Genomic DNA, 69,362 nt, shown 5'->3' with positions numbered 1-69,362 from the left:
ACTCAGTAACACACTGGACTCTGTATTTTCCCTTTGCACATTCTTATCTTCTCCTGTGCACTACAAATATTCGTTTCCCCAGAGAAGATGCCTCCTCCGGGATATTCACTGTCTCTCTGTATTGTAAGCACTTTTACTGGGCTGTTTGTGCAAACCTTAGGGCACTTTTCCCTTGTTGCTTTTGGAACAGTTTTACACACACACACAGTTTTACTCTGCTAATTTGACTGTAGCTATTCCCTTTGTTTTTTACACTGTTCCTAATTATTTCAGAACAGCTAGATTGGCTGATGGATAGTCAAGTGTCAATGTATGTGCAATCCATGTTTAAAGACAGGTTTCTATTCTCTTGTCACCACTGTCATCAAACAAAATGTAGAAATATGTCTACAATTATCTGGGAAACTGCACTTCCAAGTGTAAATGTTACTTGAAACCTTGGAGACAGGAATGCAATTGCAATTTTATATTCATTGCTGCATTCTCAAACCTGTCACACAAGAGAGGCAAATAATTATGAACTCCTTATATAGAACCACCCTGGACTAATCATAACTCAGATGAAGACAAAAATTATGCCTGGCCCAAGCAGTTACCTTGACTTTCTTTCAACGTTCCTTTTCACTTCAGGTTTCCTGGTAAGAGCATGTTTGAGGGAAGTTATTTAAATAAGAATAAATTTTCCAATGGAAAGGAATTCCATATAAATTAAATGGCATTTTCAAAACAAGAAGGCATGAGAAAACTTTACCAGATTCAGGGAGTGAATGGCAGTGTAGTAGGAGATGAGCCTGGCTGAGTAGAGGTCTGATGTTGAAAAGGCCTCTAAGAAGTTAATATTTGATCATATAGCCAGTGAAATGCTTTAATCAGGAGAGTAACATGATCCAATTTGCATGTCTATTAAATCACTCTAGCTTATATAGTCAATTAATATTTGACAATGGGGTAAATCCAGCCTATTCAATCCATGGTGCTGGGAAAATTGGACAGATACATGAAAAAAAAAAAAGCTAGACCACCTTCTTAGACCACAAACAAGAATAAACTCAAAATGGATTAAAGACCTAAATGTAAGACTCAAAACCATAAAACTCCTAGAAGAAAACATAGGCAGTAAAATTGAGATTTACATTTCTCATACCAATATTTTTTTCTGATATATTTCCCTAGGCGAGCGCAATAATAATAATAAAAAAAGAACAAATGGAACTACATCAAACTAAAAAGTTTTACATAGCAAATAAGACCATAAATAAAATGAAATGACAGCCTACTGAATGGGAGAAATATTTGCCTATGATATTTAGTACATTTGGTGGGGGTTAATATACAAAATTTATAAAGAACTCATACTACCCAACACCAAAAAATCCAAATTAAATAATGAGCAGAAGACCTGAACAGACACTTCTCCAAAGAAAACAAACATGTATAGATGGTGAATAGACATGAAAGATACTAAACATCACTAATCATCACAGAAATGCAAATTAAAACCTCAATGCAATGTCACCTCACACCTGTCAGAATGGCTATCACCAATAAATCAACACACAAGTGTTGGCAAGCGTGTGGAGAAAAGGGAACCCTCGTGCACTGTTGGTAGGAATGTAGACTTGTACAGCCTCTGTGGAACAGTATGGAGGGTCCTCAAAAACATTAAACATGGAACTGCCTTATTGAATCAGCAATTCCACTTCTGGATATATACCCAAAAAATATATTCAAAAATATATATTCAAAAAATATATGCATTGTAGCATTATTTACAATAGCCAAGACTTGAAAGCAACCCCAGTGCCCATCAATAGATGAGTGGATAAAAAAAATCAGTGATATACACACACACACACACACACACACACACACACACACACACATACATACACATTCATCGTCATCAATAAAAATTAAATCTTACCATTTGTAACAGCATGGATTGACCTAGAAGATATTGTGCTCAGTAAAATAAGTCAGAGAAAGAAAAAGGTTATATGATTTCACTTATATGTGGAATCTAAAGAACAAAATAAAATTGAAGCAGTCTCAGATATAGAGAGCAGATTCATGGTTGGCAGAGGGAACAGGGGTTAGGAGACTGGGTGAAAAAGGTGAAGGAATTAAGAAGATGAATTGGCAGTTACAAAATAGTTACTCAACCTAAGGAATGTAAAATACAGCCTAAGGAATGTGGTCAATAATATTGTAATAACTATGTATGGTGCCAGGTGAACACTGCAAATATTAGGGAGAATACTTTGTATACTGGAAACTAATGAAAGAATATTGAGTGTAAACTATAATTTAAAACATAAAAATGTGAAGTAAAATTTTGAAAGCAGAAGAGTAAATGGTAAAGAATATAAAATATACATTTGAAAAGATATAAAAATGGACAATTTTACATAATTAGGATCCCTATAACCAAGGTAAGGTATAATCTGAAAGGTCATACAACTATTCTTTTGGAAAGAAAGTCACAACATTTGTTCAGAACACTGGCTACCTTTAATTAATAGATTTCTTTTCATAAGGAATTTAAAATTACAATGCAAAAGCTTAAGCATCACCAAAGTCAACTTAAATTATGGAATTCTTGGAGTTCAAGGCACAAAAAGATTGTCACGGAGTTCATTAGAGTACTAATTATTAATAGAAGATTATATCAGGATTCCCCAGCTCAATCATGTAGTACAATTTTTGGTTCATAGGTTAATTCTGGTACTGCAGGTAAGACATTATCAAGTACAACATAAAGTGTAGTATATAGTAGAGGAATATAACCTGGACTAATCTGAGGACCTGGGTTATAGAAAATCAAATTATTCTGATCATACTTGTGTTCAAATCCCTACCTACTAAGATTTATATGAGATAACTAAAACATACTGCAGGAAAAATAGAGCTCAATATTAATATTAGATCTTTCTTGCCAAATTTCAACTCTAATACTTATTATATAACTCTAAATTAGACTCATAAATCTCAATTTTCTCACCTGTAAAACGAATTACAATAGTGAACTTTACACCACAGTTTTGAATGAGACAACCTATAAAAAAAGTGTTTTCTAAAGGCACTGTATAGATGCATGTGAAAATTTTCTATTAGTACCTGAAATAGAAATTCAGTTTGCTGCATCTTATTATTTTTAGAGCTTATCTCAAATTTAGAGCTCAAAACCTAAAATGAGGTTTATAGTCATCTCAATCATTATAGGAGAATTTTCTGCTTTTTGTTTTGTCTGTCTTTGAACCTCTATCAAAAAATGGGAGGCAAGAGAGTTAAATTTTAAAAATATATTTTTTATTTTTAAATTATAATTGACAGACAGTATTATATTAGATTCAGGTGTACAATAGAGTGATTCAACATGTATATGCCTTATAAAGTGATGACCACAATAAGTCTAGTAACCATTCAGTCAGCATATATACTTATTGCTATGTTATTGACTCTATTCCCTATTCTGTACATTACATTCCCATGACTAATTTTATAACTGGAATTATGTGTTTCCAAATCCCCTTCCCTGTTTCTGCCCCTCCTCCATCTTCTTCCCCTCTGGCACCTATCAATTTTTTTCTTTGTATCTATGAGTTTTACTTTTAGGTTTTTTTGTTTGTTTGTTTTGATTTTTAGATTCCACATATAAGTGAAATCATACTATATTTGTCTTTCTCTGTCTGACATATTTCACTTAACAATACTATAGATCCATCCATGTTGCAAATAGCAAGAATTCATTTTTTATTGCTGAGTCATATTTTATTATATATCTCACATCTCCTTTATCCATTCATCTACTGATGAACACCAATGTAGCTTCCATATCTTGCCTATTGTACTCAATGCTGCAGCAATAGTGCATGTATCATTTTTGAATTAGTGTTTTTGCTTTCTTAAGATAAATATCCAGAAGTGGAATTGCTGGGTTGCATAGTAGTTCCATTTTTAATTTTTAGAGGAATCTCCATATGTTTTTCCATAGGGGATGCACTAATTTACAATCCCACCAACAGTGTGCAAGAGTTGTCTTTTTGCTAATTCCTATCCTGACCGGTGTGAGGTGATAGATATCTCAATGTGGTTTTGATTTGCATTTCCCTGATGATTAATGATATTGAACATATTTTCATGTGTTTGTATATCTTCTTTGGAGAAATGTCTTCTGCCTGTTTTTTAATTGGGTTGTTTGTTTTTTGACATTGAGTTGTATAACCTCTTCATATGTTTTGGATATTCATACCTTATGGGATGTATCTTTTGCAAATATCTTCTGCCATCAGTAGGTTGCTTTTTCTCAAGAAAACCAAAAGGAAATTTGTAAATTCTGCTGTTAGTGTCTTTGGTGTAGGTTTCCATGATGTCTAACATTATCCTTTGGTTTTCAAAGATCCATACTATTCATAATCTCTATTACCTCTATAACTATAGTGAATTTCAATATCTTGACTCATTTTTGTTTGTATCTCTTCTAGCACCTACCAACATGCCTGGCAAGTAGAGAGGGCTAAACTAGTATCTGTTAACTTGCTGGTTTTATGAATATGTAACTGTACATAAAGAACTAGATTTTAAGTTAAAAAACTGGGGATGCTACCTTGGTTCTGTTCCTTGTTGACTGTGTGACCTTAGATAAGTCATTTTAAGAAGAATTACACATACGTCGTCTATAAACTGGGATTGATAATCCCCAAGCTTATTTTAAGAATTAAATGAGAAAATGTATAAAAGCTCTTTGTAAAATATAAACCACCAAATTTAAGGTATTATTATGATGAGTCATAAGTGAATTTTTCTTTAATAGTATCTTAAATACTTAATCTGACTACCGTACTCATGCTTATTGGTTCATATAGGTAAGTAAATGCATGTGTGTTTTTTGTAAGAGTAAAAATGTACCCTTTGAATTAAATTCTGTGCTAGGTGAAAAGATGCACAGGTTTTCAAAAATAACTTGGATTGCCTGACCTGTGGTGGCGCAGTGGATAAAGCGTCGACCTGGAAATGCTGAGGTTGCCGGTTCAAAACCCTGGGCTTGCCTGGTCAAGGCACATATGGGAGTTGATGCTTCCTGCTCCTCCCCGCCTTCTCCCCCCCCCTCTCCTTTCTAAAATGAATAAATAAAAAAAATTAAAAATTTAAACAAAAATAACTTGGATTATGATTCTAAGCTTCAATTCTTACCATCCAATAAAATTTAAACTCTGCATAATTACAGTTAATAGTTTACTGACCTAAAGGGTCAGGCACAAAGCAGAGAAAATGGAAAAAATAATATTAATACCAAACAACAAAAAAACATAAAATGGGTCAATCCCACCAAAAGCCTGGACATTCCTGCTATCTATTATTTATATTTCTTTGAATATCTGCATTTGCAGCTTATGCTCCTATGTGCAACAGGAATTTTAAAAATTGGCTGTTTGGCCTGACCAGACGATGGCGCAGTGGATAGAGTGTTGAGCTGGGATGCGGAGGACCCAGGTTTGAGACCTTGAGGTCGCCAGCTTGAGTGCGGGCTCATCTGGTTTGAGCAAAAGCTTGCCAGCTTGGACCCAAGGTCGCTGGCTCAAGCAAGGGGTTACTTGGTCTGCTGAAGGCCTGCGGTCAAGGCACATATGAGAAAGCAATCAATGAACAACTAAGGTGTCACAACAAAAAACTAATGATTGATGCTTCTCATCTCTCTTCATTCCTGTCTGTCCCTATCTATCCCTCTCTCTGACTCTCTCTCTCTCTGTAAAAAAGTAAAAAATACAAAAATTGGCTGTTTGGAAGGCAAATAGAATTATAGAATGTCTAAATTGGAAGAATATCTAAGAATCAAATAGTTAATGCATCTCACTTATAGAAGGGGAAGGGACTTGTTAAATGCTGATCAATAATTTTGTAGAAGAATTATCAGGTTTCTAACTTTCAGGTTGTAGTGCTTTAAACATCGAGCCTGTATGGCACTGTTTCTCAAAGAGTACCATTTTAAAAAAATTAATTTGTTGGGTTACCTGCTAAAAATAAAATTCTTGGATTCCGTCTCAGAATTACTGAAACAGAAACTCAAAAGTAGTCCATGAGAACCTGCATTTTAGCAAGCTCTATAATTGTAATGAACATAGATGTTGAAAAGTACTGCTCCAGACATTCTTACTTCAAGCCTTTATACTGAGTCCACACACTAAAAGTGTCTTTCCAAACATTTATTTAAAAAAAAAAAAAAGTGGTAGTGTTAGTGGCACAGTTAGACTTCAGTTCTTGAGATTGGTAAAGAAAGAATTCAGAGGAAAGAAGTCTAGTGCAAGAAGTTTATTTAGTCTTTTAGAAACAATGTCAGAGGGGCATAAGTAAGCTTTTTGGAGCCAGGAAACAAGTTACAGAGGCAAAAGAAGAGCCCTTGGAGACAGGTTCAGGGGGATAACCCTGGGACAATTTGCCACTGCCTGCTGCTCCCATGGTTGCAAGTCTTTTGGCAACCTTTAGGGCTTAGGAGAAAGGAAGCAAACAAATGTGCCTGAGGGAAGAAGTAGAGGATGGTGGCTTGAGCATGCTTCAGGGAAACAGAGCATGAGCACCCTGGATTCTTTGTCTTAAGGGTTTTTATGTTTTCTAAAGGCAAGAATTTTAGGGGAGGATCTCAATAGAATATTCGTTGGCTTTCTAGGTGTGCCCTTTTCCTGTTGTGATCTCTAATGATTGGTCGGTGCTAGGGTAGAAGGTAATTGGTCATAGCATCTGGTCCTGATACCAGCGACCATGTTGCTTCCTTTGGCTCTGCTGCTTCTCTGGGCCTGGAGCTAAACATGTTATCTCTACTTTGACCCAAACTCTGTCTCTGTGGTCAACAGACTGAAGGCTTTATTCCCAAGAGTATTTGATACTGATCAGAACCTCATTGTCCTGAGGGCTGAGGCTTAAGGGAGTGTTCCTGCAAGGGAGAAGGAGACAGGTGAGTCAGGGTGCTGGATGGGGCCCATTTGAATCAGCCATCTGCTTCAGTCTCCCCATTTCACTTGCTAAAGCATTTTCCTGGCTTTGTACTATCCTGCCTTTAGAGTGAATCTAAAATGCTATCAAAATCCTCATGGTAACTGTACAGTGTAGGGCCCAACCAATACAGATAAGGAAAACTACAGCAATCAAGCAGACTTGGGAGGCTTCAAGTTGTAGAACCGTCTAGTAAAGAGCAGGTTATTGGGCAGTCTGCTAGGCATATGTTACTTCCTCTTTTGGCTATATGGGGGCTGAAAAATATTAACAGTTTTCCTCCTACCTTCTAAGTTCTTTTGGCTAGCTAAACATGAAATTACCAGAGACAAAATCAAAGTTTAATACATGTGCATGGGGAATTCACAGAGACGTGACCATTACATGAAAATCTCAAAGACAGTGAAGCAACATTGGATATCTAAGACATTTTGGACAAAGGAGAGAAGTTGGGTAACAGGGTATTAGATTTCAGAAGTGAGAGTGGAGGGATCTTAAGTAGTTGAGGAAGAGGGCAGGAAAATCTCCTTAGGTGACTCAAACTCGGGGACATAGTGGATTTCATACTCAGTTTAAATTAGGCTAAGGGGAATATCCTAAGATCTACCTCCAGGTTCTCTGTCTGACTCTCTTGGGCAGAAAAGGGGTAGGGGTCCAAGTTTTTTCTGAGTCATTTGTTTCTTAACCCTTTGAGTAGTGAGTTTTTTTTTCATGCTCACTGACCCCTGGGAGTAAGTTGTTTTTTGTTTTGTTTTGTTTTGTTTTTTTCAAAAAATAAAATGAGTTACAGTTACAGTTTTATTAACTTAAAATCCTGGTTTTGAAAATAATTTTTATAATAATTCTGTTACTTTTTACAATTTATTTATTTTTTACATTTTATTTATCCATTTTTTTAGAGAGAGGAGACACAGAGAGAGAAAGAAACAGAGAGAGGAAAGAGGTAGAAAGAACAGAGGGAGGAGCAGGAAGCATCAACTCTCATATCATATGTGCCTTGACCAGGCAAGCCTAGGGTTTCGAACCAGTAACCTCAGCGTTCCAGGTTGACACTTTTACCCACTGTGCCACCACAGGTCAGGCTGGTTGTTGTGTTTTTTTATAACCAATTTATGGAAATAAGAACATACCTTTGCCTTTTTTTTTTTTTTTTTTTTTTTTGCATTTTTCTGAAGCTGGAAACGGGGAGGCAGTCAGACAGACTCCCGCATGCACCCAACCCGGATCCACCCGGCACGCCCACCAGGGGGCGATGCTCTGCCCATCCGGAGCGTCACTCTGTCACGACCAGAGCCACTCTAGCGCCTGGGGCAGAGGCCAAGGAGCCATCCCCAGCGCCCGGGCCATCTTTTTGCTCCAATGGAGCCTTGGCTGCGGGAGGGGAAGAGAGAGACAGAGAGGAAGGAAAGGGGGAGGGGTGGAGAAGCAAATGGGTGCCTCTCCTGTGTGCCCTGGCGGGGAATCGAACCCGGGACTTCCGCACGCCAGGCCGACACTCTACCACTGAGCCAACCGGCCAGGGCCCCTTTGCCTTTTTTTAATGTTGCCTTCCACATGTACAATTTTACTCTGGATAGTAAGGAGGCACAAGGACGTACATGAACATTTTGTACTACTCCAAGTATTACTAAACAGCTTAAAAAGCTATATCCCCCAAAGCAGTTTCAGGGTGGCAGAATTTGGGTTCCTTCCGTTAGATAGAACAAGGTAAAGATCCCATGATGAAGTGTATAATCTTTCTGCAATGAAACAGTCTGGACATAATGGGGTTTGTGTGTGTCATCATTTTATCATCCCCTCCCATCCTTAGCATTTCCTGGAAGACCCTGCAACTAAGTAAGCATACCATCCCTAACATTTCCTGGCTCAACCAAAGTTCTACACGCAGAATCCCTTCAGCCAGCTGGCCAGGAAGGCCCTGCAACTAAGCATTCTGGATCTGCCTGACTAGGTGTGGAAACAGACCTCGCTGGAGGGACTGCAAGGGTTAACAAACAGGGCGATTGCAGAGTGGCAGGGAGAGCAGCCAATAGAGTGTCTGGGCAGTTTGTGCATCTGCTGGGCGGGCTGCAATGGGATGTGGCCAAAGGGAGCCAATGGAAACCTAGAGGGTGAGAAGGCAGCAACGGAAGCTAGAGAGTCAGAGGACGTGGGGACCCTCAGGAGCACACGTGAGCATCCCCCCTGGCCTTCATCCTGAGGGGTTGACAGTTCAGGGAACAGGTGCATGGCCACGGGGTTACAGTGTCCGGACTGCATGCCCTGTCACCAGCCACAAATCAACTCTGCTTCCACCCCAAGCGTGGAGCCGGCGCAACCTGGAGACCTCATTCCGGATCATGTTGGGGGACACAGCGCCTCCAAAACGAAGCCGGCTCTCCACCCCTGTCATACCCCTTCCAGCGCCCTGGGAGAGGGGAGCCTGCAGGCCAACCCCAATCCTGAGAGCAACAACGGGGACAGTGGCAACACGGACACATCGGCCCGCGACTCCTTCCCAAGGGACAGCCAGCCATCCTGGCACGTGGGGTCTCAGCTGAAGCTGCTCCCCATGAGTGAGCAGATCCGGGAGCTGCAAACCATCATTCGGGACAAGTGAGCCAAGGGTGGAAGGGGAAAAGGGAGTTGGAGGGGGTCTGTCTTAGAGGGTGGGCAGGAATTAAAAAGGAAAAGGGCTTATGGGATGCAAACACATAAGTAACTCCCATATTCATTGCAGCATTATTCACAGTGGCCCAGACATGGGGGTCATTTTATGGGCGTAGGGAAACTGGCTTGTGGAGATCTGAGCAGGGCTTTTTCTTGGAAAAGGGACTCTCTCCTGGTGACTCAGACCTCCCACCCTCTTTTTTCCTAGTCCCAGCATTTAACATCAATGTTGTTTTAAGATGAATGATGCCTTGTAGAGGTAACCTCTTGCTTACTCTTTGTCTCTTCTGAGCTATATGAAGAATCCTGAGACATTCAGGCAGGTAAAACACACCTCTGCTGTCTGGTGCTTGTCCACGGGCTAAATCTATAATACTACCCAAGGTTATGATACTTCCAAACACCTCAGGATCGCAGATGGGAGTAAAACAATTTCAAGGAAATCCTGTTGCGCTCAACAGGCCGTCTGCCCAAGGTTGCTTTTAGTCTTGGAGTTGAGCTTGACTTGGTTATGTGCAAGCTTATCGTCCTACTCTTATCTTAGGGGAGGATCTCAATAGAATATTCGTTGGCTTTCTAGGTGTGCCCTTTTCCTGTTGTGATCTCTAATGATTGGTCGGTGCTAGGGTAGAAGATCATTGGTCATTTCATCTGGTCCTGATACCAGCGACGGTTTTGCTTGCTCTGGCTTATTGCAAATTTACAGAACATTGACTGTTTGCTGTATAGTTAATGGAGGAAAGGGACCCTTCCTAATCCCACAAGCTAAGGTAGCCAAAAATTTATGGTAAATGTTATTTTGATATTTCAAAACATATGGACCTGGAAATGCTGAGGTCGCCGGTTCGAAACCCTGGGCTTGCCTGGTCAAGGCACATATGGGAGTTGATGCTTCCAGCTCCTCCCCCCTGTCTCTCTCTGTCTCTCTCTCTCCCTCTCTCTCTCCTCTCTAAAATGAATAAAAAAAAAAAATTAAAAAAAGAGGCCCTGGCCGGTTGGCTCAGCGGTAGAGCGTCGGCCTAGCGTGCGGAGGACCCGGGTTCGATTCCCGGCCAGGGCACACAGGAGAAGCACCCATTTGCTTCTCCACCCCTCCGCCGCGCTTTCCCTCTCTGTCTCTCTCTTCCCCTCCCGCAGCCAAGGCTCCATTGGAGCAAAGATGGCCCGGGCGGTGGGGATGGCTCTGTGGCCTCTGCCCCAGGCGCTAGAGTGGCTCTGGTCGCAACATGGCGACTCCCAGGATGGGCAGAGCATCGCCCCCTGGTGGGCAGAGCGTCGCCCCTGGTGGGCGTGCCGGGTGGATCCCGGTCGAGCGCATGCGGGAGTCTGTCTGACTGTCTCTCCCTGTTTCCAGCTTCAGAAAAATGAAAAAAACAAACAAAAAAAAAAACACATATGTTGTAGATGGGGTTTCTCAAGGGACATATATACCATGATGAAACTATATCTTGCTTTTATATCAACAGCACTTTAAATGCATGTCTAAAAACGAATTTTTCGGGGAATGCTTTGACTTTTTAAAATGGCTACTGAGTCAGAATATCATTCCCTAAATCAGACTAGTCGCTTTTTCTTCAGACTACTGTAATACACTCCTCACTTGTTTCCCTGCTCCAGTTTTTTTTCTCTTCCACATGCATCCACACATTACTGAACAATCTGTTTTATTATTAATAAGATTTGGCTTCTCAGGGCCTACCAAATAAAGTCCAAGATCTGAGCTTGACATTAAAACCCTCTTCATGGTTTCCAGGAATTTTTTTTTTTTTTAGATAGAGCAAGAGAGAGACACAGGAAGGGAGAGAGATGAGAAGCATCAACTTGTAGTTGTTCATTGACTGCTTCTCACACATGCCTTAAAGGAGAGGAGGGAGCTACAGCAGAGGGAGTGACCCCTTGCTCAAGCCAGCAACCTTGGGCTTTAAGCCAGTGACCTTGGACTCAAGCCAGAGACCATGGGGTCATGTCTATGATCCCATACTCAAACCAGCAACCCTGCACTCAAGGCGGATGAGCCTGTGCTGAAGCCAGCGACCTCAGGGTTTTGAACCTAGGTCCTCTGCATCCCAGTCCGACACTCTATCCACTGCGCCATGGCCTGGTCAGATTCCCCTGTTTTGTTTTTTTTTTTTGTTTTTGTTTTTTTGTTTTTTGTTTTTTTATTAAATTTAATGCAGTGACATTGATAAATCAGGGTACATATGTTGAGAGAAAATATCTCTAGATTATTTTGACATTTGATTGTGCTGTATACCCCACCCTCAAAGTTAAATTGTCTTCTGTCACCTTCTATCTGGTTTTCTTTGTGCCCCTCCCCTCCCCTAACCCCTCTCTCCTTCTTCACCCCATCCCCCCTCCCCCAATCCCCTGCCCATGTTGCCATCACATTCTTGTTCATGTCTCTGAGTCTCATTTTTATGTCCCTTCTATGTATGGATTCATCTTAATTTTTTTTTCTGATTTACTTATTTCACTCCGTATAATGTTGTCAAGGTCCATCCATGTTATTGTAAATGATCCGATGTCATCATTTCTTATGGCTGAGTAGTATTCCATAGTATATATGTACCAAAGCTTTTTAATCCACTCGTCCTCTGACGGACACTTGGGCTGTTTCCAGATCTTCGCTATTGTGAACAATGCTGCCACAAACATGCGGGTGCATTTCTCCTTTTCAAGCCGTTCTATGGTGTCCTTGGGGTATATTCCTAAAAGTGGGATAGCTGGGTCAAAAGGCAGTTCGATTTTCAGTTTTTTGAGGAATCTCCATACTGTTTTCCACAGTGGCTGCACCAGTCTGCATTCCCACCAGCAGTGCAGGAGGGTTCCCTTTTCTCCACATCCTCGCCAGCACTTATTCTGTGTTGTTTTGTTGATAAGCACCATTCTGACTGGTGTGCGGTGATATCTCATTGTGGTTTTAATTTGCATTTCTCTAATGATTAGTGATGTTGAGCATTTTTTCATATGCCTATTGGCCATCTGTATGTCCTCTTTGGAGAAGTGTCTATTCATCTCTTTTGCCCATTTTTGGATTGGGTTGTTTGTCTTATTGGTGTTGAGTTTTACAAGTTCTTTATAAATTTTGGTTATTAACCCCTTATCAGACGTATTGTCAAATATGTTCTCCCATTGTGTAGTTTGTCTTTTTATTCTGTTCTTGTTGTCTTTAGCTGTGCAAAAGCTTTTTAGTTTGATATAGTCCCATTTGTTTATCCTGTCTTTTATTTCACTTCCCCGTGGAGATAAATCAGCAAATATATTGCTGTGAGAGATGTCCGAGAGCCTACTGCCTATGTTTTCTTCTAAGATGCTTATGGTTTCACGGCCTACATTCAAGTCTTTTATCCATTTTGAGTTTATTTTTGTGAGTGGTGTAAGCTGGTGATCTAGTTTCATTTTTTTGCAGGTAGCTGTCCAATTTTCCCAACACCATTTGTTAAAGAGGCTGTCTTTACTCCATTGTATTTCCTTACCTCCTTTGTCAAATATCAGTTGTCCATAGAACTGTGGGTTTATTTCTGGGTTCTCTGTTCTGTTCCATTGATCTATATGCCTGTTCTTATGCCAGTACCAGGCTGTTTTGAGTACAACGGCCTTGTAGTATAACTTGATATCAGGAAGTGTGATACCTCCCACTTTATTCTTCTTTTTTAAGATTGCTGAGGCTATTCGTGTCCTCTTTTGGTTCCATATAAATTTTTGGAATATGTGTTCTATCTCTTTGAAGTATGTCATTGGTATTTTAATTGGTATTGCATTGAATTTATAGATTGCTTTGGGTAATATAGACATTTTAATGATGTTTATTCTTCCTAACCATGAGCATGGTATATGCTTCCACTTGTTTGTATCTTCCTTGATTTCTTTTATCAATGTTTTGTAATTTTCCGAGTACAAGTCTTTAGTCTCCTTGGTTAAGTTTACTCCTAGGTACTTTATTTTTTTGGTTGTAATTGTGAAGGGGATTGTTTCCTTAATTTCTCTTTCTGACTGTTCATTGTTGGTGTATAAAAATGCTTCTGATTTCTGAGTATTGATTTTATATCCTGCCACTTTGCTGAATTTATTTATCAGGTCCAGTAGTTTTTTGACTGAGACTTTAGGGTTTTCTATATACAATATCATATCATCTGCAACTAATGATAGTTTTACTTCTTCTTTTCCAACTTGAATGACTTTTATTTCTTCTTCTTGTCTGATTGCTGTGGCTAGGACTTCCAGGACTATGTTAAATAAGAGTGGTGAAAGGGGGCACCCCTGCCTTGTTCCTGATCTTAAGGGTATTGCTTTTAATTTTTTCCCATTGAGTATGATGTTGGCTGTGGGTTTCTCATAGATGGCTTTTATCATGTTGAGGTATGTTCCCTGTATTCCCACTTTGCTGGGAGTTTTGATCATGAATGGGTGCTGGATTTTATCAAATGCTTTTTCTGCATCTATTGAAATTATCATATGGTTTTTCTCCTTCTTTTTGTTTATGTGATGAATCACATTGATTGATTTACGAATATTGTACCAGCCTTGCCTCCCAAGAATAAATCTCACTTGATCATGGTGTATGATTTTTTCCATATATTGTTGAATCCGGTTTGCTAATATTTTGTTGAGGATTTTAGCATCTATATTCATCAGAGATATTGGCCTATAATTTTCTTTCTTTGTGTTGTCTTTGCCTGGTTTTGGAATCAGAATTATACTCGCCTCATAAAAGGAGCTTGGAAGTCTTCCTTCCTCTTGAATTTTTTGAAATAGTTTGAGAAGGATAGGAGTTAGTTCTTCTTTGAATATTTGGTAGAATTCCATTGTGAAGCCATCGGGCTCCGGACTTTTCTTTGTTGGGAGTTTTTTGATAACTGTTTCGATCTCATTTGTTGTAATCGGTCTGTTTAGGTTTTCTGATTCTTCCAGATTGATTTTTGGAAGATTGTATGTTTCAAGGAATTTGTCCATTTCATCTAGGTTGTCTAGTTTTTTGGCATACAGTTCTTCATAGTATTTTCTTACAATATTTTGTATTTCTGTTGTGTCAGTTGTTATTTCTCCTCTCTCATTTCTAATTTTATTTATTTGAGTCCTCTCTCTCTTTTTCTTGGTGAGTCTACTTAAAGGTTCATCAATCTTGTTTACCTTTTCAAAGAACCAGCTCCTAGTTTCATTGATCCTCTGTATTGTTTCTTTAGCCTCTATGTCATTTATTTCTGCTCTGATCTTTATTATTTCCTTCCTTCTACTACATTTGGGCTTTACTTGCTGTTCTTTTTCTAATTCTTTTAGATGCAGGGTTAAGTTGTTTATGTGAGCTTTTTCTAGCTTCTGAAAGTGTGCCTGTAGTGCTATGAACTTCCCTCTCAGCACTGCTTTCGCTGTGTCCCATAAATTTTGAGTTGTTGTATGCTCATTGTCATTCGTTTCTAGGAATTTTTTTATTTCTTCTTTGATCTCATTCTTAATCCATTCATTATTTAACACCCTGCTATTTAGTTTCCATGTGTTTGAGAATTTTTGAGCTTTTCTGCTGTGATTCATTTCTAGTTTCATGCCGTTGTGATCGGAGAAAGTGCTTGATATAATTTCAGTCTTCTTAAATTTGTTGAGAGCACTTATGTGCCCTAACATGTGGTCTATCCTAGAGAATGTACCATGAGCACTTGAAAAGAATGTATATTCTGCTGCTTTAGGGTGAAAGGTTCTGAAGATATCTATTAAATCGAGTTGATCTAGTGTTTACAATAAGTCTGCTGTTTCTTTGTTAATTTTCTTTCTTGAGGATCTATCTAGTGATGTTAGTGGGGTATTGAAATCCCCTACTATTATAGTATTGCTGTTGATCTCGCCCTTTAAATCCATCAAAGTCTGTTTTATATATTTGGGTGCTCCTATATTAGGTGCATAGATATTTATAATAGTTATATCTTCCTGTTGGATTACTCCCTTTATCATTATGTAGTGGCCTTCTTTATCTCTTACTATATCCTTTGTTTTAAAGTCCAATTTGTCTGATATAAGTATTGCTACCTCCCCTGGTTTTTTTAATGCAAGATTTGCCTTCCATTTTATATATTGTTGTATATTGATCTCACATTCAATTTTAAGTTCCAGAGGACAAAAAAAAAATGTATCTCTTACATTTTTTAATTCCAAGCATGCCTTGCAAATAGATACTCAGTTATTACAGGTTGTTTCTAAAGCTCTTAAAAATTATAGTTTTAGAAACTATTCTATTTTTTGACACTATACTGTTTTCCTGTTTTTAATTCTAAAAAGTAGGAGTTGTGGTGGGGGGAGCTGAAATAAAATTCATCTGTAGAAAATAGAAAAATAAGATGATGATTATTGTTGTATAAAGCAGGAGTTACTGACCATAAGTCTTAAATCCCTCTAAACGGATAGAGGGGTTTAGGGGCTATAACAATTCTTCAGAAATAATCTGGTAAATGTTATTTTTTGTGTGCATTTAATGGTTTTTTAAATAACATTTTATTTAGATATAATTCACATACCCTGTAATACACTGTTTAAAGTGGCTTTAAAGTATAGTTATGACTGTGCAACCATCACACCATCAATCTTAGAATATTTTCATTGCTCCACCTCACCTAAAGCCCTAGACTACTTTCTGTCTCTATTGATTTCTTCATTCTGGAAATTTCATACAAGTCGAGTCATACAACATATAGGGCTTTGTGACTAGCTTTTGTTTTTGTTTAGCATAGCGTTTTCAAGGTTCATGTTATACCAGTACCATTCCTTTTTTATCTGAAACGTGAAAGTAAATGCTTTCCATTGTATGAATATACCACATTTTTTAAATCCATTTTTTTTTTTGTATTTTTCTGAAGCTGGAATCGGGGAGAGACAGACAGTCAGACAGACTCCCGCATGCGCCTGACCGGGATCCACCCGGCATGCCCACCAGGGGCGATGCTCTGTCCACCAGGGGGTGATGCTCTGCCCCTCCGGGGCATCGCTCTGCCGCGACTAGAGCCACTCCAGCGCCTAGGGCAGAAGCCAAGGAGCCATCCCCAGCGCCCGGGCCATCTTCGCTCCAATGGAGCCTTGGCTGCGGGAGGGGAAGAGAGAGACAGAGAGGAAGGAGGGTGGGGGGGTGGAGAAGCAAATGGGCGCTTCTCTTATGTGCCCTGGCCGGGAAACGAACCCGGGTCCCCCACACGCCAGGCTGATGCTCTACCTCTGAGCCAACCGGCCAGGGCCTTTAAATCCATTTATTAAGTGATGGGCATTTGGGTGCTTTCCACTGTTTGGCTATTATGAATAATATATAACTGCTGTGAACATTTGCATTTTCATGGGGTAAGGGTCCCTTAGATTTCACTAGATTTTACAAAGCTATCTTCATAACAATATAAAAGTGAAGCATTCATTAGAACTTGGAAACTGCATGACATTCAGCATTCATATATGACAATATCAGTTTCTGATTTTACTGCATTACTTGGAAAAGCCTGGCAGTATGGTAAACCTGGGTGTAAGTGAAATCTTTTTTTTCTGAGTTTGGAGGGAGACATTGGGATGCAGAGTGATCTTGGGCAAGATGTTTAGTATCTCTGTGCTTCAGCTTTATCATTTGTAAAACGGGGATGTTGGCAATGTTTCATGGAGCTCTTGGAAGCCTAAAACAAGATACTTTACTCCTTGAACACTTGTTATAAACAGTGAAGAGCTGTGCACATTTATGGCATTTTAAACTTTCATGTTTGGATGTGTGCATAGTTCTAATTGCATCTATGAGTGCTAGTTTCTTAAGCTTTCAGAATATAGTAAAAGGAATTAAATTATACAACTCACATTCTTGTTTTTAAAAGAACACAGATTATACATAATTTTTATGATGCTGTGGTATAGTATGGAAAGATTCACTATGATTTTTTTTTATCACTAATTGATGCTTAGTTATTTAGGCTGGAGACAGTGTTTTTGTTTTGTTTTTGTTAATCCTGTTAACAGATCTTTGAAAATTGGCATTCCTCACAAAAATAAGACCTGTTTCATCCCCTTTAGGGGCTTGTGTAGGGTGTCTAGGGTATGAGGAACTATATTTACATAGGTCTAGTTATGGAATGTACCATCACTTAATCATATCCAATCTTCCTAGGGGCTTCATATTCTTCTCTATTTTGATATGACATTATATATATATATGTATACTATGGGGTTCTCTGATAATAGAAAACATTGGAGTACTTGTTATTTCTTTTGTTGTTTCTGGTCTTTAGTAGCTCTCTAGTGAAAGGATTGCTTTCTGAATTGACTGTGCTTTCTATTATATATATGTGTGTGTGTGTGTATACACACACACACACACATATATATTAGAAATAATATATATATTATAATATATAATATATATATTATTATATATAACTATATAAAGTAGACAAGATTGAGAAAATTGGACTGATTTAAAATATCTTTTTTGAAATGGGCAATATTTGAAACATAGTATTGTTGCCGCAACAATGAACTACTTGGAGTAGCAAACCTGTTGTTTGGTTCCTGTAGTAAAAAACAAGAAACATGCTAACTTCTTTTTTTTTTTTTTTTTTTAGGCTTCTTACTATTGGTTTAATGGAGAATATGAATTCCAACATTTATCTATATTTCTTTGGGAAAAATTCCATAGGTTTATTGAATCAAAGAAAATCTGAAAATCATTGAATTATAGGTGTTTTGCTGGACAATGACACCAATTACAAATTTTAATTAGAAAAACAAAAAGGACTACATAGCTATTGAAAAAGAAGAAAAATCATTGTAAACATTATAAATAATACTATTAAATCTAAAACTCCTCAAGAAGACTATAACGAAATCCTCTAATGTACTGTATTATTAAATTTTATCATTGTTTCTAAGGTTTATATATCCTTATATACCAGTATTTGGATATATTAGAAAATATGTAATTCCTTTTTTTATTATTATTATTAATTTTACTGGGGTGACATCAATAAATCAGGGTACATATGTTCAAAGAAAACATGTCCAGGTTATCTTGTCAATCAATTATGTTGCATACCCATCACCCAAAGTCAGATTGTCCTCTGTCACCTTCTTTCTAGTTTTCTTTGTGCCCCACCCCCTCCCCCTCCCCCCCCACCACCACACTCTTGTCAATGTCTCTTAGTCTTGTTTTTATGTCCCACCTACGTATAGAATGATGCAGTTCTTGATTTTTTCTGATTTACTTATTTCACTCCGTATAATGTTATCAAGATCCCACCATTTTGTTTTTTTTGTTTTTTTTGTTTTTTTTTTAAATAAATTTTTATTAATGGTAATGGGATGACATTAATAAATCAGGGTACATATATTCAAAGAAAACATGTCTAGGTTATTTTGTCATTAAATTATGTTGCATACCCCTCGCCCAAAGTCAGATTGTCCTTCGCCACCCTCTATCTAGTTCTCTGTGCCCCTCCCCCTCCCCCTAACTCTCCCCCTGTCCTCCCTCCCCCCACCCCTGGTAACCACCACACTCTTGTCCATGTCTCTTAGTCTCATTTTTATGTTCCACCAATGTATGGAATCATGTAGTTCTTGTTTTTTTCTGATTTACTTATTTCACTCCTTATAATGTTATCAAGATCCCACCATTTTGCTGTAAATGATCTGATGTCATCGTTTCTTATGGCTGAGTAGTATTCCATAGTGTATATGTGCCACATCTTCTTTATCCAGTCATCTATTGAAGGGCTTTTTGGTTGTTTCCATGTCTTGGCCACTGTGAACAATGCTGCAATGAACATGGGGCTGCACGTCTCTTTACGTATCAATGTCTCTGAGTTTTTGGAGTATATACCCAGTAGAGGGATTGCTGGGTCATAAGGTAGTTCTATTTTCAGTTTTTTGATGAACCACCATACCTTCTTCCATAAGGGTTATACTACTTTACATTCCCACTAACAGTGGATGAGGGTTCCTTTTTCTCCACAGCCTCTCCAACATTTGCTATTACCTGTCTTGTTAATAAAAGCTAATCTAACAGATGTGAGGCGGTATCTCATTGCAGTTTTGATTTGCATTTCTCTAATAACTAATGAAGATGAACATCTTTTCATATCTCTGTTGGCCATTTGTATTTCTTTCTGGGAAAGTCTCTTTTCATGTCCTCTTCCCCTTATTTTATTGGATTGTTTGTTTGTTTATTGTTGAGTTTTATGAGTTCTTTATATATTTTGGATATTAGGCCCTTATCTGAGCTGTTGTTTGAAAATATCATTTCCCCTTTAGTTGGCTGTCTATTTATTTTGTTGTCAGTTTCTCTTGCTGAGCAAAAACTTGTTAGTCTGATGTAGCCTCATTCATTTATTTTTGCCTTAACTTCCCTTGCCTTTGGAGTCAAATTCATAAAATGCTCTTTAAAACCAAGGTCCATGAGTTTAGAACCTATGCTTCTTCTATGTACTTTATTGTTTCAGGTCTTATATTTAGGTCTTTGATCCATTTTGACTTAATTTTAGTACAAGGGGACAAACTGTAGTCGAGTTTCATTCTTTTGCATGTAGCTTTCCAGTTTTCCCAGCACCATTTGTTGAAGAGGCTTTCTTTTCTCCATTGTGTGTTGTTGGCCCCTTTATCAAAAATTATTTGACCATATTATGTGGTTTTATTTTTGAACTTTCTATTCTGTTCCATTGGTCTGAGTGTCTATTTTTCTGCCAATACCATGCTGTTTTGATTGTCATGGCTCTATAATATAGTTTGAAGTCAGGTATTGTAATGCCCCCAGCTTTGTTCTTTTTCTTTAGGATTGCTTTAGCTATTTGGGGTTTTTTATAGTTCCATATAAATCTGATGATTTTTTGTTTCATTTCTTTAAAAAATGTCACTGGAATGTTGATGGGAATTGCATTAAATCTGTATATTGTGGCCCTGGCCGGTTGGCTCAGTGGTAGAGCGTCGGCCTGGCTTGCGGGAGACCCGGGTTCGATTCCCGGCCAGGGCACATAGGAGAAGCGCCCATTTGCTTTTCCACCCCCCCTCCTTCCTCTTTGTCTCTCTCTTCCCCTCCCGCAGCCAAGGCTCCATTGGAGCAAAGATGGCCCGGGCGCTGGGGATGGCTCCTTGGTCTCTGCCCCAGGCGCTAGAGTGGCTCTGGTCACGGCAGAGCGACGCCCTGGAGGGGCAGAGCATCGCCCCCTGGTGGGCAGAACGTCGCCCCTGGTGGGCGTGCCGGGTGGATCCCGGTCGGGCGCATGCGGGAGTCTGTCTGACTGTCTCTCCCCGTTTCCAGCTTCAGAAAAATACAAAAAAAAAAAAAATCTGTATATTGCTTTGGGTAATATGGCAATTTTGATTATATTTATTCTTCCTATCCAAAAACAAGGAATATTCTTCTATCTCATTGTATCTTTTTCTATTTCCCTTAACAATGCTTTTCAGTTTTCATTATATAGGTCCTTTACATTCTTTGCTATGTTTATTCCTAGGTATTTTTTTGTTGTTGTTGTTGCAATCGTGAAGGGGATTATTTTTTTGAGTTCATTCTCAAATGTTTCATTGTTGGCATATAGAAAGGCTATGGACTTTTGTATGTTAATTTTGTATCCTGCGACCTTACTGTATTGGCTTATTGTTTCTAGTAATCTTTTTGTAGATTCTTTGGGGTTTTCAATGTATAGGATCATATCATCTGTAAAAAAAGTCATACCTTTACTTCTTCTTTTCCGATATGGATGCATTATATTTCTTCGTCTTACCTGATTGCTCTGGCTAGAACCTCTAGCACCACATTAAATAAGAGCGGAGAGAGTGGACAACCCTGTCTTATTCCTGATTTAAGGGGAAAAGCCTTCAGTTTTGTGCCATTTAATATGATGTTAGCTGATGGTTTATCATATATGGCCTTTATCATGTTGAGATATTTTCCTTCTATACCCATTTTTTTGAGAGTCTTAAACATAAAATTGTGTTGTATTTTATCAAATGCCTTTTCTGCATCTATTGATAAGATCATGTGGTTTTTGTTCTTTGTTTTGTTGATACGATGTATTACGTTAACCGCTTTACGTATGTTGAATCATGAGATTCTGTGATGAATCCCACTTGATCATGATGTGTTATTTTCTTAATATGTTGTTGTATTCGATTTGCTAGTATTTTAGCATCTGTATTCATTAGAGATATTGGTCTGTAGTTTTCCTTCTTTTGTGCTGTCCTTGCCTGGTTTCAGTATGAAAGTTATGTTGGCCTCATAAAATGTGTTTGGAAGTATTGCTTCTTCAATTTTTTGGAAGACTTTGAGTAGAATAGGAACCAAGTCTTCTTTGAATGTTCAATAGAATTCAGTAGTATAACCGTCTGGGCCTGGACTTTTATTTTAGGGGAGGTTTTTAATAGTTTTTTGTATTTCTTCCCTACTAATTGGTCTGTTTAAACTTTCTGCTTCTTCTTGATTCAGTCTAGGAAGGTTGTATTGTTCTAGGAATTTATCCATTTCTACTACATTGTGGAATTTGGTGGCATATAGTTTTTCATATTATTCTACAATAATTCTTTGTATATCTATGATAACCGTGGTGATTTTTCCTCTTTCATTTTGGATTTTGTTTATGAGTCCTTTCTCTTTTTTCCTTGGTAAGTCTTGCCAAGGGTTTGCCAATTTTGTTGATCTTTTCAAAGAACCAGCTCCTTGTTCTATTAATTTTTTCTATAGTTTTTCTGTTCTCTATTTCATTTATTTCTGCTCAGATTTTTTTTCTTTTTTTGTATTTTTCTGAAGCTGGAAACGGGGAGAGACAGTCAGACAGACTCCCGCATGCGCCCGACCAGGATCCACCCGGCACGCCCACCAGGGGCGACGCTCTGCCCACCAGGGGGCGATGCTCTGCCCCTCCGGGGCGTCGCTCTGCGGCGACCAGAGCCACTCTAGCGCCTGGGGCAGAGGCCAAGGAGCCATCCCCAGCGCCCGGGCCATCTTTGCTCCAGTGGAGCCTCGGCTGCGGGAGGGGAAGAGAGAAACAGAGAGGAAGGAGGGTGGGGGGGTGGAGAAGGAAATGGGCGCTTCTCCTATGTGCCCTGGCCGGGGATCGAACCCGAGTCTCCCGTACGCCAGGCCGACGCTCTACCGCTGAGCCAACGGGCCAGGGCCTCTGCTCAGATTTTTCTTATCTCCTTTCTTTGGCTGGTTTTGGGTTGTCTTTTTTCTTTTTTTTCTAGTTCCTTAAGGTGTGAAATTAAGTGGTTCACTTGGGCTCTCTCTTATTTGTTCATATAGGCCTGAAGTGATATGAACTCCCCTTTTATCACTGCTTTTGCTGCATCCCATAGATTCTGATATGTCGTATTGTCATTTTCGTTTTCTGTATATATCTTTTGATCTCTGCACTTATTTCTTCTTTGATCCATTCAGTTTTTTAAAGTATGTTGTTTAGTTTCCACATTTTTGTGGGGTTTTTTGCCTCTTTTTTGCAGTTGAATTCTAGTTTCAAGGTTTTTTGATAAGAAAATATGCTTGGTACAACTTCGATTTTTCTGAATTTGCTGATCTTATTTTTGTGGCCCAACATATGGTCAATTCTTTTTTTTTTTGTATTTTTCTGAAGCTGGAAACAGGGAGAGACAGTCAGACAGACTCTCGCATGCGCCCGACCGGGATCCACCCGGCACGCCCACCAGGGGCGAAGCTCTACCCACCAGGGGGTGATGCTCTGCCCCTCCAGGGCATCACTCTGCCACGACCAGAGCCACTCTAGTGCCTGGGGCAGAGGCCAAGGAGCCATCCCCAGCGCCCGGGCCATCTTTGCTCCAATGGAGCCTTGGCTGCGGGAGGGGAAGAGAGAGACAGCGAGGAAGGAGGGGGGGTGGAGGAGCAAATGGGCGCTTCTCCTATGTGCCCTGGCCGGGGATCGAACCCGAGTCTCCCGTACGCCAGGCCGACGCTCTACCGCTGAGCCAATCGGCCAGGGCCCATATGGTCAATTCTGGAGAATGATCCATATACACTGCAGAAAAATGTATACTCTGTCACTTTGGGATGAAATGTCCTGTAGATGTCTATCATATCCAGGTGCTCTAGTGTTTTGTTTAAGGCCAATATATCTTTATTGATTCTCTGTTTGGATGACCGATGTAGAGCCGTCAGCAGTGTATTGAGGTCTTCAAGTATGATTGTATTTTGGTCAGTTTTTGTTTTAAGATCAATAAGTAGCTGTCTTATATATTTTGGGGCTGCTTGGTTTGGTGCATATGTATTAAGAATTGTTATGTCTTCTTGATTCAGTGTCCCCTTAGCCATTATGAAATGACCATTTTTGTCTCACTACTTTTGCTGTCTTGTAGTCGGCATTATCAGATATGAGTATTGCTACGCCTGCTGTTTTTTTGGATGTTATTTGCTTAGAGTATTGTTTTCCAGCCTTTCACTTTGAATTTGTTTTTATCCTTGTTCCTTAGATGAGTTTCTTGTAGGCAATATACAGTTGGATTTTCTTTTTTTTTTTTTTTTTTTTAAGATTTTATTTATTCATTATAGAGAGGGAAGAGAGAGAGAGAGAGAGAGAGAGAGAGAGAAGGGGGGAGGAGCAGGAAGCATCAACTCCCATATGTGCCTTGACCAGGCAAGCCCAGGGTTTTGAACCGGCAACCTCAGCATTTCCAGGTTGACGCTTTATCCACTGCGCCACCACAGGTCAGGCCGGATTTTCTTTTTTAATCCGTTCTGCTACTCTGTACCTTTTTATTAGTGAGTTTAATCCATTTACATTTAGTGTAATTATTGACAATTGTGGGTTCCCTATTGCTATTTTATACATTGCTTTCTGTTAGTTTTGTGTCTTGTTTGATTCTTCTCTTTTGTTTTTCTATCCTTTGTTTTTGTTTTGTTGTATTCCATACTTCTTTCCTCTGTTGCTAGTTTTTTTAAGTCATTTGCTTCTGTGGTGGTTTTTTCAAGGGTGGTTACCATTAAGTAATAAAAAGGGTTCCTACCCTGTTCATTGTAGTACACTATCTTGTGAGTACTTCTGCACTCCATCGTCATTTGCTACTGTTAATCTCCATCCTCTCCCATTTTTTTTTGGTTTTGTTGTCACAGTTTAAATTTGGTTTTATTGTGTTCTTGGTGGAGCTTTTACTTGCAGTTTTGTTTTGTTTTGTTCTTTGTATCTGGTTGGAAAATCCCCTTTTAATAATTCCTAGAGTGGGAGTTTTCTGATGATAAATTCCCTCATCTTTTCTGTATCTGAATGTTTTTATTTCTCCTTCGTATTTGAAAGATAGCTTTGATGATTATAGTATTCTTCGCTGTAATTTCCTGTCTTTCAGGACTTTAAATATTGGGGTCCACTCTCTTCTAGCTTATAGAGTTTCTGTTGAGAAATCCAATGATAATCTTGTAGGCCTTCCTTTATATGTTGTATTCTTCTTTTCCCTGGCTGCCTTGAGGATTTTTTCTTTGTCGTTGGTTTGTGCCAATTTCATTATGATGTGCCTTGGAGTAGGTATGTTGGGGTTAAGAAAACTCGGTGTTCTGTATGCTTCTTGAATTTGAGGCTTTAGTTCTTTCCACAGGCTTGGGAAGTTCTCATCTATTATTTGTTTGAATGTGTTCTCCATTCCTTTCTCTCTCTTCTCCCTTTGATATGCCTATTATTCTTATGTTAGTCTTTTTTATGGAGTCAGACAATTCCTGAAGGGCTTTCTCATTTTTTAAAATTTTTGAGTCTCTTCTTCTCTCTGTTGTGCCTCAAGTTGCTTGTCTTCTATTTAACTAATTCTACCTTCTATCTGGCCAGTTTTATTAGCTAAGCTTGGTACCTCGTTTTTCAGCTCATGAATTGAGTTTTTCATCTCTGTTTGATTTTTTTTTTTTCATTTTTCTTAAGCTGGAAACAGGGAGAGACAGTCAGACAGACTCCCGCATGCGCCCGACCGGGATCCACCCAGCACGCCCACCAGGGGCAACGCTCTGCCCACCAGGGGGCGATGCTCTGCCCCTCCGGGGCGTCGCCATGTTGCGACCAGAGCCACTCTAGCGCCTGAGGCAGAGGCCAAAGAGCCATCCCCAGCGCCCGGGCCATCTTTGCTCCAATGGAGCCTTGGCTGCGGGAGGGGAAGAGAGAGACAGAGAGGAAGGCGCGGCGGAGGGGTGGAGAAGCAAATGGGCGCTTCTCCTGTGTGCCCTGGCCGGGAATCGAACCCGGGTCCTCCGCACGCTAGGCCGACGCTCTACCGCTGATTTGTTTTTATAGTTTCAATTTCCTTGGTGATATATTCTTTGTGTTCGTTGAGTTGTCTTCTGAGCTCCCTAAATTGCCTTTTTGTGTTTTCTTGTATATCTCTGAGTATTTTTAGGATTTCTATTTTAAATTCTCTGTAATTTAGCTCCAAAGTTTCCAATATATTAAATTTTTTCTTTATAAATTTTTCCTCATCTATATCTGTGCTACCTCTCTGTCTTTTGTATCCATGAAATTCGATTTCCTTTTCCTTAATGGCATCTGAGGGTGGTTTTGTTGATAGTACTCATGAGAATTAATAAAGAATAAAAGTTTAAAAAAATATTATTTCCTTTTTTTTTTTTTTTTACTCTCCTCTCCTCTCCCCTCCTTGAGAAAAAATTGTGGTGAACTGTGAATTATATTCTGATAAATAGAACAAAAACTACCTATAATGGAGGGCCTGAGTTGGGGAGATGGGATAAAGGGGCTAAAAAGGGGGGGGTATGGACCCTCAAAATGCAAAAAAGGAAAACATTTGGGTCAAGAATAAAGTGATTTGCTTTTAAGTGATGGTTGACTAAGAGATATAATGAGAGGAATAAGAGGGAAACAGGAAAAAGGGAAAAAAATTAAAAAATATATTAAACATTACTATTGTATTTAGTGGAGCAAAAAGTCGATAAAATGGAGAGCCAGGGTTGGAAGCACTACTAATGAGTTAAAAAAGCAAAGTAAAAAACACCCAAAGAGCCACAAAGAAAAGTTTGAGTCCCAAATAAAATAGTTTGTTTGTGATTAAGGATTGAATGAGAGGAAAAGTAAAGGAGAATAAAAGAAACTAATATAGAGGGAGAAAAACAGAAAGAGGAAAACACAAAAAGAAGATAAAAGAAAAAAGAACAAAAGGAGATAGAGAAAGAGTTAAGGGTTTTGGAGTGCAACCCTCATAGAGAGAAAGACAGAAGAAAGGAAAGATAATTGGAGATGTAACGCTTATGGGTAGTGTAGTTCAAGGAGATGAAAGAGCAAAACTGGCAGAGAATTAAATGACCAAATTGGAAGAAGAAGAAAATAATCAAGACAAGAAGATAAGAGAAACAAACAAACAAATATAATAAAATTGGATATGTTAAAGTCTGTGGATTATTCTTGATTTTGAGAGGTTATCTTCTTGCTTTTTCTTTTCTCTCTCTCTCTTCCTGGTCGGTGACTCTGTACCCCAGGTTCTGCCCCTGTGGCACGCTTAGGTAGAGGTTTGCAGTTGATAAGTCTCTATGGCGATGCCATATATTAGGCTTCAGTCTCGTTGGCAGTCGAGGCTCATTAGCATTTGCAGGCTTCGACAATGAGAGAGTTCGTTTTCCTGGAGCCTCTCTCCTAGTCTTTCCTTCCTGAGTTAGCTGCCTGATGATCCAGCAATGGGGTTGCTGCTGCCTCTGCCTGGAGAGTAAAAGGCTCAAAGATCTGGCAAATCCCCACTCTATGCCCACCTAGCGCAGGACTCTGGGCAAGGCTCAATCAGTCAGAGCCGCTAGCATAATCAGGTGGGGCTGGGAGCCAATTGTTTTCAAGGTGCCTTTCTATGCACCTCTAGGCATGTCCCAAATGACTCAGCACTCTGTGGGACCACTTTCCCCAGGCTTTTGGAACTTTGTAACCTGTTTTGGCTGGGTAGAAGATGTTCTAATTGCTGTTTGCAAAGCAGGAGGACTTACAAGCTGCTAAATCCCTCTTTTTAGCATATAGTCCTGAGTATGAAAGCTCTGCAAATCAGAAGTTGCCCCCACCCCTACGTGCATAGCATAACAAGAGGCACTAAAAAATATCACCCCTCTTGTCTTAGAGAGAGATCTTGTCAGTTAGGGTCACGTAGGACAGTTGGGAGGCTAGCAGACTGTGGGTTAAGCTAATCCTTCACGGGTCTGTTAGCTTGTATGGCCAAGGAAAAACTGTGCTTGTGGCAACGCAGTCAACACAAGCTAACGCTCGCGCCAAATCCAGACAAAGAAAGGCAAGTCAGGCAGCCATCAGCGCTGATCTCCTGGTGGGCGTGCACAGATAGTGGGCGAGAGATTCCTCCTAGAGCCCCGGGAGTGGGTGCCCATGTTACCGGACAGAGGGGCAGAGTCAGAGGCCTTTGTGTGGGCTGAAACCGGAGTCTCAGTGTCACCCCTGCACCCTGAAGAGCGGCGCAAGAAAGCAAGATTCCCTACGCTCAAACTTCTCTGGGCGGGTGGGGTGCCTCACCCAGCCATACAAGCCTGGTTGGCTCAGCAGTAGAATGTTGGCCCAGAGTGTGGAATGCCCCAGGTTCGATTCCTGGTAAGGGCATACAAAAGAAGTGACCATCTGCTTCTCCACCCTTCCCCCCTCCTTCTCTAACTCTCTCTTCCCCTTCCACAGCCAAGGCTCCATTGGAGCAAAGTTGGGCTGGGTGCTGAGGATGGCTCCATGGTCTCCACCTCAGGCACTAAAAATGGTTCTGGTTGCAACAGAGCAATGCCACAGATGGGCAGAGCATTGCCCTCTAGTGGGCTTGCTGAGTAGATTCTGTAAGAATGAGACGGCACTCGATCACCAGATGTGCAGGCTTTATTAGAGGAGAAAGACCTGCTGGGGCACCCCTCCAGGAGAAGTGCACCGGGTTACAAACTAGCGGAGAGTTATGTAGTGTTTGGGAGAGCCTGAGGGGATACTGAGGCAAAAGTCCTGGTATGTTCGGAATGCTTCTCCTTGGGGGGCTTCGAGCATGTGGGTGTTGAATCAATAGTCCTAGTATGTCCTCCTTGGGGCGGCTTCTCAGCTTTTTTGGAATTCCTCTGTCTCAGGGTCATTAGTCCAGTAAGAGTGAGGTCTGACAGATAAGCGGAACATCAAGAGGGCAGTTTGGAATTCACGTATCTATCATCCCGGGTTTCGGCACCAAAAATGTAAGGTATTTTTCCCCGCCAAGAAGGAAGGAAGAGGGCCAGAGCCGCAAAGTGTGGAATAATAAACGGCTTTATTGAGTACAGAGCGCACACCCCGCCCGGCAAGGTTCCCTGGCCCCGAGGAAACATGGAGGCCAGAGAAGTTGCACGGATTAAACCGCGTGGGAGATATTTAAAGGGTCCCTCTAGGGAAGTGGAGCTACTATGACGTGGTGAAATTTCACTGGCTGGCAAACGATCGTTTCTTTTTAAATGGTTCCTGGGAAGCTTCCTTTGGCGGGCTTGATTGTGGGCGGTCCTAGCCAAAGTGGGCGGGTCTGAGTTCCTACGTGACCATCCCTCTATCCACCGACCTTACAGATTCCAGTCAGGCACATGCGGTAGTCTGTCCCTCTGTCTCGCTGCTTCTCACTTCAGAAAAATACAAAAAAAAAAAAAAAAGGCAAAGAAAAAACCCAAACTCCTTAAAAAAGAAAACACACAATCTAATGTATAAATGTAGATAATCACCAGTGATACATCTGATAAGGAATGAATGTGCAAAATATACAAGGAACTCATGCATTTTTTACATTTACTTTTAAAGTTTTTTTAATTTATTCATTTTAGAGGAGAGAGAGAGAGAGAGAGAGAGAGAGAGAGAGAGAGAGAGAGAAAGAATAGGGGAGGAGCAGGAAGCTTCAACTCCCATATGTGCCTTGACCGGGCAAGCCCAGGGTTTTGAACCGGCAACCTCAGCATTCCAGGTCAATGCTTTATCCACTGCGCCACCACAGGTCAGGCTACATTTACTTTTAATTGGATTTATTGGGGAACAAGTTCAGTGTGCGTGTGTATAAAACATCATCTGCATACTGCATAGAGCACCCATCGCCCAAGCACACTCGCTTTCATCCCCATTCCCCCCCCCTTTGCCCACCTCCACATGTGGCCACCCCCTTTCCCTCTGGTTATGACCACACTTGTCTATGTCTACCTGTCATATATATATATATATATATATATATATATATATATATATATATATATATATATATTTAATTTTTGCCCAATCCCTTCACCTAGTCCCCCAAACACCCTTGCCTCTGACAATGGTTAATCTGTTCCATGTATCCATTTCTCTGTTTCTATTTTGTTCATCTGTTTAATGTGTTCATTAGATTCTACATATAAGTGAGATCATATGGTATTTGTCTTTCTCTGCCTGGCTTATTTCACTTAGCATAATAATCTCCAGATCCATCCATATCATTGCAAAAGATAAGATTTCCTTCCTTTTGTGGCTGAGTAGTGTTCCATTGTATAAATGGACCACAGCTTTTTTGTCTATTCATTTACTGGTGGGCACTTGGGCTGCTTCTTGGCTGTTGTAAATAACATTGCAATGAACATAGGGGTGCATATATTCTGTCGCATTACTGTTTTTGGATTCTTAGAATATATTCCCAGAAGTGGGATTGCTGGTTAATAATTCCATTTTTAATTTTTTGAGGCAACTCCATACTGTTTTCCACAGTGGCTGCTCCGATCTGCATTCTCACCAACAGTACACGAAGGTTCCCTTTTCTGCACATCCTCACAACACTTGTTGTTTCTTGATTTATTGATGATAGCCATTCTGACAGGTGTAAAGTAGTATCTCACTGTTATTTTTAATTTGCATTTCTCTGATGAATAGTGACATTGAGCATCTTTTCATATATCTATTGGCCATTTGTGTGTCCTCTTTGGAGAAGCATCTATTCAGCTCCTTTGCCCATTTTTTTTCAGACTTTATTTATTTTAGAAAGGAGAGAAAGAGAGAAGAGGGAGGAGCAGGAAGCATCAACTCCCATATGTGCCTTGACCAGGCAAGTCCAGGGTTTTGAATCAGTGACCTTAGCCTTCCAGGTCAATGCTATATCCACTGTGCCACCACCAGTCTGGCTCCTTTGTCCATTTTTTGATTGGATTGTTTGTCTTCCTAGAGTTGAGTTATATAAGTTCTTTCTAAATTTTGCTTAATTAACCCCTTATCAGTGGCAAATATGTTCTCCCATTCTGTGAGTTCCCTCTTCGTCCCATTTACTATTGCAACAAAAAGGAAAATAAGGTACCTAGGAATGAATTGAAACAAGGAAGTTAAAAACCTGTACTTGGAAAATTATAAGATATTGAAGAAATAAACTGAGGAACATACCAACAAGTGGTAGCATATACCATGTCCATGGACAGGAAGAAGTAACATAATTAGAATGTGCATACTACCAAAAGCTATCTACAGATTCAATGTAATGCCTATTAAAATACCTATGACATATTTCAAAGATCTAGAACAAATATTCCAAAAATTTATATAGAACCTAAAAAGACCCCATAAAGCCTTAGCAATGTTGAAAAAAAAAAAAGAACAAAGTTGGAGTTGTCACATTACCTAATATCAAACTATACTACAAGGGCAGTGTAATCAAAACAGCCTGGTACTGGCATAAGAACATGCATATAGATAAATGAAACAGAACAGAGAGCCCAGAAATAAAACCACATATATATGGACAAACAATCTTCGACAAAGGAGCCAAAAACACAATGGAGAAATGAAAGCCTCATTACTAACTGGTGCTGGGAAAATTAGAATGCCCCATGCAAAAGATTGAAAATTGACTATAGTTTGTCCCCCTGCACAAAAATTAATTCAAAATGGATCAAAGACCTAAATATAAGATCTGAAACAATACATTACATAGAAAAAGATAATGATACTAAACATATGGACCTTGGCCACAGAGAACATTTTATGAATTTGACCCCCAAAACAAGGGAAGTAAAAGCAAAAATAAATGAATGGGACTGTATCAAACTGAAAAGCTTCTGCACAGAGAAAAAAACTGACAACAAAACAAAAAACGTAGCCAACTAAATGTGAAATGATATTTGCAAACAACAGCTTCAATAAGGAGTTAATATCCAAAATATATCAAGAACTCACAAAGCACAACAATAAACAAGCAAACAATCTAATTTAAAAATGGGCAGAGGGCCTGACCTGTAGTGGCTCAGTGGATAAAGCATCGACCTGGAAATGCTGAGGTCGCCGGTTCGAAACTCTGGGCTTGCCTGGTCAAGGCGCATATGGGAGTTGATGCTTCCAGCTCCTCCCCCTTCTCTCTCTCTGTCTCTCTCTCTCCCTCTCTCTCTCCTCTCTAAAAATGAATAAATAAATAAAAAAAATTAAAAAAAAAAATGGGCAGAGGACCTGGAAGACACTTCTCCCAAGAAGAAATACAAATGGCCAACATATATATGAAAAGATGCTCATCTTTGCTAGCTGTTAGAGAAATGCATATCAAAACTACAATGGGATACCACCTCACACCTGTTAGATGGGCTGTTATCAACAAGACAGGTAATAACAAGTGTTGGAGAGGCTGTGAAGGAAAAGGAACCCTCATTCACTGTTGGTGGGAATGTAAAGTAGTACAGCCATTATGGAAGAAAGTATGGTGGTTCCTCAAAAAACTAAGATTACAACTACCGTAAGACCCAGCAATCCCTCTACTGGGTATCTACCCCAAAAGCTCACAAACATTGGTATGTAAAGACACATGCGCCCCCATGTTCATTGTAGCATTATTCACAGTGGCCAAGACATGGAAACAACCAAAGTGTCCCTTGATAGAGGATTGGATAAAGAAGATGTGGTACATAATACTACTCAGCCATAAGAAATGATGACATGATATCATTTACAACAACATGGATGGACCTTGAGAATATTATACTGAGTAAAATAAGTAAATCAGAAAAAGCTAAGAACTGTATAATCTCACACATATGTGGGATATAAAACTGAGCCTCATGGACATAGATAAAAGTGAAGTGGTTACCAGGGGGACGGTGTTGTTGGGGGGAGTATAGAGGGACAAATATATGGTAAAGTAAAATGATGTGACTCTCGGTGATGGGCACACAACACAATCAAAGTTCAAATGCTATAGAGATATTTACCTAAAACCTTTGTACTCTTATTCATCAGTGTCACCCTGTTAAATTTAATTTTCTAAATTAATAAAAAAGAAAAACAGACAAAATGAGTGCATTATCAATCCACAATTTGAGAAAAAGGTCTTAGAAATTAGGCTATGCATTCTTGAAAGCAGTGAGTGCATAATCTTTTCCATTTCCTAATTCCAGTGCTGATATCAAATAACTATTTTCAATAATACTTATCAAGTCATTCCCTTTAAGTTCCTCTAACCTAGTGAAAAATATGTTGCCTTAATCATAGTTTATACATGTAAACTTTTAAATTTTAGTATATAATAGGTCGTAACATTCATGTTACTATATGAAATGACTAATATTTTACCTTAATGTTCCTATGTAGACTAAAACTTGCACTTTTTTCTTTTCTTTTTTTTTTAGGACAGCCAGTAGAGGGGACTTCATGTTTTCTGCAGATCGTTTGGTAAGTGAAAGCTTTCCATTTTCATTTCATTGTTGTTTCTAGTGATATAATCACAGTAGGCCAACAGGATTTTTTGATTTAGAGCAGTAGTTTTCAATCCTTTTACACCTGGGGACCAGGGATATAGACATCTTGGAAAGAGAACCACAGAACAAGTAAAGTTTTATCTTATTACTCATAATAGTACAACACTGTATAAACTTGTGCCTAATTTTCAAACTCCACATGCATGATGCATTGAATACTTCATAAGTTTGTACAGATGCTTTCTGTCTATTGCACATGACTTGTAAATGCTCTGCATGGTGCAAAAGTTGGTTCGAATGAACCTCCAAGTTTGAAAGATATCTAAGACAACCTCAGTAGTATTTTCATCAATGATACAGGCTGATAAGTGGCCATCACCCTGAACATAAGTGAATTTGACTAAGATTATTGGGACAATAATCTTCATTCAACATCAGGGTGGTTAAATCTTTCGTGAACTGGCATGAAATTTCTGGTGAACCAGCATTGGTCTGTGGACTGGTAGTTGGAAAACACTGATTTAGAGAATTGTGGGAATAAGAGAGAGAGATTGTACCAAATAACTAATGATCATCTTTCTAGCCTTCTGACGTATTATTTTTACTGTTGCTTTAAAACTCTGTCTCAATACCTTTTACCTCAAAGCATTGCCTATAAACTCATTTTCCGTAGCTCTCAGATGTCCCTACCTTTCAAATGTATCTTCATAACCTGGTCATAAGTTACTCCTAAATGCCTGATCTTAGGCAAGTTAAATGAAGTACATTCAAAAGAAAACCAAAGATGTAGAGACCTGGTAGTTTCCCTGTGACATCCATCAAGTCCACAACAATAACTCCCTTATACTTTACATGGGAGGTATTTAATTCGCCTCTTCTATTCTGAGAACTATCCTCACATGTAAATTATTAAATTGGACTATCGATGCTTTTCTCAGGGACTTTCTGTTAAGGATTGACCAAGCTCAATTCTTTTTAGCTAGTGTGACCTGAGATCTTAGGCTAGATTGTGCTGTCTTCAGGGTAAGCACGGTGTTTCCTTCTTGTGTTTATATCTCAGTTTGCACACTGATTACAAAGAAGTTGAGACATTTTCTGCTATGGTTTTTAATATTCATCCATTCATGAAATATATATTGAACTACTGTGTGTCAGGTCTTGTGTTGCAGGGCAAGTAGATACAGTAATAAGGACTATAAATACATGGCCCCTGCTCTTAATGAGTCTAAATACTGTTGATGGTGCACAGATGGTCCAACAGGTATTTAGTTTGGGAAAGAGAAAATGGCTTATTAATTTTCATTTAGATTTTCCCTTGGGATAATCTTTATTTCCAAAAAGTGTAGACAACTATTCTAATTGTGGCTTTAAATATTCTTGATTCAGAGGCAACTTCTATTTACAATTATTTGAATTTGTAAGGGCAGTAATGACCCTTGGATTTCATCAAGATAAATGTCGTTGACATTCCTGGAGTGATAGGTCATTCTGTCATTATGCTTTTATCAAATTAAAAGAGCAGGTTCAAAGTGGGAGGAAGTTGTATCAATGAGGGAGGAAGTTGTATCAATGGCTGCTTTGGGGGAAACAGAGGTCTTGGTATTTATTGGTGAAAAATGGTTCCTCTTTATTTTCTCTTTCTCTTTTTTTTCTTACTTTTCTTATGCCCCTTTTCTACAGAAAGTAGGAGTTAAGTTTGTGATTATTGTAAAATGCTTGCCTAAATCAAATGAGGTAATAAGGACCCATGCCATAACTCACCTGAGGGGATGATTGTTGGGGCTTCTCTGTTCTCTGCAATTAGCTGTGAAGTTCCTGATATTCAGAGGTGGAGGGTAGAGGCTGTGTGGTTGTAGTAGGTACTGGAGCTGTTTAGGTTTCTAGTGTATTGAACATTTCTAGTACACTGTCTCTTCTAGCAGAAGGGTCCCATTAGAGTCGACATTAATTCTATCTTCAATTTATCAGGATTGGCTTACTTGACACTCAGATCTTAAATTCCTTATATGTTAGTCATCCTTCTGGTTTTATGTTCTTGTGTAAGGCATGAACAAACAAGGTTCTGTCCCAGCATTGCAGGAGAGGTAAGACTCTTTAGAGGAGTGTTACTAGGAAATCTAAGCTCTTCAAAGAAAAGGATCCTTCTTCTTCCCTTGCTTATAAAAAACATGAACCTCCACAGAAGCTGGTGTATAGAAGTAATTGTGCACACACACAGTATTTGGGACATTCCTGGACCCTCTGTCTGGTGCAGCAGGCTGACAGTGTGGGCCTATTTAGCGTTGACCATTTTGTTCACAACAGGGTGTTGTGTTTGATAACAGAGCACAGGGCCTGACGTTTCTCCCTGCTATTTCTGATTCTCAGTCAGTAGTGTAATATATTGATTGCAGAAAATGTTCATTGCAGACTCAGCACTGCCTTTACAATAGTAAACTCCAGGTGCTCATAGGAAGGAATCTCGTATCTGATTTTTGGAAGCTGTTTCTTGTAGTTCTGATGGATTCTTTCCTGTATGCTACAAATTAAGATCATTAGGAGCCTCTATTTTTCAGCTGACAAGCCCCAATGCATTTCACTGGTTCCTACTTCAAGCTCAGTAAATTGGTTCAACCCCATCCACTCATTTACTTTTTACTAAGAAGTTTTAGGCTTTATTTGCATTATGGTGGGCCTTGTTAAAGAGAACCTAACTGAACAATTTCAAGGTACTGGACAAGGCAAACAAGTTCTGGTTTCCACAGTAACCAGAAGTTTATTGCTTCCAAGGGTGTCTGCCATGACTCTTGTCCCTTACTGTTGTTTTGCATCTCTTTTAATATAACCTGGACTGACTGAAGAAGAATCATAAGGCATATCTGAACCTTTTTTGGCAATCAGGTACCTCATCAAGTTTGGATACCTACTAGCAAGCAGCCTGGAATTTGAATCTATCTCTGTCTGACACATGATACAGGCCCCCTTTCTTCCTCCATAGGCTAAATCCTTGCCTAGTGTGTTATTGAATTTTGCCAAGTGTTTAGCAGCTCCAGAGTCTAGCAAATAACAGAAAATTCTTAGCAGATTTTCACTTATTCTTTCTTTGACTTTCTAGATCAGACTTGTTGTGGAAGAGGGATTGAATCAACTACCGTATAAAGAATGTGTGGTGACTACTCCAACAGGTAACCAGAGCTGTGACTGTTATCTTTTCCTCACAAAAATTCAGAGTTAGAATTGGGAGGAAATGGAAAGAAGCCAGTCTGGGTCAATTAGTATGCAGAATGCAGAGTCCAGGTAGAGCTGTTGTTCTTTTAAAGAACTTAATAAACCTGGAGACATTTCATAAAGAAATTTATGTGGATGACTTTTTGTTAATGGGTTGTTTGTCAATTCAATTTAAACATTAATCAGTATTCTTTAGCATGCATTTGTTCCCTCTGATGATGACCCATTGGGACCAGAGTTAAGAATTGCTGGCAGCTTATCTTCACATCTGAAGAAGCAAATGGGTAGACTGTTTTGGAAATGAATTTCCAGGTAACAGGATGAGAAGTAAAAAAGAAAAAGAAGACTAAAAACAAGAATAGGAAAGGTATTTGGTGTTACCCAAATAGAAAGCAGCAATGATCCCTGTTTTATGGATTAGAAACTCTGATTTGATTTTTTAATAAATAGTGAAATCTGTTCTATTCAAAGTTTGACTCAAATTGGGGACCAAGCTTGCTGCATAATTAAAACAAATTCAGGATGAGATCAGAGGTTGAACATATCTTGGTCATTAATTCAGTCTCTTGTGTTTTTTTTTTTTTTGTATTTTTCTGAAGCTAGAAACGAGGAGAGACAGTCAGACTCCCGCATGCGCCCGACCGGGATCCACCCGGCACGCCCACCAGGGGGTGACGCTCTGCCCACCAGGGGGCGATGCTCTGCCCCTCCGGGGCGTCGCTCTGTTGCGACCAGAGCCACTCCAGTGCCTGGGGCAGAGGCCAAGGAGCCATCCCCAGCGCCCAGGCCATCTTTGCTCCAATGGAGCCTCGGCTGCGGGAGGGGAAGAGAGAGACAGAGAGGAAGGAGAGGGGGAGGGGTGGAGAAGCAGATGGGCGCTTCTCCTGTGTGCCCTGGCGGGGAATCGAACCCGGGAGTCCTGCACGCCAGGCCGACGCTCTACCACTGAGCCAACCGGCCAGGGCCCAGTCTCTTGTTTTTTAAGGAAGTGGTGCAGGCTCTTAAAGAGAGACAGTAGGAGGAGGCTCTCTGATGTAGCTCACAGTGGGTGCTCATTTGAATTGATAGTGTTTATAGCATTCTTAGAATGCATTGATTCTCTGAATTCTGTTTGAGGAATGTGTTTATGAATACCATGCTATCATAAGTCCTATTTCCAGTTAATGAAGTCTACCTCTCCTAATTACCCCCACAGGTTTTTTATAAAGAATGAAGAAATAACTGAAAAGCCTTGAATCTTCTTATTACTTTCCCAGGGAACCTAAGATGTTATACATTGCATATGGACAAGGGTTTCTCAGTACCCATCTGTTTGAGAACACAGGCACTTTAAAATATAAGTAAGATTGCTCCCATGATGAAAGATAAATTATTTGCCTTTATTCCTCTACAGGGTACAAGTATGAAGGAGTGAAATTTGAGAAGGGAAATTGTGGGGTCAGCATAATGAGAAGCGGTAGGTTTGAACATGTGCAACTTTGTCCCTTTGCATGCATAGAAACAAATTGCTGTTTTCTAGGAGGGAAGTGAGCTTGTCTGTCAGAATTGCAGCCTACTTTAGCTTAAATCTTGCTGTTGTCTATCCTTGTGGTGCCTTGAAGTATGGTCTGTGTGTTACTGAATTTGGCTAATTTTAACCACACAGCATCTTTAGTGGTGCACCCCTAAAGGCAAGCCAGCTTTCAAAAGTTTCAGGGATGACAGTGATAACATTGGGGAGAATGAAACAGCGTGAACATGGATGGAATATGGCACAATTTCAGGGCTACAGAACTTTGCAGACCTGGCAGGAGAAAACAATTTTTTCTTTTCTTTTGTATACAACAGTCATATTCTGTCAGGAGCTGAACTGAATGACCTGATCAATATTTTCAGTTTTATATTTAATGAGTATGTGACCAGATAGGCAAAAGCAGTTGTCTGGCACAAACTCGATATATTTCCAGTTTCTGGTCTCATAAATATTGTGTTTGTGTTGGAGTCCAACTGATTACCCTTCTAAACTAAACTTTGTGCAGCAAAACACATGCCTATAATTAGATCCTATACCCTTTACATAGGGATGGTTATTTCCATTCAGCAACTGAAGTATTTTTTGCACAAGATCCAGTTACAGAGGAAGTCCCATTTCCTTGCACTTGAAACAGATGAACTATTTCTTTTTATTTTTTTGACAGAGACAGAGAGAGGGACAGGTAGGGACAGACAGACAGACAGTTAGGGAGAGAGATAAGAAGCATCAATTTTTCATTGCAGCACCTAGTTGTTCACTGACTGCTTTCTCATATGAGCCTTGACCAGGGGGGCTACAGCAGAGCGAGTGACCCCTTGCTTAAGCCAGTGATCTTGGGCTCAAGCCAGCAACCTCAGGCTTCAAGCCAGTGACCTTTGGGCTCAAGCCAGGGATCATGGGGTCATGTCTATGATCCTACACTCAAGCCAATGACCCTGTGCTCAAGGTAGTGAGCCATTGCTCAAGCTTGATGAGCCATACTCAAGCCGGCGACCTTGGGGATTTGAACCTGAGTCCTCTGCATCCCAGGCTGACGCTCTATCCACTGCACCACTACCTAGTTAGGCTGAACTATTTTTTTTAAACACATAAACATTCCCTTTTCTCCTCTAGCTATTAAGTTCTATTTGTGAATAAAAATACCTGAACTAAAATAAGTTAAACTCCTTTTGTATCAGAATGTAGCTCTTATACAATAATAGGATTTTTAGGACCATGTTGTTCAACCTTTTAAAACTGGTAAAGACAATGGAGATGAGCATTTAAGTTACAGTTTCTTCTGTTTCAATCCAGTTCCTGCCCTAACGGGCAGCAGCATGGTCCTCAGACCCTGAGTATATACCAGATGACCATGGAGTGATGCATAAGAAGGGTTTTTATCTGAACAGCTATTAGTCACTTTTCATATATATTATAAACTGTTTTTATGTTTACAGTAGTGAGTATAAAGTTTCCTGTTAAAGTACATGTAAACAAAAACAGTTAATGTAATCAAGAGTATTAAGTAAATCATAATACAAGTAGAATTCTGATATGTTCTAAAATCTTGAAGGTCCTTTGAAAAGAATTGATTTTTGGCCAATGCTTCCTTAAAAGAATTCAGACTCGGAATAGCTCCATGATCAGAAAAAGGGGATGGTGGTGCTGTTGGTTGTGGTTCTCTGGGAGAGAGGGAACAATACACTATTTTTTCCCTACTTGCCAGCAAAACCTTTGCCACTGAAGTCCTCGCTGGGGTAAAAGTGATGTCCCCTGATGCCACTTTGATCTAAAAAGAGATCCTTTGGTCGGTAGCCTTCATTCTTCCACAAACTTTTATATTTTTTTCAGATGTGAGTAACAAGTTTAGGTGGTTTAAAGGCCCCCTTAAATAATAAGAGTAATATGTTCTTGATATTGGAAAAGCTTAAAGAGCAAGCAGCTTTAACAAAACACTAAAACACTTTATTTCTTGTAATTATGGCAGCCTGGCTTGCATTAAGTATAAAATATAAACATATCAGAAGTAAAGTTGTTAACTTAAGAAGATCTGCCTCTATCTTGACAGTGTCCTTTTTGTAATGATAATAGTAAAAAAAACACTGCTTTGGCCTATTCTTGGATTTGCACTTTATCTCTCCTAAACTTTTTTTCCCCTTCTCTTTTATTCTCTTCTTCAAGGTGAGGCAATGGAGCAAGGTTTACGAGATTGCTGTCGATCCATACGTATTGGAAAGATCCTGATTCAGAGTGATGAGGAGACACAAAGAGCTAAAGTATATTATGCCAAGTTTCCTCCAGACATTTATAGGAGAAAAGTCCTTCTGATGTATCCAATTCTCAGTAAGTGGCCTGAGTTTAATTTGTAACTTTTGGTTAGAGTTTAAAGACTTTATTTATTGATTTTTAGAGAGAAGTAGGGGGAGGAGCAGAGAACATCAACTCATAGTAGTTGCTTCTTGTATGTGCCTTGACTGGGCAAGCCTGGCATTTTGAACTGGCGACCTAAGCATTGCAGATCAAGGCCACACTCTTTCTGAAGAGAGAGTTCACTGGTCTTTCACAGAATGAGTTCAGTATCATCCCCTTTTCCTTAACCATGGGTCAGGCAGGTTAATTAAAATTCAACTTAGTACTACTACCATTTATAAGGCAAAAACTGTTTATAAATGTATTTTCCTTACATAGATTTGGAGGTGCCCTGGGAAGTTCACTGGACATTTTTTATTGTCTAATAAGAGAATAGACATTAGTCAAACTTGATTAGTTCCAAAGAGCTTCTTTCTTAAAATGAACATGTTGAAGCAACTGATCTAATGGGGCACAATATAGAAAACACAGAAAATATATTGAAATATGTCTCCTCTGTAGCTCAATGAGTTATAGCAATGAGTTTTGCAAGGATTTATCCTTTCTGGAGGTAATATTTTTTTCTCTTATTCTATTATGTTTCTTGTGCCTCATTTTTTTTTTTTTTTTGTATTTTTCTGAAGCTGGAAACGGGGAGAGACTGTCAGACAGACTCCCACATGCACCCGACTGGGATCCACCTGGCACGCCCACCAGGGGGCGACGCTCTGCCCACCAGGGGGCGATGCTCTGCCCCTCCAGGGTATCACTCTGTTGCGACCAGAGCCACTCTAGCACCTGGGGCAGAGGCCAAGGAGCCATCCCCAGCGCCCGGGCCATCTTTGCTCCAATGGAGCCTCGCTGCGGGACGGGAAGAGAGAGACAGAGAGGAAGGAGAGGGGGAGGGGTGGAGAAGCAGATGGGCACTTCTCCTGTGTGCCCTGGCCGGAAATCGAACCCAGGACTTCTGCACGCCAGGCCAACACTCTACCACTGAGCCAACCGGCCAGGCAATCTATTATGTTTCTTAAGTTTACTCAGATCATACAGGGCATAGTCTCCTGGGTTTGTGAATGAAGGGTGGGTGTTAAATTTGATATCTCAAATACTGAATGAATTTTAGGTTTGTTCTGCCTTTGAAAACTATAAAGTACATGTGTCATGTCCATTATTGAAAATGATGTCATTGGTAAAGAACAAGTACTTCAAGTGAAGTTTTGCCTAGTGGTGTCTTATGTTAGATTTCTAAACTGCCTTTACTTCAAAGAAGCATCAAATAGATTTTGAGAGAAATGTTCAAGTGGGAAATTAATTGGGTCATCATTTGATTTCAGGCACTGGAAATACTGTCATTGAAGCTGTTAGGGTTCTTATAGAACATGGAGTTCAACCCAGTGTTATCATCCTACTCAGCTTGTTCTCCACTCCACATGGTAAGTTCAGCATGAGGCACTAACTGGGTCATTGCGTGGCTGAGTGTGCATCTGTTCATCTCTCATCCTGATGAAAAGTTTCTTTGCTTCCACATTAAATCTAACTCTAATTTTTGTCTTTATAACTCATACTTTTCATATGTAAGCCTAACAATAATATTTGACACCATTGTAATGTTGTTCAGATTCAAATGGAAAAGTATGAATAAACCCTATGGAAGGAGATTACAATTGATTTTCCTGGTGGTCTTCTTTGAGTAGAGTCTGCAAATACCTGAGAGGTCCCTTCTTCTCCACATGAGCCTGAGAACTACTCCCATAAGGCAAAAGGCAAAAAAAATTAGAGATTCTAACTAGCACTGTGATCTTATTTAAGTAAACTTTGCAGTATGAAGCAAAGAGAAGTTTTTAAAGTTAGACTTCTGCACAGAGGGCTTGTGAAAAAAACTGTGTGTTCTCCATTTCCTGGGGGATGTAAGCCTAATTTAAGACCCTACATTTTTTTTTGCCATGCCATCTAGGACAATTCAGAAACTATCCTAATAAAATAATCATAGATACATACAGAAATATTTAGTTTAATAAATTGAAAGTATATAAATGACTTACAATGAACAAATGGTTAAATAAATATATATTTAAAGGGTATAATATTATGCAACTGTTAAATCATAGTTTTGAAAAATAATGACATTCAAAAAAAATTATGTGGTGAGTGTAAAAGAGCAAGGTAAAAAATAGCAGCATTACAATAGTGTTCAATGTATTTGCAAACAACAGCTCCGGTAAGGGGTTAATATCCAAAATATATAAAGAACTCACAAAGCTCAGCAACAAACAAGCAAGCAATCCAATTAAAGAATGGGAAGAGGACCTGAATAGATATTTCTCCCAAAAGGGCATGCTAGTCCCTTTCCCTGATCTTCCCACCCTCCCCTGCAAAAGCTGGAGTACTAATTTCCTTTTCTAATTTTTTAAACTGATTTCTTTAGAGAGAGAGGAAGAGAGACACAGAGACATTAATTTGTTGCTCCACTTACGTATGCGTTCATTGGTTGATTCTTGTATGTGCCCTGACCAGGGATGAAACCTGCAACCTTGGCCAGTCAGGTCAATGCTCCAAACAACTGAGCTAACTTGTCAAGGAAATTACTAATTTCTTAAAAGCTAGCTTTCTCTGACAAAACAAAAGAGTCTCTGCACTTGTTTCACAGTAGTCTAGTTGAGAAACCATCATTTTATGTGTGATCCCATTTTCAGAAAGAACAGTATTCTTTATTTCAGCTGCCTTTAAAATCAACAAAAGACTCTTCAAGGGGAAAGTTGCTCTCACTGAGTATATTCTCAAATATTCAATATTTATTAGTGAGTGGGTAAGGCTGTAGTCTGACTACTATCAAAGCTTTTCAGATATCAGACATTGAAGAAACTAAAAGATGAACTAAGTCTCACTGGGTACCCAAAGGTCATTGCTCTCGGTACTCTGTCAATATGAGACCTAGTGACTGATGATAAAATTCCTGAATTCCAACTCATGTGACCAAAAATCTTGAAATAATAATTTTCTCTTATTTTTTGAAGGTGCCAAATCAATTATTCAGGAGTTTCCAGAAATCACCATTTTAACTACTGAAGTTCATCCGGTTGCACCTACACATTTTGGACAGAAATACTTTGGAACAGACTAAGTTATTAAATGAAACTTAATCCTCTTGTATAATATCACAGTTATTTTCTGAGTTTCTACCTATTTCACAGATTCACTTGAGGAATTATGGCAAACAGAAAATTGTTAAAGGTGCTTTATAATTTTTGAAAGTGGGTGTAGTAAATAAGAAAATGTTTGCGGTTTTTAAATTTTATTTGGTTATTTCTCTTGTTATTGAATTTATTGGGATGACATTGGTTCGCAAAACCATACAGGTTTTAAGTGTACAACTCAGCAAACCACCATCTGCACCCTCCACCCCAAATGGATAAAGGACATAAGTGTAAATTGCAAAACTATAAAAATCCTAGAAGAAAACATAGGTTATTTCTTGGCTGTTGTCACCAAATTCAACAATGAAGCACATGCAACTCTTAGAAAACACAATAACATTCTTATATAAATTGCTGATTGCTCAGTACATTGAAAATTTCCCCTAATTTATGAACCTCTCACTTTGGACATTGCTTGCAGCCACAAATAAAACCCAAATGAGAGTATGTTCATTGGCCAAGCATAGTTGCCATTTTGTTTACTTTCCTTTTAGTTCTAAGGAGTTGTCATTTTTATGGCTGTTTTCCCCTTCCTGAACTATATACTTCCCAGTACTTTACAGGTTGGTAACTTGGAGAGGATGAAAAAATGCATTCCAGTCCTGGTCAGTTGGCTCAGTGGTAGAGCGTCAGCCTGGCATGTGGATGTCCCAGGTTCAATTCCTGGTCAGGGCACACAGGAGAAGCAATCATCTGCTTCTATACCCCCCCTCCCTCTTCTCTCTCTAAGGATGAAGAAAGTGAACATGGTGATCAAATGTATTTTGATAAGATGCACGAGGAAATGGTTGTAGAATCTGAAGGGTCTTCTTCTGATGCCAAGCAGTCATTAACCCCTCAGCAGTTCAGCCAGTCCAAATAGAATGACTTAGTAAGAGATTTGGGCCTATCAAAGAAAGCAGGTGAGTTATTAGCCTCCAGGCTTCAAGAAAAGAATGTACTTCACCAGTCAGCTAAAGTATCCCATTTCAGAAAGCATGAGCAAATTTTTGTGGACTTTTTTTCCGAAGACAAACACTTTATTTACTGTCATGATATCAGTAGTCTTCTCAGCCAGCTAGGTGTTACCACTTACAGTCCAACAGAATGGCAGCTATTTCTTGATAGCTCTAAACAGAGTCTGAAATGTGTTCTCCTACACAATGGTAACGTTTATGCAGCAGTTCCAATTGGTTATTCAACTAATTTGTGAGAAGATTATAATGACATAAAAATTGTCCTTGACATTCTGACGTATGAGGAGCATAACTGGATCATTTGTGTGGATCTTAAAATGGTAAATTTCCTGCTAGAACAGAGGTTTCACAAAGTACCCTTGCTTTCTGTGTTTGTGGTACAGCCAAGCTCGGGAGAAACACTGGACGCAAAAGGAGTGGCTGAAATGTGAAGCTCTGGAAGTAGGGATGCAAAATATTGTGAATGAACCTGTAGTTCATCAAGACAGGATCATTTTTCTCTCACTTCACATCAAACTTGGCTTAATGAAGCAGTTTGTTCAGGCTTTGAATAGAGAAAGTGAATGCTTTCAACATATTATTCCTGCTTTTCCTGCCTTATATCTCGAGAAGATAAAAGCAGGTGTATGCGATGGACCTTAAATTTGAACCCTCATATGTGATGAAGAATTTGCCAGGAAGATGAATAAGGAGGAGAAAGCAGCATGGCAGTCTTTTGTGACAGTTACAAAGAACTTCCTTGGCAACAAAAAAGCAGAAAACTATTAACTTCTGGTTCAAAGGATGCCGTTGGCTTTCCACAAAATTGGATGTAACATGAGCGTTAAGATTCACTTTCTGAACAGTCACCTTGATAAGTTTCCTGCAACAGAAAAGTTAAAAAATTCTCAAACACATGGAAACTAAATAACAGGTTGTTAAATAACGAATGGATTAAGAATGAGATCAAAGAAGAAATAAAAAAAATTCCTAGAAAAGAATGACAATGAGCATACAACAACTCAAAATTTATGGGACACAGCAAAAGCAGTACTGAGAGGGAAGTTCATAGAACTACAGGAACACTTTAAGAAGCTAGAAAAAGCTCAAATAAACAACTTAACCCTGCATCTAAAAGAACTAGAAAAAGAACAGCAAGTAAAGCCCAAATGTAGTAGAAGGAAGGAAATAGTAAAGATCAGAGCAGAAATAAATGACATAGAGGGTAAAGAAACAATACAGAGGATCAATGAAACTAGGAGCTGGTTCTTTGAAAAGGTAAACAAGATAGTTGGGCAGATAAAATATATTATGCTGCTGCCCACATGGAAGCCTGTCACCCAGGTGATAATATTGTGTGTTGAGGGCAAGCTGTGCGCAGGCAGGATCCTTGTAGCCTGGGGCTTGGTTTTAGGAATAAGCCTTTCCCACCCTTTTTGATGTGGGGTGGTGCAATTTCATCATGCCTCAGATAAGTGACTGTGTTAGAGACTTCCCTATTTTGTATATTGTATTAAAGGTTTTGATTTCTACACTATAAAATGGGGGCAGAATGGAAGTTTGGTCTCTTGATTCCTGAGATTAACATTAGAGGGGAGAGCAGAGAGAGAGCAGAGAAAGGCCATATGGAGGAGGGCTGGAGAAGCAGCCAAGGTGGTGGAGTGTTGAGTAAGAAGCCAGTTTGTGCAGAGTTTGTGCAAGGAGAAGGAAGGAGATGGGGAACAGAGGTGAATAAGTCTGGTGAGCTAGAAACCTTTGATTCTGGGAAACTCGAATAAGTCAGTAGCTTTGTGAGCACTGAATGAGTGGGTTTTGGAGACCAGTGTGTGTTATTACTTGCCTGCTGGGTGCAAGCTAGGATTAAAGATGATGGCCTACCAGTTTTTGGCTCTGTTGTTTCTTTACCGACTGTCTGAATCCAATGCGAACCTGCATGGGCCAAGCGGCTTTGATGGTAGCCATGGCCACTGGCTTTACAAAAGGTAAACAAGATTGATAAACCTTTAACTAGACTCACTAAGGAAAAAAGGGAGAGGAATCAAATAAATAAAATTAGAAATGAGAGTGGAGAAATAACAACTGACACAACAGAAATACAAAATGTTGTAAGAAAATACTATGAAGAGCTGTATGCCAAAAAGCTAGACAACCTAGATGAAATGGACAAGTTCCTTGAAACATACAATCTTCCAAAAATCAATCTGGAAGCATCAGAAAGTCTAAACAGACCGATTACACCAAATGAGATAGAAACAGTTATAAAAAATCTCCCAAAAAAATAAAAGCCAGGGACCTGATGACTTCACAAGTAAATTTTACCAAATATTCAAAGAAGAACTAACTCCTATCCTTCTCAAGCTATTTCAAAAAATTCAAGAGGAAGGAAGACTTCCAAGCTCTTTTTATGAGGTGAGCATAATTCTGATTCTGAAACCAAGCAAAAACAACACAAAGAAATAAAATTATAGGCCAATTTCCCTGATGAATATAGATGCTAAAATCCTCAACAAAATATTAGCAAACTGGATCCAACAATATATGGAAAAAATCATACACCATGATCAAGTGGGATTTATTCTGGGGAGGCAAGGCTGGTACAATATTCACAAATCAAACAATGTGACTCATCATATAAACAAAAGGAAGGAGAAAAACTACATGATAATTTCAATAGATACAGAAAAAGCATTTGATAAGATTCAGCACCCGTTCATGATCAAAACTCTCAGCAAAGTGGGAATACAGGGAACATACCTCAACATGATAAAAGCCATCTATGACAAACCCACAGCCAACATCATACTCAATGGGCAAAAATTTAAAGCAATCCCCTTAAGATCAGGAACAAGGCAGGGGTGCCCCCTTTCACCACTCTTATTCAACATAGTCCTAGAAGTCCTAGCCACAGCAATCAGACAAGAAAAAAAAAAAATTCAAGTTGGAAAAGAAGAAGTAAAACTATCATTTGCAGATGATATGATATTGTATATAGAAAACCCTAAAATCTCAGACAAAAACTACTGGACCTGATAAATGAATTCAGCAAAGTGGCAGGATATGAAATTAATAATCAGAAATCAGAAGCATTTTTATATGCCAACAATGAACAGTCAGAAAGAGAAATTAAGGAAACAATCCCCTTCACTATGACAACCAAAAAAATTAAAGTACCTAGAAGTAAATTTAATTAAGTAGACTAAACACTTGTACTCGGAAAATTATAAAACATTGATAAAAGAAATCAAGGAAGATACAAACAAGTGGAAGTACATACTGTGCTCATGGTTAGGAAGAATAAACATCATTAAAATGTCTGTATTACCCAAACCAATCTATAAATTCATTGCAATACCAATTAAAATACCAATGACATACTTCAAAGATATAGATCACATGTTTCAAAAATTTATATGGAACCAAAAAAGAACATGAATAGCCTCAGCAATCTGAAAAAAAGAAGAATTAAGTGGGAGGTATCACACTTCCTGATATCAAGTTATACTACAAGGCAGTTGTACTCAAAACAGCCTGGTACTGGCATAAGAACAGGCATATAGATCAATGGAACAGAACAGAGAACCCAGAAATAAACCCACAGATCTATGGACAACTGATATATGACAAAGGAGGTAAGGAAATACAATGGAGTAAAGACAGCCTCTTTAATAAATGGTATTGGGAAAATTGGACAGCTATCTGCAAAAAAATGAAACTAGACCACCTACTTACACCATTCACAAAAATAAACTCAAAATGGATTAAAGACTTAAATGTTAGCCACGAAACCATAAGCATCTTATAAGAAAACAGGCAGTAAGCTCTCCAACATCTCTTGGAGCAGTATATTTGCTGATGTATCTCCATGGGGAAGTGAAATAAAAGACAGGATAAACAAATGGGACTATATTAAACTAAAAAGCTTTTGCACAGCTAAAGACAATAAGAACAGAATAAAAAGACAAATTACACAATGGGAGAACATATTTGACAATACGTCTATTAAGGGGTTAATAACCAAAATTTATAAAGAACTTGTAAATCTCAATACCAGGAAGACAAATAATCCAATCAAAAAATGGGCAAAAGAAGTGAATAGACATTTCTCCAAGGACGACATACAGATGGCCAATAGCCATAGGAAAAAGTGCTCAACATCACTAATCATCAGAGAAATGCAATCAAAACCACAATGAGATATCACCTCACACCAGTCAGAATGGCGCTCATCAACAAAACAACACAGAATAAGTGCTGTCGAGGATGTGGAGAAAAGGAAACCCTCCTGCACTGCTGGTGGGAATGCAGACTGGTGCAGCCTCTATGGAAAACAGTATGGAGATTCCTCAAATTAAAAATTGAACTGCCTTTTGACCCAGCTATACCACTTTTAGGGATATACCCCAAGAACACCATAGACCTGCTCCAAAAGGAGAAATGCACCGCCATGTTTGTGGCAGCATTGTTCACAATTGCGAAGAACTGGAAACAGCCCACGTGTCTGTCAGAGGATGAGTGGATTAAAAAGCTTTGGTACATATATACTGTGGAATACTACTCAGCCATAAGAAATGATGACATCGGTTCATTTACAATAACATGGATGGACCTTGATAACATTATATGGAGTGAAATAAGTAAATCAGAAAAACTAAGAACTATATGAATCCATACATAGATGGAACATAAAAATGAGAGTCAGAGACATGGACAAGAATGTGATGGTAATGGGGGTGGGTGGATGGGGCGAGGAAGGAGAGAAAGGGGGTGGGGTGAGGGGAGGGGCATAAAGAAAACCAGATAGAAGGTGAGGGAAGACAGTTGGACTTTGGGTGAGGGGTATACAGCATAATCAAATATCAAAATAATCTGGAGTTGTTTTCTCTCAACATATGTACCTTGATTTATCAATGTCACTGCATTAAATTTAATAAAAATTTAAAAAGGCATTAATTAAAAAACTACTTAAAGAATACTATGAAAAACTTTATGCCACTAAATTCAACAACCTAGAAGAAATGGATAAATTCCTAGAAAAATACAACCTTCCTAGACTGAGTCAAGAAGAAGCAGAAAGCCTAAACAGACCTATCAGTAGAGAAGAAATAGAAAAAACCATTAAAAACCTCCCCAAAAATAAAAGTCCAGGCCCTGACGGCTATACCAGCGAATTTTATCAAACATTCAAAGAAGACTTGGTTCCTATTCTACTCAAAGTCTTCCAAAAAATTGAAGAAGAAGCAATACTTCCAAACACATTTTACGAAGCCAACATAACCCTCATACCAAAACCAGGCAAGGATGGCACAAAAAAAGAAAACTACAGACCAATATCTCTAATGAATACAGATGCTAAAATACTAAACAAAATACTAGCAAATCGAATACAACAACATATTAAAAAAATAATACATCATGATCAAGTGGGATTCATCCCAGAATCTCAAGGATGGTTCAACATACGTAAAACGGTTAATGTAATACACCATATCAACAAAACAAAGAACAAAAACCACATGATCTTATCAATAGACGCAGAAAAGGCTTTCGATAAAATACAACACAATTTTATGTTTAAGACTCTCAACAAAATGGGTATAGAAGGAAAATATCTCAACATGATAAAGGCCATATATGATAAACCATCAGCTAACATCATATTAAATGGCACTAAACTGAAGGCTTTCCCCCTTAAATCAGGAACAAGACAGGGTTGTCCACTCTCTCCACTCTTATTTAATGTGGTACTAGAGGTTCTAGCCAGAGCAATCAGACAAGACAAAGAAATAAAAGGCATCCATATCGGAAAAGAAGAAGTAAAGGTATCACTTTTTGCAGATGATATGATACTATACATCAAAAACCCCAAAGAATCCACAAAAAGACTACTAGAAACAATAAGCCAATACAGTAAGGTCGCAGGATACAAAATTAACATACAGAAGTCAATAGCCTTTCTATATGCCAACAATGAAACAACTGAGAAGGAACTCAAAAGAACAATCCCCTTCACGATTGCAACAAAAAAAATAAAATACTTAGGAATAAACATAACAAAGAATGTAAAGGACTTATATAATGAAAACTATAAACCATTGTTAAGGGAAATCGAAAAAGATATAATGAGATGGAAGAATATACCTTGTTCTTGGCTAGGAAGAATAAATATAATCAAGATGGCTATATTACCCAAAGCAATATACAAATTTAATGCAATTCCCATCAAACTTCCAATGACATTTTTTAAAGAAATAGAGCAAAAAATCATCAGATTTATATGGAACTATAAAAAACCCCGAATAGCCAAAGCATTCCTAAAAAAAAAAGAATGAAGCTGGGGGCATTACAATACCTGACTTCAAACTCTATTATAGGGCCACGACAATCAAAACAGCATGGTATTGGCAGAAAAATAGACACTCAGACCAATGGAACAGAATAGAAAGTCCAGAAATAAAACCACATATATATAGTCAAATAATTTTTGATAAAGGGGCCAACAACACACAATGGAGAAAAGAAAGCCTCTTCAATAAATGGTGCTGGGAAAACTGGAAAGCCACATGCAAAAGAATGAAACTGGACTACAGTCTCTCCCCCTGTACAAAAATTAACTCAAAATGGATCAAAGATCTAAACATAAGACCTGAAACAATTAAGTACATAGAAGAAGACATAGGTACTCAACTCAGGGACCTGGGTTTTAAAGAGCATTTTATGAATTTGACTCCACAGGCAAGAGAAGTGAAGGCAAAAATTAATGAATGGGACTACATCAGACTAAGAAGTTTTTGCTCAGCAAGAGAAACTGATAACAAAATAAACAGAAAGCCAACTAAATGGGAAATGATTTTTTCAAACGACAGCTCAGATAAGGGCCTAATATCCAAAATATACAAAGAACTCATAAAACTCAACAACAAACAAACAAACAATCCAATAAAAAAATGGGAAGAGGATATGAATAGACACTTCTCCCAGGAAGAAATACAAATGGCCAACAGATATATGAAAAGATGCTCATCTTCTTTAGCTATTAGAGAAATGCAAATCAAAACGGCAATGAGATACCACCTCACACCTGTTCGATTAGCTGTTATTAGCAAGTCAGGTAACAGCAAATGTTGGAGAGGCTGTGGAGAAAAAGGAACCCTCATACACTGTTGGTGGGAATGTAAAGTAGTACAACCATTATGGAAGAAAGTATGGTGGTTCCTCAAAAAACTGAAAATAGAACTACCTTATGACCCAGCAATCCCTCTACTGGGTATATATCCCAAAAACTCAGAAACATTGATACGTAAAGACACATGCAGCCCCATGTTTATTGCAGCATTGTTCACAGTGGCCAGGACATGGAAACAACCAAAAAGCCCATCAATAGATGACTGGATAAAGAAGATGTGGCACATATACACTATGGAATACTACTCAGCCATAAGAAATGATGACATCGGAACATTTACAGCAAAATGGTGGGATCTTGATAACATGATACGAAGCGAAATAAGTAAATCAGAAAAAAACAGGAACTGTATTATTCCATACGTAGGTGGGACATAATAGTGAAACTAAGAGACATTTATAAGAGTGTGGTGGTTACGGGGGGGAGGGGGGAATGGGAGAGGGATAGGGGGTGGGGAGGGGCACAAAGAAAACAAGATAGAAGGTGACAGAGGACAATCTCACTTTGGGTGGTGGGTACGCAACATAATTGAACGACAAGATAACCTGGACTTGTTATCTTTGAATATATGTATCCTGATTTATTGATGTCACCCCATTAAAAAAATAAAATTATATATAAAAAAAAAAAAAAAAGAAAGATGATGCTATTCATCAATAGTAAGTAAAAGTAAAAAAAAAAACAAACAAACAACAAAAAAACTACTTAACAAAAAAAAAGTTCCCCAGTGTTATTTTTGCATGTTGGTCTACTGTAGGTAAATTAAAATGGGAAGGATACCACAAAAATGTTTAAAATCCCAAACATTATGTATTTATGTTAGGCTTCTTTTGACCAACCTTTTAGATGACCAATCTTTTTAGAAATTAGTGTTTCTATTCTAAACGTTGTTTGTGAAACTCTGATCTCATTTTATATTTGATATTAAAACATTTTAGCAGTGATTGCTGCCTGATTATTTAATTAATTATATTCTCATAGCCCCATGGGCTGCTTTTGTGGACCTCTGTTACAAAAATAAATAAAATTTTAAAAAGAGTAGAAGGCAGGATTTAGAACCAAAGTTGATGAAGTTAGCAGGTATGAGTTGATATATCATTTTGGTTTTAATTTGCATTTCTCTGATGATTAGTGACACTGAGAATTATTTCATATGCCTATTGGCCATCTGTATGTCCTTGGAGAAATTTCTATTCAGGTCCTTTGCCCATTTTTAATTGAATTGTTTACCTTTCTGGTGTTGTTTTAGAAGTACTTTATAAGTTTTGGTTATTAACCATTATCAGACCTATCAGCAAATATGTTCTCCCATTGAGTGAGTTGTCTTTTTATTTTGTTCATACTCTCTCTTACTGTGCAAAAACTTTTTAGTTTGATATAGTCCCATTTTTCAATTTTGTCCTTTATTTACTTTCTCTCAGAGATATATGGACAAAAATATTGCTATGGAAGATATCTGATATTTTATTGCCTACATTTTTTTCCAAGATTTTAATGGTTTTGTAACTTACAGTTAAGTCTTTTATCCATTTTGTATTTATTTTTGAGAATGGTGAAAGTTGGTAGTCTACCTTTATTTTTATTTTTTTATTTTTAAAAGGTTTTTTATTGATTGATTTTGGAGAGAGAGGACAGTAGGGACAGAGACAAAAACATCAATCTGTTCCTGTATGTGCCCTGACCAGGGATTGAACCGGAAACCTCTGTGCATCAGGACGATACTCCAACCAACTGAGCTATCCAGCCAGGGCGGTAGTCCACTTTTATTTTTTGGCATGTACTTATCCAAATTTCACAACACCATTTATTAAAGAGATTATCATATGTCTTGGTGTGGGTCTCTTTGTTTTTTTTTTAAATGGGGTTCTCTCTGCTTCTTGAACTTGTGTGACACTTTCTTGCATTTAGGGAAATTTTCATCTATAATTTCTTCAAAGAGCTTCTCTAGTCCTTGTTCTTTCTCTTCTCCTTCAGGAACCCCTATTATGCAGTTATTGTTTCTCTTCATGCTGTACAGAGCTCTCTTAGGGTTTACTCAGACTTTTTGATCCTCTTCTCTTTTTGCTTTTCTGCATTTGTGTTTTCACATATCTTGTCCTCTGAGTCTCTGATTCGATCCTCTGCTTCATCCAGCCTGCTTTTAATTCCTTCTAGTGTAGTCTTCATTTCTGAGATTGAGTTTTTCATTTCTATCTGGTTCTTCTTTATATTTTCCGTGTCCTTTGTGATGCTTACAATTTCTTTACTGAGGTGTTCATTAAGTCCATCCATTGTGGCTTTGAGATCTTTAAGCATCCTAACAATCATTATTTTATACTCTGCATCTGGCAATTTGATTACTTCCGATTCTTCCAGGACATTTTCTGAGGACTTATCTTGTTGAAGCATATGACTTATTCTTCTCTGCCTACCCATTATTCTCTGTATTACTTATAGGCTTCTCCTAGTTGTGATCTCCTTACTTAGTAGAGCTGCTTTGAAGTCTTGATTTGTTTTGGGTTTTTTTTCTCAGTTTTCTTAACTCAGTGGTAATGTTGTTTACTGATCTCAGAAGGGGGCTTATTTGAAGCTGTATCCAAGAATGCAGTGGGTGTAACCCCTGAGACTGCCAGCTTCTCTCCTGGGGCGGGTGTTTTCTCTGCTTCAGTAGGGGGAATTGTATCTCAGATCTCCATGGAGACCTGAGTTACTGCCCCTCCTCCCCACTTTCTGTTTTCAGCTGTGTCTTGTTACACTGATTTGAGCTGGAGAGCTTTCTGGAGGTGGGTCACCCGAAACCACTTTAGGCTTGTGCTGTGTGGAAGAATCAACCCCTCCCTCAGCTATGGCCACCACTGTACTGAATGAGTCAGTTTCTCAGGTCATCCCATGCATTCCTCTGCCCCTGACCCTCTGTCTGTCTCTCCCCACTTTCCTTTTGGAAGACAAGTCAGCCCTCTCAGCATACCTTGTTCCCAGGTCCCCAGGCAAGCGGCTGTGAGTGATATTTTCTGCTCTTCTCCTTATAATGAGAGTCCTTCTGGATCTCAGCCTCACCCCCCCTCCTGGAAGCAGGGGAGCTCCCTACCAGGCTTGGTGTGTCTTCTTCTTAGTCCTTTGTTTTTAAGACCTATTCTTGTAGTCCAAAGTTGGTTTTTCACACTGATGTTCCTAAATTAAATTGAAATCCAGTTTGGTGGTGTGAGCTGGGAGACTGTGTGTCGGGCTACTTTGCTGCCATCTTGATATACCCTAAAGTGACTCGCTATACTCCATTGTATACTTTTGACTCCTTTGTCAAATATTAATTGACCATAAAGGCCTGGGCTTATTTCTGGGTTCTCTGTTCTTTTCAGTTAATCTGTATGCCTATTATGCCAGTACCAGGCTGATTTGATTACAATGGCCTTGTAGTATAGCTTGATATCAGGAAGTGTGATGCCTCCCACTTTGTTCTTCAATTCCAAGACTGCTGAGGCTATTTGGGTTCTTTTTTGGTTACATATAAATTTTTTGAATATTTGTTCTAGATCTGTGAAGTATGCCATTGGAATTTTAATAAGAATTGCATTGAATGCACAGATTGCTTTGGGTAGTATACACATTTAATGATTTTAAATCTTCCTATCCATCAACACAGTATATGCTTCTACTTGTTTATATCTTCCTCAATTTCTTTTTTTCAATATTTTATAACTTTCAAAGTACTAGTCTTTTACCTCCTTGGTTAAATTTACTCTTAGGAACTTTATTTGTTGTTGTTGTTATAGTGAAGGGGATTGTTTTCTTAATTTCTCTTTCAGACAGTTTATTGCTGGTGTATAAAAAGGCCACTGATTTCTGAATATTAATTTTATATCCTACCACATTGCTGAATTAACTTATCAGGTCTAGTAATTTTTGTTTGTTTCTTTTCTTTTTATTAATTTTAATAGGGTGACATTGATAAATCAGGGTACATATGTTCAGAGAAAACATCTCTAGGTTATCCTGACATTCGTTTATGCTGCATTATCATCACCCAAAGTCCAATTGTCTTCCATCACCTTCTAACTGGTTTTCTTTGTACCCCTCCCCTCCCTCAACACCCACCCTCTCCAACCTCCATCCCATAACCACCACACTCTTGTTCATGTCTTTCAGTCTCATTTTTATGTCCTATCTATGTATGGATTCATATACTTCTTAGTTTTTTCTGATTTACTTATTTCACTCAGTATAATGTTATCATGGTCCATCTATGTTGTTGTAAATGATTCAATGTCATTATTTCTCATGGCTGAGTAGTATTCCATAGTATATATGTACCAAAGCTTTTTAATCCACTCGTCCACTGACGGACAATTGGGCTGTTTCCAGATCTTCGCTATTGTGAACAATGCTGTCACAGACATAGGGGTGCATTTCTCCTTTTGAAACAGTGCTATGGGGTATATTCCTAAAAGTGGGGTAGCAGGGTCAAAAGGCAGTTCTATTTTTAATTTTTTAAAGAATCTTCATACTGTTTTCCACAGTGGCTGAACCAGTCTGCATTTCCACCAGCAGTGCAGGAGGGTTTTCTTTTCTCCACATCCTCACCAGTACTTAATCTGTGTTGTTTTGTTGATGAGCGCCATTCTGACTGGTGTGAGGTGATATCTCATTGTGGTTTTAATTTGAATTTCTCTAATGATTAGTGATGCTGAGCATTTTTTCATATGGCTATTGGCCATCTGTATGTCCTCTTTGAGGAAGTGTCTTTATTATTTTTTTTTGCCCCCTTTTTTTGTTTTGTTTTGTATTTTTCTGAAGTTGGAAACGGGGAGGCAGTCAGACAGACTCCCGCATGCGCCCGACTGGGATCCACCCAGCATGCCCACCAGGGGGCGATGCTCTGCCCATCTGGGGCGTCGCTCTGTTGCAAGCAGAGGCATTCTAGTGCCTGAGGCAGAGGCCATAGAGCTATCCTCAGTGCCAGGGCCAACTTTGCTCCGATGGAGCCTTGGCTGCAGGAGGGGAAGAGAGAGACAGAGAGGAAGGAGAGTGGAAGGGGTGGAGAAGCAGATGGGCGCTTCTCCTGTGTGCCCTGGCCGGGAATCGAACCCAGGACTCCTACACGCCAGGCTGATGCCCTACCACTGAGCCAACCATCAAAGCCCTTTTTTACCCATTTTTAATTGGATTGTTTGTCTTCCTGGTGTTGAGTTTTATAAGTTCTTTATAAATTTTGGTTATTAACCCCTTATCAGACGGATTGGCAAATAAATTCCCCCATTGGAACGTCCGCCTACTCGTTTGCCATCTTTCAGGCTCCAGGCTAGATATTTTTAATAATTAATATTGTTGAGTTATGTTTTGAGACAGAGTAAAGTTTCTTGTGAACAATTTGATATTCCTCAGTATTGTTTTTAAGCTTTGCAGAGCAGGTCCACAACACCCTTTAGTTTAGATATAATTTTCACACTGCTCACCACATAAAACCCTGCAAGCACTTTATCCCATAGTTTATGAATTACCAGGTTTTTCTACTTTGGTGATAGGCAAAATGAATTGTTTATGACCCAGAGATCCAGAAATAGTTTCTTGTGTTCCTTTTGGATGGTTCTTTAGGGTTTTCACTTTGAGAACCACTTTATGTAGGATTTATTCATACACAATTAAACAAGCTATTAAAAACTTATTCAGGCCCTGACCGGTTGGCTCAGCGGTAGAGCATCGGCCTGGCGTGCAGGGGGACCCGGTTTCGATTCCCGGCCAGGGCACATAGGAGAAGCGCCCATTTGCTTCTCCACCCCCCCACCCTCCTTCCTCTCTGTCTCTCTCTTCCCTTCCCGCAGCAGAGGCTCCATTGGAGCGGGGATAGCCCGGGCGCTGGGGATGGCTCCTTGGCCTCTGCCCCAGGCGCTGGAGTGGCTCTGGTCGCAGCAGGGCGACGCCCCCTGGTGGGCAGAGCGTCGCCCCTGGTGGGCGTGCCGGGTGGATCCAGGTCGGGCGCATGCGGGAGTCTGTCTGACTCTCCCCGTTTCCAGCTTCAGAGAGATACAAAAAAAACCAAAAAACTTATTCATGTGACTTACAAGATGCAATAAATGATAGGGGGTTTGAGGATAAAAAACATCATGTTTATAACAGAAATTTTCTTTAAAACACGATTTCTGACATTTAAAATCCAGTGTCGGTGTCATTCAAAATAACACCCAGATGAGCTAAATACCTCAACAGTTTTCATCTTAAAAGTTCTTTAATTTGATGAGAAACATTTGGTCCCCTGTTGTCTGAAGAGAGGATTTCATATAGTTCTTGCTGTGTACACAGCCTATCTCTCTGATATCCTTAAGAACAACCATTCTGCTGCTCAACCAACTGTTCCAAAGTTTCAAGTACTGGGGTAGAAAATTATGCAAATAGAAAATTCTGAAAAGTAATAAACTTTGCTTTAATTGATAATCTTCATCTCAGTTTGATAATGTAATGCAATGTCACATACTAATTCACTTATTTGATATCATGAGTCCATAAAACCGGAACACAATTTAAGGTAGAAATTCTTAATTAAAGTAGTATATGAATTTGGGAACCCACTGAAATTGTAAAATGTTCTGTGTTTATGTTTATGTATTTTTATGTGGAGAGTGTTCAAAGAATTCTTTAAATTTTCAAAGAAATACATGAAGAAAATAAAGCTTTCTTATTTTCTTGTTTTAAGGCAACCTCAAATGAGTTTAACAACTTCCCTCTCTCCCTTTCTAGTACAGCCTCCTTTTACTTTTTTGACAACAGTGTTCACAAAGATGATCACTCATGGCAGTGAAAGTTATTATCATGAAGTAGATTTAAAAGCTACATGGGGTAGCCACAAAAAGAGTACAATAAGAAAATAAACAATAATGGAGTGATAACTGGATGGTGACAGATACTTAGTAGACTTAGTGTGCTGGTCATTGCAAGATAAAGAAAAGTTGAATTACTCTGTCATACACCTGAAACTAATATAATATTGTATGCCAATGACACTTTAATAAAAACAACACTATGAGATACCACCTATTAGGGTGGCTATGATAAAATACAAATAATTGAAAATTTTTTACAGAGATATGGAAAGGTTAGAATCCTCATCCACTGCTGGTGGGAATGGGAATGATGCATTTACTTTAGGAAACAGTTTAGTAGTTGATCACATGGTTGAACATAGGTGTTATGATCTAATAATTTCACATCTAGGTATACACACCCAATAGAAATAAAAGCATATTCCCCCCTCCCAGGTATATTGTTTTATTTATCAACTAGGATTGTAGTGTCTACACCCTTTGACAACAATCACATGAATGCGAAATTGTTTCTGATGGCTTTGGCTGAACTGAGGTTATCCAAGACTTTCTGGTAAATAAAAAGTAAAAAACTTCATAAGCACATGCCAAGTGAAAATTTTTTTTAAATGTTTAGAATAGATGCTCCAAGTGGTTCTGTTAGAGGCAGTGATAGAAATTCAAATCTGAAGTTCTGTATGAGTCAGTTGGCTAAAAGGATGTAGAAGAGGTAAGTTAATTTCACCCTCAACATTACAATTTTAATAGATTAAAATAGAAGGCTTTAAAATTTGGGAGAAATGATAATCAAGGACAAAGGAGGTTAAAATGTCGATGTTTTCTATCTCATCTTGGTTTTTTACCCTTAAGATTCCCCCTAGATATTCTATATCTCACAGAATTTTCAACCTTAAGTATCAAGTAGCCCTGACACTTGTGATTCAGAAGAAACTCCAGATTTGCATTTATATTGAGTCCCTCTGAACCACATTTATGAGTGTCTAATTTTCTGAGGTCATTTATAAATGGTATGACAGTGAATTGGTAAATATAATTTTTTTTCTTTTTTTCCAAGTTAGAGGAGGGGAGATAGACCCCCTGCATGCACCCTGACTGGGATCCACCCAGCAAATCCCCATCTGGGCTGATGCTCTGCCCATCTGGGGTCATGTTGCAACCGAGATATTTCTGACACCCTGAGGCAGAGGCTCCATGGAGCCATCCTCAGTGCTCAAACTAATCGAGCCATGGCTACGGGAGGGAGAGAGAGACAGAGAGAGAGAGAGACAGAGAGATGGAGAGTTAGAGAGAGAGAGAGAGAGAGAGAGAGAGAGAGAGAGAGAGAGAGAGAGAGAGAGAAGGGGTAGAGAAGCATGTGGTTGCTTCTCCTGTGTGCCTTGCCCAGGAATCAAACCTGGGACATCCACACACCAAGCTCATACTCAACTCGTAGCCAACCGGCCAGGGCTGCTAAATACAATTTAATGACCATTTTTAACTAATGAGTTACTTCCTTTCTTCAATGTTCCAAGAACAAAATGTTTTTTTTCCCTCTATGTACAAAGATATATGTTGAGTTGTTAGAACCATGGAGTCATTGAACAGGACTGGATATGAGACCATACAGGCCCTGGGGGAACATGGTGACCTGTGCTTGCTCCTCCTGGGACTTCCACATGCACCAGGAGTGGCCAGTGTGCTCGCTGGCATTTGCTGTGTTTCTGCTTTAATGTTTCTCAAGTTGAAGGCTGGGGGCAGCTGCATTTTGTTTCAGAAGACATGCTCCTGCCTCTTGGCCTGATGTACCTTATAACAGTGATGTTCAGGAGTGTCCAGACAGACCTTGGGGACTTGGGGGATGCTCTGGGGATGTCACCACTGCTCCCTCAGGCATAGCCAGAGGTTTCCACAGCAATCACAAGGTATCAGTCCCAGAGTCACTTAAACTTGGCTGTGAGTGTCAAAACCAAGTGAGTGCTTTGGAGGCCACAAAATCCACAGTAGGGATGCCCTACAAGATCAAACAACTATATTTTACAAAAACAGTTTTTACAGTACTTTAAATAATTTACAAAAAAAGCTACAAATATCATATTTACCAGGACACATGTTAAATAAGGACATCGTTTACCATTAGTATACATATGGACAAGAGAGTATGGTTACAGTGCTCCCATAAGAACAAAACTTTGGCTTTCCTTGTACAGTGAATTGTATTTTATTTTCACTAAAATCTTTTTTTTTTGTAGTTGTCATTTGCTTATTGAAATATAGTTGACATACAATATTGTATTAGTTACAGGCATATAACAGTGATTCAATATTTTTTATCTTAGCATTTGATCACCACAGTCTAGCAACAGACCATTTGTTACCATGCAAAGTGATCACACTGATTGTCTTCCTTTTCATTATATTAATTAGGGTGACACTTGTTACCAAAATTATACATTTCAGATGCACAATTCCATGATGCATCCCCTTTACTTTTTCCACCCATCCCCTTCTGGCCACTATCAGTCTGTTCTTTGCTTCTGTGAGTCTATTTTTGTTTTGTTGTTTTGACTTATTTTTTTTCTGAAGTGAGAAGCGGGTAGGCAGAGAGACAGGCTCCCACATGTGCCTGACCGGTATACACCTGGCCCTCCCACTAGGGGGCGATGCTCTGCCCATCTGGGGCCCTTGCTTCATTGCTCAGCAACAGAGCTCTTCTTAGTGCCTGAGGTGAAGGCCATGGAGCCATTCTTGGCTCCTGGGAAAACTGCTCCAATGGAGCCTTGGCTGTGGGAGGGGAAGAGAGAGATAGAGAGAGAGGAGAGGGGAAAGGTGGAGAAGCAGGTGGGCACTTCTCCTGTGTGCCCTGACCAGGAATCAAACCCAGGACTTCCACATGCCAGGCTGACACTCTACTGCCGAGCCAACTGGCCAGGGCTCACCTACTATTGACTACATTCCCCTTTACCTTTTCCACCCACTCCCTTCTGGCCACCATCAGTTTGTTCTTTGTTTCTGTGAGTCTGTTTTTGTTTTTTTGTTTTGATTTTTTAAAACATTTACATACCAGAGAAATCATGTCTCTATCTGACTTATTTTGCAAAGCATGATACCTTCTGTGTCTGCATGTTCTCACACATGGCACTGAAATATTGTGCTGTGTGAGAATATTTTAATATTCAAAGAGAAACTGACTAGTTTTTCAATGTTCCTGTCTATGGTGAAAAAATTAGTTCAGATATTTTGTTTAGAGCATGAAGAAATGGATGTCAATATGCTTACACATTCTTGGATAAACCATTCTATGTATATCTTTATATACATACCTATAGTTTCCTTTTAAATACCTATATCTTGAGGTTCCTTAGGAACCTCTCTATTTAAGATTCTTGTATAAAGGTCTTCTCTTTTATACCTTTTTTAATTTAGAAAAAAATAATTGTCCCTTGTTTCTAGTATTTTAATTTCTTACATTGTGTTTGTGATGCAAATTCAAGTTGTTTGTGGGTGATGCCTTGGAATAAAATAAAATGGGATTTCTAGCAGAGATATTTGAGGTCTTCACCTAAAACAAAATGAGTATTTTTTAAAAATATAAACTTAACTGGAATAAAATACTTTATTTCTCGTTTTGTGTTCCACCTGAGTGACCTCTATGGGTTGACTTCTCTGAAGTCATTCAGGTTCTCCATTATTATTTTGTTATGGTCACAATGACTATTCTAAACTTCAACTTTCTGCCTTCTTGTTGATTAATCGAGAGAATTTTCCCTATTCTGTCTGATGAGGACTTTTTGTGTAAATGGTGCATCTGTTGAAAGGAAACTTATTTGGAACTTGCTTAATGAGGGTCTCTTCAAATATTTCTCTAAAGGATAATGTATAATTTAGGAGCAGGTAAACAACTGTGTTATTTTTTCAGAACCACAGTATTCTTTCTTCAGGTGCCACGTATCTGGAGAATAATAAACATAGTTTTGTACTAAAAAATGAACCAAAGTTCATATCACCCTTAGGTACATAAGTTCTTTCTTTTTCTTTTTACTTATCACAATAACAGAGGTAACCGCAAAAGGTGTGAGGCTGAGCAGAGAGAGAACATAATTAAGTGCCATTAGACTAGTCTGTTTTCTGTCTAAATGGCATTGCTACTAATTTCCCAACTCATATCCATGTTGAATCATAAAATGAATATTAAATACAGGAATATTAAATATAGGGTTTGGAAGATGAACAGAGGAATCTATATACCAAACATATTAGTCAACCTGGAAGTGACTAAATTCCACCAAAGCTCCATGATATTTGAAACATTCATCAAAGTGGTCTGAAATTTTAGGTTTTACCAACATTGTTTAACAAAACCATAATCTATAAAAGAAACAACAATGATATGTATATAGTTTTAATAAAGTACATAGAAAGATAAAGTTGGTCAGTATTTGTGGCTTGAAATATCCCCTAATTTTCATGAGCAGTATATTGCCAAGACCCAGTACCAGCTTTTCTGCTATGTCTCTTTGCTGTCTTAGCAAACAGAGTGACAGCAGTTATCCCTTGAATGCATCCCATTGTTTTGTTTTCTTTCTGTTAACATCATTCCTTATTTAGAATTTATTTCCTTATATAGTATATTCATTGTCTGTTTTAACTCACTGTGCTAATGGCCATATGCCAGGCTTCTACAAAGAACACATCTAGTAGTTTTGAACACTGTGTGGGACACAGCCCTAGCCATTTTGAGGAAGTACACAGTCATGGGTTGCTATTAGGAGCCACCCATTCATTATTATATTATATAACACTTACATGCAAAAGACCACAATTTAATATGGTATCTTACAAATATAGTTAGAGAAATATAGATATACCCTACTTAAAATATTTTCTACTTATTGGATGGTGCTCATGAATTTTCTAAGAACATGAAACTTGTAGAAGGGTCAAATAATCTTGTTAAGATGATTTCATGATTCTGACAGAAACATAGAACATGTCTTTTGAACTAACTGACTACCTTAGCTACTCTGGGAGCAGAGTTGTAGAACGTATAAACGGAAGGTTTTTTATTTGCAGTGATGTTGGACATTTTTCCAAAAGGAGTGGACATAGAACTATTCCTTTCAAGTATTTTCTCCTTATGACCAAGTACCTTATTTCAGGGGCAGTATGTGTTCATGTGCACGTATACAGTTTTATATAGATATATACGTGTGAAGAGAGGTGGAAGGGATCATTCTCTTACATTCTTTTTGTTTGTTTGTTTTTAAGATTTCTTTTCTTAAGATTTTTTAAAATTCATTTTAGAGAGAGGAGAGAGAGAATTGGGGAGGAGCAGGTAGCATCAACTACCATATGTGCTTTGATCAGGCAAGCCCAGGATTTCAAACCGATGACCTCAGCATTCCAGGTCAACACTTTATCCACTGCGCCACAACAGGTAAGGGCAACTGGTAAACTCTTAAGAATTTGGGCCATGTTAAATTTCAGGTGTACTTTACAATAATGTGCATTCAAATATTCTTAAAACATACCTGCTAGGATTGTGCTTAAATCTTAGTTAACTGCAATGTCTACATTTTGCGCAATTTTGCATAAACATGGGGAAGTGTATTCATTTCACTGGCATAGTCAGCCCTGAAGTTGGGCTCTATTGGTTTCCAGCAGAGATAATGACACTGGCTGATGCCACATAGTATGAAATATATGTGTCACATGAGGCCAATGGGGTAAAGAGGCACATATTATATTTCTATTATATAGAAAATAAGAGCTATATAAAATGCATACTTTCAAATAATGGGACTCTTCTGAAATGTGATCTTATTCTAATTGTTCTCAATATTCTAAGCTGCTCCCTGGTAATGACAGTACTGAGAAGCCAAGTCACTCTAACAGTGCACTGGACATGGGAATGATGAGCTTTTCTCCAGATAGCTATGTGCATTTGGAAGGTCCTTCATTTATTTTGCCCTTCATTTTTACAGCTATACCATGGGAAAATCATTTCTATTCTCCTTCCAAACACACTGTTGGTTAAGGGATCAAGTACTCTTAAGTTCTGAAAGAACAAAGCAGCAATGAGAGCAGAGAAGAATCGAGAACACGGGCTTACTCAGAAATGTTGTTAAGGTGAAACTTCTCGTCTAGTCCTACAATGACACATATAAGAGCACTAAAGATTACATAGCACCTTTGAGTTGTGGGATCCTAATGACCATCTTCATTCTGCAAATGGGGAAGATGGGTACCAAAAATCAAGGAGTGAGATCTCACAGAGATTATTGAACAGGGCCCCCCAAAAAAGTAGACAAAGGAACCAGATCAAGATATGTGAATCATCAGACAAACCTTTCTGTCTTATCAATCGTCAACCAATTGGGGAAATGCTTCTGTACAATAGTCATTACTATCTATGGATATTATCAGTCCATAAACTAGTGAGATCAAGGTGCTAAGATAGGAATAAAGTTCCTTTATTTCACTGAACCCCCAGATAAAACACGTTTATTTGGCCTTTGGAAGACAGTGTAAGTCTGTCAACTTTGCAATATAACTTTCCTGAGTTTCATGACATGGTTTCTATGAGTGCTGATTTACTCTATCCCTCAAAAAATTTCTTGATCCCTTTCTGGCTTTGAATTATACTTAGCAGATACTCTGTCTAAACCTTTGGCAGAAGATAATAGATTATTATCTTTAGGCAAAGGAGTTTTTCTATATGAATAGAAGGCAAGTTGTGTTCATCATATAATTGTGTAGATGGCCAATGAAGTTTTCAAGAGAAATATAAACAAGAGAGTATCTTGGAGAGAGAGAGGAAGTTGAAAACTCTTCCCAACTGAACATATACAATTTTATTGTGAAACCCAGTATAGAGTCTTCTAGGCTGCTTCGTAGTGTCTGAGTTTGTGAAACAGTCCTTGGCCATAATAGATTTAGTCATATCTAGTATTCTTTCAAATGATATGTTGGCCACAATACATTTAATTTATGATAAAAGTCTTATCTTGACCAACGTGATCTAGAGAATCCAAATAAACAAGTCCTTTGTTGCTTTATATAGCTGGATTTCTCACTTTTTCAGCTCCCCTGGAGCTGAACACTGATTTGTGGCAGGCAACCTTTCTATTCAATAAGATTTTAGGTAAAATAATTTAGTAAGCCTAACATCCTTCTAGGAGCTTAACTCCTTGATCTCTGTAAAATGTCTCTAATAACACTCACTGATCTCTGTAAGAGTTGGGACTTCTATTATCAGTAGGTGGGCACTAGAGGACTGAGAAATAAAAATTATCAATAAAATAATCAATACACTTAAGTGTTATTATTATAAAGAAGCAGCATTAGTGTCTATATTCATTGATTCAAGCACTAAGACTAAGAAAGGACAATTATAAATAAATAGGGAAATGGATGTAAACTATCTTAATGGCTGAGCTACCACTGAAACTAAAAAAAAAAGAAAAAGAAAAGATTGTCTATTGCTGTTAGATTATCACTCTGTACACTAACCCTTAGTACTAATTCTTAGACCTTTTTCAACTGTAAAATTTTATTCTGATGAACAGTATTGTGATTAAAACTGAAAGTCACAATTAAAGCCTTTAACAAAATTGATGGCTCATAACTAGACTCAAAGAAGTTTTTTTAACTTATAAAGGCTAAAATAAATCTATGTAGCCGAGAAAAGAATGAAAACAATTAGAGAACTTTACTACATGCTGGCATTAAAAGTCTTTAAAATACTACTTGTTATAGTGAATCAAGTGGAAATATATTCTGATCTGATCTTCCCTATTAGTTGTGTTGCTTTCAGGAACACCACACACCTATGACAAGGAACAGGTTCATATTTACATTGTTGTTCAATTTCCAATTTAGAGACCCTGATCACAGGATGTTGAATCTCTCGCTCTTGAACTTCAGGTGCCTAATATAGAGATGGTGTTCACAGCTCAACATATATTTGAATTGCTGTTTAGAAAAAAAATGGTTGAATAAAAACTTCAGAGTTTTTAAACCTTGACTTGACAATAATATCACAGAACTTTGTGTCAATATACTACACATATGCATGCTTGTAAATGCACATGCATAAAAGTAGCAAATGTCGTCTGTACTCTGATTCCCTTCAATACCACAAAGACCCTATGCATATAATTGACAAACTTTCCAGGGGAGCCTCTAGGAAGATATATATGCATTTAGGATTTCACAGATTGGGAGAGAAAAAAGGAAGGAAGAAAGAACAAGAGAAAGACTGGACTGATTAACTGCTACCAGATTGATTAATTCAGTCAGTAAGTTAAATGACTTGTCAAGTCCTGAAACACCTAGCTGCACAGCAAGTATTTGATAAAACGCCTTCATATTGTGAAGCTTTCAATCCACCAGGGTGATTTATTTTGAAGATTAGAATGGTTCCTAACATTGAACTCTGTAAGCTTCATGGGAGATAGAGGGTCCTGGAAATAAAAAAGGAAATTCGCAAGTGAAATAAGCAACTTAAATATATACATGCTAATAACCATTGACAATAATGCACAACTGATAAAATTATCTTAATAAAGAACAAGGGTCAGCATTAAAAATGTTAAGTAATAAAAACAGGATAAAAATGATATTTGCAACATTATAATTGTTTTTAAACAAAAACCTCAGGAAATGCAATAAATTGTTGTAAGTAGTGGAATCATGGGTAATTTATTATTATTTCCTGTATTTTCTACCTGTATTTTCCACATTTTCTCCAGTAAATATATAATAATTTCATGATGCAAAATAATTTATATATTGAAATTCACATGAAAATAATGTGAGCTTTCAAATTGGGCAATTCATTCTTTTTAATTGTTTTTTTTTTAATTTTATTTATTCATTTTTAGAGAGAGAGAGAGAGAAGGGGGGAAGGGCAGGAAGCATCAACACCCATATGAGCGTTGACCAAGCAAGCCCAGGGTTTTGAACCAGCAATCTCAGCATTCCAGGTAAAGTTTTATCCACTGTGCCACCACAGGTCAGGCAAATCGGGCAATTCTGAATTTGAATTATAGCTCTACTACTTGCTAATGCTGTGATTCTGGACAAATAATATCAATGGGCCTTAGTTTCTCATCTGTAAACTAGGCATAATGAAATATATCTAAAATAATTTTTGGCATTAAGGTATACAGTCAGGTACCTATTATTAGTATTAGCTTTTTGGAAAACAATTGGCATATATATTAAGACTTAAAAAAATTCAAACCAGGCCCTGGCCAGTTGGCTCAGCGGTAGAGCATCGGTCCAACATGTGGAAGTCCCGGGTTTGATTCCCAGTCAGGGCACACAGGAAAAGTGCCCATCTGCTTCTTTCCCCTTCCCCCTTTCCTTCCTCTATGTCTATCTCTTCCCCTTCTGCAGCCAAGGCTCCATTGGAGCAGGTTGGCCCAGGTGCTGAGGATGGCTACATGACCTCCACCACAGGTGCTAGAATGGCTCTGGCTACAACAGAGCAATGACCCAGAGGTGCTGAGCATCACCTCCTCGTGGGCATGCTGGGTGGATCCCAATCGGGCATATGTCAGAGTCTTGTCTGACTGCCTCCCCGCTTCTCATTTCAGAAAAATACATAAAAAAAAGAAAAGAAAAATATAAAAAGAATTCAAACCAATAATTTTGCTTCTAGGATTTTTGTCCTAAGAAAATTATTATAAATAAGGGAAAACACTGATGCTCAATAGTATTGACAATCTTATTCATACTAGTAAAAATTGGAGGAAATATTAATGTTGAACAGCAGTAAATTGATTAAATAAACAACAGTGCTTTGATATAAGAGAAATTACTTCTGGCATTAGAGAAAAAAGCAGAACTCAAAACTAAATACAGATAATGTCAGAGTAATGGTGGCATGTGAGATACCCTTAATCTCTCCCCTTGAAATTTCAACAAGTAGAACAGCTGTAACAGAACAAAGGAATCCCAGCTGGGTTTTCAGACTTGCCTGAAAGTTCTGAACATACAATTAACTAAAAGGAAGAGCAAATGGAGGCCTGAGATGGCCATTAATAAAGCAGTAAAGCCCATACAAGTTCCACCCATCATCATGACTGAAGCCCCATTCCCAACTTTGCACCAGCAGGTTCTCAGCAGAATTTAGCCTTGGATTTTACAGGGCTAAACCTTGTAAAACAGCACCACTTACTGGAAAAAAATGGAAAAACTTCTAAAAAATTTCTTTTTGTTTTCCTTTCTTTTTTGTTCTTGTTGCTGTGTTTGTTTTTGATTATAGTTTTCTTGGCTTTTGGTCTTTGTAATTTTATTCTTTTATTATTTCTTTATTTTTTTTGCTTGATTTTTTAAACAATATCACTATCAAATGCCCTCAAGGCAGAAAAGAAAGAATATCATGAATGCCCAAGACTGAGATACAGTTCTGAAAGAAAATGAAAAATCTTCAGAAAGCAATCTCAATCACAGGGAAACCTTGGGGTTAAATAACAGAGAATTCAAAATGGAAGTTCTGAAAATACCAAATAAGATGCAAGAAAACACTGTCAGGCAACTTAATGAGCTCAGAAAACAAAATAAATAACTCATGAAGGAGACGGAAACTTTAAAAACAGACATGACAAATTCAATACAGTAATTGAAAAATTAAGGAGCAAGTTTGGCTAAAACACAGACCATATAGAAGAGAAAATCAGTGATATTGAAGACAGGCAACAACAAGAGATGATATGGACGAAAGAAGAGACTCAAGAATTTAGAAAAATGAGAGAGCTCCATCATAAAGAGCAATATAAAAATAAAGGGTATAGATTAGCAACCAAGATAGCAGCAGAGTAGGCAGATGCACAGACTCCCAGCTCACATCACCAAACTGGATTAAAAATTAATTTAGGGACAATCAGCATGAAAAACCAACTTTGGACTACAAGAACAGGTCTCAAAAACCAAGGAGAAAAGAAGAAGACCCACTGAGCTTGGTAGGGAGTGTGGGGCATGGTGGGAGCAGCCCTGCTTCCAGG

At 38.6% G+C, this 69,362-nt stretch overlaps 1 protein-coding gene across 1 annotated transcript; it reads left to right on the top strand.

Annotated features, from left to right (window-relative positions):
• Positions 1-9,100: 9,100 nt before the first annotated feature.
• UPRT (uracil phosphoribosyltransferase homolog) lies at positions 9,101-49,104 on the top strand. Its single transcript, XM_066356728.1, has 7 exons — positions 9,101-9,582; positions 33,155-33,197; positions 36,318-36,387; positions 37,824-37,886; positions 40,104-40,265; positions 41,606-41,704; positions 43,286-49,104. Exons 1-7 carry the CDS (start codon positions 9,215-9,217, stop codon positions 43,390-43,392), a joined length of 912 nt encoding a protein of 303 aa, XP_066212825.1. The 5' UTR covers positions 9,101-9,214; the 3' UTR covers positions 43,393-49,104.
• Positions 49,105-69,362: the final 20,258 nt, after the last annotated feature.

The sequence above is a fragment of the Saccopteryx leptura genome, chromosome X, assembly GCF_036850995.1.
Source record: "Saccopteryx leptura isolate mSacLep1 chromosome X, mSacLep1_pri_phased_curated, whole genome shotgun sequence".
In the NCBI taxonomy this organism is placed as follows: domain Eukaryota; kingdom Metazoa; phylum Chordata; class Mammalia; order Chiroptera; family Emballonuridae; genus Saccopteryx; species Saccopteryx leptura.
Note: the sequence above shows the minus strand (reverse complement) of the source record. Positions and strands in the feature narration are given on the sequence as shown.

What these genes read in the sequence shown, in the direction of transcription:
- UPRT (XM_066356728.1), top strand. Translation starts at nt 9,215, where the DNA reads ATGGCCACGGGGTTACAGTGTCCGGACTGCATGCCCTGTCACCAGCCA. An exon ending in TGTTTTCTGCAGATCGTTTG is followed by an intron (nt 33,198 to 36,317) that starts GTAAGTGAAAGC and finishes TTGACTTTCTAG; the next exon opens with ATCAGACTTGTTGTGGAAGA. An exon ending in TCTGATGTATCCAATTCTCA is followed by an intron (nt 40,266 to 41,605) that starts GTAAGTGGCCTG and finishes ATTTGATTTCAG; the next exon opens with GCACTGGAAATACTGTCATT.